Here is a 72,089-nt window from a genome sequence, read left to right as displayed (position 1 = left end):
CCTCATGTTTTTATGTCAATACACACCTTGCCCTCGTGGGCTCATCGGACCTTTTGTGGAGCTCACATCCTAAAACAAGGCCACGCTGAATAAGTCATATTCACGAGGCATGGTGCAAAACCTGCTCTCTGCACGGCATCCAGTTAACAGGTTAATCAGATGAGAGGCGTTGAATGAGAGAAAAAGAAACAAAGCACTTGGTTTGCGTGGGTTGAAGGTAAATGCATTGTGTGTGTGTGTGTGTGTGTGTGTGTGTGTGTGTGTGTGTGTGTGTGTGTGTGTGTGTGTGTGTGTGTGTGTGTGTGTGTGTGTGTGTGTGTGTGTGTGTGTGTGTGTGTGTGTGTGTGTGTGTGTGTGTGTGTGTGTGTGTGTGTGTGTGTGTGTGTGTGTGTGTGTGTGTGTGTGTGTGTGTGTGTGTGTGTGTGTGTGTGTGTGTGTGTGTGTGTGTGTGGAGATACAGATACCGACAGGCAGGTATAGAACAAGAGTGAATGCCTACTAGAAAAAAAGGGGAGAGCTGGAGGTGAAGAGGGGATTTGTTTGCCGTGTCATTGTTAGTCCTCCTCTCCGCCGCGATGCTCCTTCCTGCCTAGATGGCATTTCTCTGTGATTCACTCTTGAGGTTATGGTTTTTAGATTGAGGGCAAAGCCCGGCGCCTGCTGTTTGTTTTGAAGGAATCCGTTGTCAATACAGACGCTGCACTGCGAGGATTTAATAGTAGTTAATAGTAGTTTGATGATGTCATTCTCAGTGACCTGAAGAGGAATTGACCCCTGTTGTGTGAGTATTTCTAAAATGCCACCTGCACAATTATGGTTGGAGGGTCCCTGGGCTGTTGTATGTGGGGTTTGTTTTATCTGAGACACTCGCTTCCAGACACACACATGGGAAGACACACACACACACACACACACACACACATAGACAATGCCACAGTTTAATTTGCTGACCCATACCGCTGCATGCTCTGAAACATGTTTGAATGTCAGTAGAAATTAGGGTTCCCAGAGTGAAGGTGAATAATGTATTCATCATGAGTAACTTAGAGCATTTCACCATGAACCTTTCTACAGATACTTCTTTCTGCCAAAGAGTCGTGCTCTAAAATAAGACATTTCCAGCAATTCTTTAGATGGATACAAAAAATGTTTTTACCTGAACGACAAAAAATAGGTTTTGCTTACATTGACTCATGCAAACACAGAAAGAAAAAAGATACATCAGATACGGCACAGAGGTATCCATGACGCGATGAAACTGCATTCATCAAACACTCACTGTTAATGATGCAGATGTATGTCTTTGATGTTTGTCTTAGTTTAGTCATTACATTGTTGTTGAGTTTTACAAAGAGTTAAAATAAAATGGTAAAAATAAGAGCAGAGCGAAGCGCAATCCCTCTAGAGAGAAGTTTAATTCATGCTCACAATACTGTGTGTGTGTGTGTGTGTGTGTGTGTGTGTGTGTGTGTGTGTGTGTGTGTGTGTGTGTGTGTGTGTGTGTGTGTGTGTGTGTGTGTGTGTGTGTGTGTGTGTGTGTGTGTGTGTGTGTGTGTGTGTGTGTGTGTGTGTGTGTGTGTGTGTGTGTGTGTGTGTGTGTGTGTGTGTGTGTGTGTGTGTGTGTGTGTGTGTGTGTGTGTGTGTGTGTGTGTGTGTGTGTGTGTGTGTGTGTGTGTGTGTGTGTGTGAATAGTGTTTTTTGTTTTTTTCTTTCTAGGATGATCACAATGTATTTGCTGAATCCCCGTCTCCATGGTTTTCAGGTAGCCAGCCGACTGGATTTCCCGTCAGTCATGGTGGGATTCTCTCTTTTCTTGACTTTAGACATTGTTTATTTCACAAGCTAAGATTCTGACCGGGTGCACATTGTATTCATTGTTCTAACAGCCACTGTTAGCATTGACTCTCAGAATCCACATGTGTTCTTCTCCAGTGTGTGTTTGAATACATGAATAATTCAGAAACAAGAGAAGTGGGAGATGTAACTGGACCAGAGTGAGATTCACAAAATAAGATACAAATATGTGTTTTTTGTTTTGAGAAAGGCTTCACTAATAACATTTAGAAATCTATTTTCGCACATATGTTCTACTTTAAGGCATTTTTGTAATTGTCAATATACTTAAACTATTATAATAATATTGCCAATTATTATTAGTATACACTCTGCTATTACTATCATATATATTTATTCAGACCTATATTCAATTTTTTAGCATTCGTATGAATACTAATTTCAATATTTTACTGATACACAGATTACAGATTTATATAAGATATAATCGCAAATATTAGAATTTATTTAACCCTGCGTCCTCTTATCCCACATCACCCTGACATATACAGCAGCATTCTATATCTGCTATAAGCTAAGAACAGGCTGTCTGTTGCTGATCTAATTTGTTTCTTGTTCAATTAAAAAAGATAACAAACAAATTATTTACACGTTAAAAAGTCCACATCAAGTGTGGTGTCATACTTTCTTCTAAAGTCAGGTCCTTGAAGTAAACATCAGTGATGAGTTCTGGACAGAGCTTGCAGCTGATGAAGAGGAGTTGTGTGACTAATGTCAGTGTAATATAGATATGTCTGCCTCTGTAACACCTTCTTTCAAAAGCTTCCTAATTTTTTCCGATAAACTATAATTTTTTTTCTCTACTTATTTGTGAAAATAAGGTCTGGCCAAAGAGAACTGGAGACTGACCGACAGTATGCTCAGAAAAACATCTGTACTTGCATCTTACTGGGTTTCATATTACCAGAGTGCTGTCCCTTTTTCAGCAAGAAAAGATGCCACTGTCCGGGGAAAAGAATTAGAATGGGCTTCAAAGTCACCTTTTTGTAACGTTTACAAGAATTCAATTCTGTGTTGTAGGCATATCATGTTGCATTTAGACGACAAACAAATTCCCATTAAAACAGGTTTGCTCATACAAATATAGTTTAAAATCATTATAATTGACAAGTATAACACTCACAGTCTTACACTATTAAATGTTTACTGAGCTAAAAAGTATGTACCAGCTGTATAATGTTGATGGCAAACAGTGGGGCATGGCTGGAGTTGTCACTTCATCATGAATTATAAAAAAGAGAGGAATCCCGTGCGTGTGAAATGGCATTGTTCACAGTTTGTGTCACATCAGTGCATTTAACTAGGCAAAACAAAAGCTATTTAATATTTCAGTGCTCGGGACTGACAGAGAGGAGACATGGCTGCTCTGCTTCCTCCGGTCACGTCCTCTCTGGTCCTCTGAGGTCCTGAGAAATACCTCCTCAAAAACCCACTCTGCATCTCAGTGTTTCCACGTCAGACCCATTTTTGTACAATGAAGCCAACAAGGATTGACTCACACCCATCCTTCTTCCCCATTTATCACTTCTCCATCTGTCCTGTACCACAGGCTACATTAGCTGCAGCGCACGGCCCTTTAAGCTCCCTCCACTGGGTCTGAATAGTGTGTGCTAAAGTGCAATGTTAATCAAACTCCAAACAGGTACACCAGGGTGTGGGTCTCAGGGGTCCAGTAAAAAGGCAACACCACAGAAATTATTAACAGGGGGGCTATCGAACAGATGTGGAAACGGATACACAAGAGGAACACAGAAATGTAGAGGGCGGAGATTGTTTGAACAATAAGAGGAAGTTTGGCCCTTCGTGTTATTATATTTAAGTCATATTATAGTTAAATAAGCTCACATGCCATCAGATCCTCAATTCATATTGTGCAGTGTTTTGCATGTGGTGATGTTCACGTAGAACAGATGGGGTCCTCATCTGCTTTCAAGTCTTTGTCTTCCTCTGCTGAGTCAACCCCTGAGAAGGACTGTACTGCTCCCTACTATCCACTTTGTGTCCTTGCGCAGGGGACTTGTCTGATTAGGCGTTGGCTAATTAGGACTGACTACACAGGCTTTTAAGTCACACGCCATCATGCATGCGGCCTGGTTCAAAGTTGATGGACGGATGAGACATTAACTGTCGAGAAGGAGAAACGCTACTGATGGCACGAGTGGCACAAGGCAGCAGTTTCCAACTTGAGGGTCGAGACCCTCCAAAAGGGCCGCACGATAACTCTGGAAATATCATTGGGATAGCACAGGGGGAAAAATATAGTATTCTTCACAAAATGATGCGTATTGAGACATTCTTTAAATGGTTAAGCATTCCTTTTAATTTTTAAGAAATATTTTTTTATCCAAATAAAACCAAGTTTAGTATGTGCCACTAAAACCAGTGATATTGCTTTTGTTTTACGCCGTACGCCATTTTACGGTAAAACTTAATCTATATTTCGACCTTCATGACAGTAATTTAACCTTATTACTGCCTTTTATTAGTTTTTGTTTATATATTATAATGACGAACTTTTTATCATCCACTTTTTTAAAAACTACTCTGCTCGAAGGTACAATTTTTTAAAATCTAAATAAAGCACGAGTGAGGCACAATTGTATTTGAATCTGGACAGAAACATGTCATTATAGCATCATAAGTACAAAGCACATATTTCTCCATGTGGCTGAATCCTCTCCATGGTGATTCAGTAACACTATCAAGGTGGATGTATCCAGCAGAACTCACAAGATGGATAAGCAGCTAAAGCAGCAACAAGATAAGTGACAGAAAAAAGCAGAGTAGTCAGATATTAATCGAGACATTTTAACTTTGTCATGAGAACATTTGCCAGCTGCAAGGCGCTCTGCTGATGTTTAGCCTGAGGGTGTGACAGACAGGAAGCCATGTTATGCTATCACAGCGTTTGATCACCAGCGTCACGGGAACACAGGTATCGGAGAGACTCGTATCTCTCGCAGCTGTTCAGACTGTCGGAGGGCTTGTTTAGATATTGGTGTAAATAGGAATATTTAACTCTGAAGATGTAAGCCAAGCTCTTTTTCCTTTAAATCCCCTTTGAAAAGTAATCTACTGTACAGTCGGAGCAGATCTTTAAAACCAAACAGACAGTCCCGGAAAATAAATATGTGAGTCAACATGCCAAAGATTATTCTGATTGCTATGTGGTTTTGTGTTTAATAGGCATTAGAGTACAATTACTTGGCCTCCACATAATGGAAGTCTAATCAATGTATGGATCCTGCCCCCTACTGCCAATGATGAAAATGACATCTATAATCAATTAGTGTGTGTTCAGTGTTGAGGGGCTGAATGCTGACTGGAAACTAATATGTTTCTCTCTTTTGGAGAGGGGAACATTTTCTGTCTGGGTAAAGATAACACATTTTGGCTTGGAATTTGCTTAATTTGTCGTTATAATGCTTTATTTGGACATGTGATCCTGTCAATGCGTTAAGATCTACAAATAGTAGAATCAACATTTAATGTATATTCAGCTTTAGAGATTTTACAACCAGCTTTTACATTTCTGTTCCTTTCTCTCTCTCATAGAGATAAATGTATAGGATCTGTGATGAACATCCAGCGCCTGTCGTTTGCAGGGAAGACAGCAACCTCTTCTGGACAATCGTGAAAGTAGCAGCACAACAGAAGTGAGGAACACCTATTATCACTGAGTCTGACAAACCTATATGTTTACAGAAATGATGACAACGCTTCAGGAAATTAAATGGCATTTTATTGTCATTACTGTATTGCTGTTTAACCATTATAGGGTTTTGAAATCGAGCCATTGACTTATACTGACATCTCAAAGGAAATGTTAGAATCCCAAATGTCTGGTGTCACGTCTGAACAGATAACTAACTAGTAATTTGACTTGAGAAAAATCGTATTATTGCCTGGGGTAGCGTTAAAAAGTATTTTGTGATCAATGTATCTGATTAGTTTGCCTTGACGGTACACTGGTGAGCTAATCAGGCCAAAGGGATCAATGGAGCGGTTGTCATGCTGCCTTGCATTCCTCCTATCTCCTATCTTCGGATAACTACAATGTAAATGACTGGGTACTAAAGGAAACCCTACTGGGACACATACTAAACTCCGCCTGTGCTGCATTGTGCACATGGGAATCTCTACAGACACTTAGCCGGTTCTTAATCAGTAGTGTGCGAAAAATAGGTCCCTATTACCCAGCCCTCTCTGAGTCTCTTATCATCATATTTGTCAGAGCTGCTTTATTCATTTCCAGATCAGTTTCCTCCGACTGTAAACTTTAAAGCCCTTGTCGCAAATCCTTGTGGTACAATCCTTATTGTTGCTGAATGGCTCTGAACCTCCTGTTTCCTCCTCTCTGCCTCTCTCTTCTTCTCTCTCTGCAGTGAGAGCTTAGAGACCACCAGATGCTCTCCCTGCCGATTTGTCTTGTCCCTCTCACAGACGAACTAATTGCTAAACAAAAGGTGCTGGCGTGTCCTGTCGAGTACCCTTGTAAATGCTTTACGGCCACAGTTCCATTCTCCTGGATAGTTAAGTGGCTAATTATAAAAGGAGCACAAAAGAGTCTGATTAGGGATAAAAGGGGAGGAGGAGGAGGAGGAGGAGGAGGAGGAGGAGGAGGAGGAGGAGGAGGAGGAGGAGGAGGAGGAGGAGGAGGAGGAGGTGGTCCTATAGTCTTGTATACAGGGCAACAGACTCAGTCCGTTTAACATAAGGTCCCACTGGTGAAACTTCCCAAAGACATGTGAAGAAAGGACTTTGTTATTGTTGACATAGAGAACTGTAACAGTGGACGCACTTGGATAAAGAACGGGTTATCAGAAGTCCTTGTTACCCTTTTCCAATAAAGTACTGTGGACTAGGGCCGCAAGTATAGATTATTTTCATTATCAATTAATCTGCGATAATATTCAAGATTAAGTCATTAATCGTTTGGTCTAAATAAGGTAAGAAAATAATGAAAAATGGCCAAAGAGTTTACCTTTCTATTTATTGATTTATGGAATGAAAGTTCAGTTTGCAGCTCTGCAACAAAACAAAAAAAGAACTGGATTTGCAAAACTTGTCAATAATTTCATTTGCTTTTAATTAGTCAATTAATTCACTCATTGTTTCAGCCCTCCCTTAGGCCATTTTACGAAGAGCCGGGAAGATAGCCTGACAGCCCTTGCTTCACAAAGGTAATATCTCTTGCAGTGCGTCTGTATTTGATAACATTAGACTCTATAGGTGTGGCATTTAAAGAATGTAAATGTTTTGTCCCATCACCTGCTTATGTGTTGGAGCGTGCGTACATCTGTGCGTGTGAGTGAGCCTGTCTGTGAGCAGGCCGAGGAAACGGAGAGCCCCTGACTCCCTATCTTGACGAAGTTGGGTAATTAACGACAGAGCCCATTAAAGGGAGAATATTCAGCGAGTGATGAATGGCTTTAATAACAGGGCTGTGTTCCCTCTAACAGAGACAGATCCTCCCGCCACCGTCTCCCTGCCCACCAGATAAAACTACCCAGAATCCCATCTCACCACCCTCTTCATCTTGCCTTTTCCCATCGGCAGTCTCGCTCCTTCTCTCTTTTCTGTCTTTGTGTGTTCAATTCCTCTCACTTTTAAACATTCTGTGCTTTCCTCTCAAAGATTTCATCTCTAAGTCTGGGTTTTTCTGCAATTCCTGTTCGTAGTTTCAAGGTTTAGTAACATCAGAGAGGTTTAGTACAAAATCATACTGTGTACTCTTCACAAAAGTATAGACTTGGATAACACCTTTTCATACCTGCATGAATATTTGTGTTTTTGTAGACATGTCCGTGCATGTTTGTCTTGTAAAACATCGTTAGCCTTTTTGTGTAGGGGCCATGCAAATTGGACAGTTAAGAAGCGCCCCGACGGATTTATGTGTGTGTGCAGCCCTTTAACAGGGGCTGTGCGACTGCTTTATGTGTCCTGGTGGGGCTGGGGGCAAGGGCTTACCACAGGGGTCACATCCATCACAGCCCTGCATTGTGAGGTGGGTCCAGATGTCTGTCCTCATTAAAGCAGACCGCTCTGCAAGTAAAAACATTCAAATTGGTGGGAGTTTAACAGCCACTCGCCCATGTATCTCTGTAGCTGTTTTACACAAATATAACCACAACCATTGTTCTTATTCTCCTCTAGGTTCCCCCCTATCTCTCTCTGAGGAATCTCAGCAATATAAATCTCAAAACTTCAACTTCCAATTTGCATACATGGTCAAATATTTCTATGGCAAAGGGAGAAAATATTTTGTTCTCATAATTAGGGTGAACCGACCCTTTAACCCTTATATTTCTCTCTCGTTGGGGTCCTTTGGAGGCCCAGGGCCCTTTTTTATAAAACACAGTATTATATAATATTCAATACACAGCCATAAAGAACAAGCTTTAACACCATGATACTTTATGACTACACTTATCTTGCTCTGGTAAGTCTTTCTTTGTAAACAAAAGCTAAATACATGTGTTTGTGCATACCTTATTTCGAAGACATACATGTTATATTTCATAACTTCCTTAACTCTATAAAACAGTTTAAATGCAACCTCTGTATTTTGTCTCTTTCATCGATATGAAATCCCAGATTGACAAAAGCAATGATTAGCAGTTAAAGGTGGGGTAGGTAATTTTGGAGAAACCAGCTCGAGTGCGCTAGAATTTGAAAATACACAGCCAGAAGAAATCTGCCACTTCCTTACAGAGCCCCTCACACGGACGCGCACATGACCAATGAGATGGAGATGGAAGGCTGAGCCAATCATTTTAGCCGGCCCGGTACTTGTTACAGTACTACGGATTCCACAGATGACATTTTTTTATGGATGTTAAGAGCATTCCATGGAATATAACAAAAGGTGTGTCTCGAGCCGGTTTCTCAAACTTACCTACCTCACTTTTAAGTAATTTTCAAATTCAAATATTTTTTAATTCACATTTTTTTTCAGTGCACTATTGCTTTTGGAAATATTATCATTGCGTGTGTGTATTTTGTGGGACCACAACCGATGACAAAGCAAAGCCGATCTCATCAAAAACAAAAAGTTGAATTTGCACACGTGGGAAGGAGAATGTGTAAATGTTGACAATGAAAGGTATATTTGCTTGTGTGTGTTTTCAGAAAAGAGTCCCGGACCCCTAGAATGGAGGGAAGATTCAGAACAATGACACAAAGCACTGGACGGCTGCAGTTTGGGACAGGTTTGGGCCTTGTCATACACACACACACACATAAACGTTTTTGCATTCCTTTCCAAAGTGACTTCCTTGTGTGGAGGGACCTTGGCACAGAGGTTGTAGCACGAGGCGTTCTCTCACAGGACCAAAGGCAGCGAGTCCATTAAATACACATGAGTGTAATTAGGGCCCCCCTCATGCAGGGGGCTCGGAGGTAGGAGTCATTGGGGAACGACACTGCAGAGACCGAAGAACACACTCTGCAAATGAATAGAGAATGACCAAGAAGTACCTCAGTGACTGACTGAGACCCCGCTTCCTTGGAGGCAAAAATGTTCAGAGCTGATTGCTCTCATTAAAATTGTTATAGTGATATAATTATGAAAATATGTCTGGAGAATGGGACGACTCTTAGTGTGTGGTTAGTTTGCATACTATGGTACATTTGATATGAATGTTTAATATTTATATGGTTAATTTGACCTTTAAATGAGACCAGGGAGAAGATATTGTTGATATGTATTTTAGTTTGTGGCCTCATTTTACCCACTTTCCCTGCTAATCTAACACCATTAAACATCTCTTTTGTGGTCTTTAAATGAATGATAGTCAACCATCCTGAACAAGATTAACATAACTGATCATTTTCCTAATTTGTTCTGAATTCAGGCAGGAAAAGTGAATCGACTATATTTCCCATTATAATTAGGTGGATAATAACGCGGGGTGAATTATTGCATTTTTGTTATTCAGGGGAGAAGTCTTTGCTCTGCGTGTCAGATGAGATATTAGTGCGGACATAATTCTTATTCTGGCAGCAGCACGGTGACTGATATTATTTAAATTACACCTCCTTGGGCAAAGTATTCGGAAATACTTTGCAGATGGGAATTCATCACAAAATGCTGTTGAGAGGCAATTGAGGGACATCAGGGTTTGATTACGCTGACAAAAACGTATTTTATTCTGAGGGAGATTACTAATGTTGTTAACAACAGATTTAAGAGAACAGGGCTTTGAAAAGTGGCCAAAAAAGGGTACGTAGACTTCTATTCTGATATATACTGTATATCACATCTGTAGATGGATGGATGGATAGATAGACAGATAGACAGACGGACGGACAGACAGACGGAGAGATGGAGAGATAGAGAGATAGATAGACTTCAGTCTCAAACCAAAGGAACTTGCTGTAGGAACATTAAAACCTCTGAAGCTTGTGACTCCTTCAGGGTTGTTTTAGGTCTCTTCTTCGCCTCCTTCGCTAGTCTTCTTCTTGTATGCTTTTTGAGTCCAGACGTCAGAAGGCAGATTTAAAGCTGTGCTACAATCTTTGATGTAATTGTATATCAAGGGACTTTTCAGTGGCGTTGAGTGTTCCCATGTCTTAATCGTGTAGGGTCCCACCACATATATTTATTTTTGAATCAAATGAAACCCCACAAATGATCCCCACTTAACTATTAATGAGCATTTTAAAAGCAGATTGCTGCACCAATGTTGTCTTTTTAAAGAGACCACATTGTTCTACAGAGAGTTAACACTAACAAGCACATGCAAAAATAAAGTTATGAATATTTTCTTTTTAGAACTCATTGTAGTGATCTGTTTTCACCTGGATATAAGCCACATTAAGTCCACTTCTTTAAGAGTTGTAAAACAATTAAACAAGAAAAGGTGTCAAACATAGAGAGACACACCCACGTCAGCGTTGCCTGGCACCTGTATGGTGTGTTGTTCGGTGTCTGTAACCTCCAGCAGTTCCCCCCCCCCCACCACAACGCTTCACTCTGCTTTCTTTCCTCCTCCGCCGTCACAGCCCTGGCCTTTAAGCTCAACACTGTTATCACTCAGGCTTCCCATTTAAGTACAGCGTCATTAACGTCATCGTCACGGTGACTGACAGCTGTATTTACACGCTCCTTATTCGCTGCACACACACATGCAGTTGGAGGACTGTCTTACAATAATCCAATACTAAAAATGTCAGCAGCTCCATTTAACTTTATTGGTTTTAAAGCAAGGGACTTGTTATAGCCCACTTTCTAAAATATCTTACAGTGAGATAGCGCAGTCTAAATTGTATATTAGATTATAAACTTCTACAGCAGCAGCTACACTGGAAATGTGAAGCACACTCTTTATGGCACACAATTCAAAGTTAATTCTTGTGTAGATAATATACTTGTACTCATTTGTGGACTACTGTATGCTCACACAGATGGGCAACGACCATGTTGGCCAATTGGCCTTCTGTCTCAAACACAACAGACCCTTTCTGTTTACCTTTAAAATGCCAATTTCTGTGACTCATGCCTCCTCTCAGCGTGGTGTTTGCTGCACATGAAGTGAACTTTAACCCCAGATTGCTGGCCAGCGAGACATAATAACACACATTTTGGTTTCTAATACGGTTCTATTACTTTGCATTATTATAGCATATCCGAAATATCAATGCAATGTTGGCCATTGTTTTGTTTTTTATCACTAACCTGCCATTCTCAGAAGATTACAGCCACTCGTGAAAAAAGTTTATGTGTGTAGTTAGTCCGGCACTTTTTGAAATAACTGTTTTCACTCTTGCCTCTCTGTTCATTTCTGTATTGTGTGATTGTCTGCCTGTTTGTCCGTTAATTCTGCCAATGTATCGTCTGTCTCACTACAGCATCTCATTAGTTCTGACTCTTTGAATGACCATGGACTTATCAGTCTTGTAGGGAATAATGGTAAAATAAGATTTCCCTACTTAATCCCTTTTTTAAAACAAGCACAAAGCAGGCTTAATCCTATTTTGCCAACATATTTAACATTTGACTGTGGAAAAAACTACGCAAAATGAATTGCATTGTGGATGATCATGTAATTATGGATCTTTCCAAAGTCTGATAGAGCAGGAAAATTGAGTTATGAATATTTCATAATGCGCAGCACCATCATTGTTGAGGAAATTATTTAGGGGTAGCATGCTCATTTGCAGAATGGATAAAGGTCCATTGCGAGGCTCCAGAGTGCTGTAATTGGAAAATTCTAGCGATTTTCAGACATTAAAAGATGATCATGTCTCCTCCACGCATTCAGTACACTATCCATTCTCTCTGACACCCAAAAACTATCAACCGCCATCAACACCTAACACGCTGTTGCTATATAGGTTATTTGTGCCACATATAAATCACCCTTTTACGAAAAATATGCATTCGTGTTTTTGACGGCAGATGATGCAGAGAAATGGGAACTCATCTGATTTTAAAACGCTAAAACTGCATTCATTGAAACAAGCAGGGATTCTTTAGGCGATGTGAGTAAAGGTAATGTACGAACAGCTACAACTATCAGACACTGATATCAGTATCAGAAAATGTTAACAATTTTATTGCAGCATAAAATAATATCAACATTACAAAGGAAAACGACCAAACAACTTAAGGTTGGATAAATTACACACTTATATAAACACTCTGACTGGGATGTAAAAGAATAATTGTGTCGCCTCTAGAAAACATATGAAGAAATGCCAGTTTTGAAAAATGCCATCTTTAAAAGGCAAATCTAAATGTCAGAGAGACAGATACTTTACACATAGTCTGCTGCCTTCTGGGCGTAACACAGAAAGGCGTGAGAATAATATTTTTTCCCAGTTGAAATGAACTGCAATTACCCGGCATCAAGCATACAAAGCAGAACATTCACACTCACATCGCCTAAAGAGGGGCAGAGGAGCGCGGTCACTGTGAGCAACATTACTCAGGGAATCACAGAGGGAAGCACAACTGAAGCATATGGTGGGTTTTATGTGCAAGGCAGAAATAAAGACTGTTACAATTTGCATATATGTTACGAAATATGATTCATTTAGTATCAAAAACAGATCTGGAACGATTTGCAGATTTATTATGTTAATCAACAAGATATTAATTTACCAAAATTATTATAATTGATCTCTTTTTTTCTAGGTTTTCTGGCAAATATCCCACCATTTGATGGAAGTGTTTGGCTTTTTATTGTGTTATAATCGTAAACATCATTGTACTTTAAGCCAGAGAAACTAAAGGATTTGAAGACAGCACCTCGCATTTATGTAAAGTGTCATGGTGTGGTGCCGAGAGACGGGAGTCGGAGGCGGGGTATCAAAGGTACAAGCTAGACTTTTATTTAGCATCTGAAAACACATGTAAACAACTTCATGCCCGGGAAGCGAAGACCGACGGAAACAGGAAGTCCGGTTCACTAAAATGTCCGTGCGGAACAATACCCCAACCCATAGATCCGTGGGTGAATAATGTCAATCACCACACAAGCCCCCCCATAGTCAAAATCCTCGTGCCTGGGAGGAAGTACCACCCGACCCCGGCGCGTACGGACCACAGGGGCCGAGGAGGGCGGGGCCGCAGGCGAGGGCAGGGGCGCCAACGAGGGCGAGGGCATCCCCACAGGGGGCGGGCGGGCCATGGGAGGGCAGCCCCGACGTGGGGGCAGAGCCAACTCCAACGGCCTGGAAACGTCCACGTGAGCAGGCTTAATCCGATCAACGGACACAGTCTCAGGCCTGCCACCAACGTCGTCCACCACCAGGCTCTTGTCTCCGTGACGTATGACCCTGAACGGACCGTCGTAAGGGGGCCACAGGGGACCGCGGTGGTCGTCGTGGCGAATAAAAACGAAATCCGCCGACCGTAATCCGGGGGACACCCGGAAAGCTGGGTTGCTGTGCTGCGACGTGGGGACGGGCGCGAATGTCCCGGTGGTCTCCAGCAGGGAGGAGCGCTGCCTGGCCGCAGACCAGGACACAGTGGCGGTGGGAATGAATTCCCAGGGGACCCGTAGCGCCTGGCCATAGACGAGCTCCGCCGACGAGGACTGCAGGTCTTCTTTGGGGGCACACCTGAGGCCAAGCATAACCCACGGGAGCTTATCCACCCAGTTGCCGTCTGTCAAGCCAGCACGCAGTGACGCCTTCATGGACCGGTGAAACCGCTCACACAATCCGTTAGCCTGGGGTGATATGCGGTGGTGCGGTGCAGCTTGACCCCCAAACCCACAGCAACAGCGTTCCACAGCTCCAAGGTGAACTAAGAACCGCGGTCAGAGGAGCGGTCAGAGGAGAGGTCAGACAGGGTCCCGAAGCGCGCCACCCACGTGTCGATGAAAGCGCGGGCGACGTCGGAAGCTAACGTTGAGGCAAGGGGAATGGCCTCGGGCCAGCGGGTCGTCCTGTCCACCATCGTAAACAGGTAGGTGAAACCGTGAGAGGGGGGGAAGCGGACCTACGAGGTCGACATTGACATGGTCAAACCTCCTCTCAGGAACCACAAAAAGTTCAAAAGGGGCCCTAGTATGGCGGTGGACTTTGGCCCGTTGACAGGCCACGCACGAGTCGACCCAGGACCTCACGTCCTTCTTAGGCCCCTGCCACACAAACTTCTGCGACAACAACTTCACGGACGGCTTCCTACCGGGGTGGGAAAGATCGTGAACCGCCTCAAAAACGGGTCGGCGCCAGTCCGCAGAGACCAGCAGTCAAGGCTGGCCCGTGGAGACGTCACACCACAGAGTCACCGACCGTGACCTCCTCCATGCGTAATCCCATGACCGAGGCCTTGAGGGTCTGGACCCCGTGGTCAGAGGCCTGGTCAGCGCCCATGCGGAGGTAATCGAGGCCCAGCTGCACTGCTCCGATGACCGCTCTGGAGAGGCAATCCGCGACCACGTTAGCCTTGCCAGCGATGTGTCGTATGTCCGTGGTGTACTCAGGGATGTACAAAAGCTAGCGTTCCTGTCGGGCGGACCACGGCTCGGCCACCTTGGACATGCAGAAGGTCAGTGGCTTGTGATCCACGAACGCCGCAAACTCCCGGCCTTCCAGCAGGAAACGGAAGTGGCAAACCGCCAAATAGAGACCAAGGAGTTCTCTGTCGAAAGCGCTGTACTTGCACTCCCTGAGTCAACTGGCGGCTGAAAAAGGCGAGCGGTTGCCAGGCGCCGTCGACCCATTGTTCATGCACCGCGCCCACCGCGTAGTCAGACGCGTCGGTGGTGATAGAGATGGGGGCCCTGTGTGACGGGTGAGCCAACATGGCGGCTTCGCTCAGGGCGGCTTTGGTGGCGTTGAAAGCGACCTCCCTTTCAGCCGTCCAGTCTATGGCCTGGCCGGGGAACTTGTCCTTGAGGGCCTCGTACAGCGGGCGCATGGTGTGGGCCGCCCGGCGGATGAACCGGTGATAAAACGTCACCATCCCGAGGAACTCTCGGAGCGCCCGAGCTGTAGGCGGTCGTGGAAAGGCAGACACGGCCTCCACTTTCGACGGGAGGGGGGCAGCCCCATCCTTGCTGATGAGGTGCCCGAAGAAATGGATGGAGGACAACCCGAACTGACACTTCGTCGGGTTGATAATCAGGCCGTGTTGGTTGAGCCTCGCGAAAAGGACCCGGAGATGTGCCTGGTGCTCTTCGGAGGAGGAGCTGGCGACCAGGATGTCGTCTAAATAGACGAAGATGAATGGCATGTCTCTGAGCGCTGAATCTATCAGCCGCTGAAAGGACTGAGCTGCGTTCTTAAGTCCAAACGGCATACGCAGGAACTCGAAAAGCCCAAACGGCGTAATTACCGCAGTTTTGGGGACGTCCGAGGGGTGTACCGGAACCTGGTAGTAGCCCCGCACCAGATCCACCTTGGAGAAGACCAGCTTGCCCGCCAGGTGTGGAGAGAAGTCCTGGATGTGAGGGACCGGGTAGAGGTCTGGTGTAATGGTGTTGTTAAGGCAGCGGTAGTCACCACACGGTCGCCAGCCACCGGCTGATTTAGGGACCATGTGAAGCGGCGAAGCCCAAGGGCTGTCTGAGCGGCGGATGATGCCCAGACGCTCCATGTTGACGAACTCCGACTTGGCGACTACCAGCATGTCAGGGTTGAGCCGCCGGGCCCTAGCGTAGACAGGGGAGCCTTCAGTGTCAATGTGGTGCGTAGTAGTGGCAGCGGAAAAGGTGGGCTGCGTCAAGTCGGGAAACTCACTGAGAAGGTGCTGACATTTGTCGCCCTGTGAGAGTGAGCTGGAGAGCCCGCTGAATGACGCCTCGCCGCGGGTACATGTGAACGAGGCAAACGTCAGTGCGTCCACCAGGCGGCTGTTCTTGACGTCCACCAGCAGTCCGTGAGCGCACAGGAAGTCTGCGCCAAGGAGGGCGAAGGAGATGTCAGCCGTGACCAAATCCCACTTAAACCGCTGACCCTCGAAGCACAGGTCCACTGTCTTTGTGCCATAGGTGCGAATAGGGGTGTCGTTAGCGGACGTTAAAGGTGGCCCGTGGCCCCCACCGGCGGCGTCCTCCACGGTAGCTGGCAGGACGCTCCGCTGGGCTCCTGTGTCACAATGGAGTCTGTGACCAGAGAGGGTGTCCTTGATGAACAGGAGCCTGTTGGATGTGCCCACGCTCGCGGCCACTACCGAGCGCAGGCCTTGGCGTTTCCCGTTACCTTGTAGGTGCAGGGGGGACGGCACATCTTCGCTTTCGCCCCGTAGCGTGCATGGTAATAAAACAGGCCAGGGCTGGAGTTGCTGACGTCGGCCCCGGAGCTTCTGCTAGGTGGCATGCCTGTACCAGGGAAGGTGCCGCTGCGTGTCGGGCTCAGTAATAGCCGTGTTAGCGAGCGCTGTCTGTACATGCGGCGGCATGTGCCGAAGAAACAGTTCTATGAATAAAAAATTAGGTTCTTCCGTACCCAGCAGGCTGAGCATCATCTCCATGTGGTCAGAAGGATTGTTGTCCCCCAGGCTATGAATAGCGAGCAGGCGTCGGGCCCGTTCCGACCGTGACAGCTCGAAGGTCTTTGGCAGGAAAGCCTTGAACGCTGCATATTTATCCTGGGCAGGAGGAGATGTAATAAAGCCCACTGTCCGGGTCGCAGTGGAGCTCCCCAGCGCCGAAACGACATGACAATAGCGTGCTGCGTCGTCAGTCACTCCGCAGAGGGTGAAGTGAGCCTCCGCCTGAGCGAACCATGCAGCCGCAGATGTCTCCCAAAACTCCGGCAGTTTGAAAAAACTGCGTTATTTGCCATGCTCGGTTCAGTCTCGGATCCTTCAACGAGACTTATGTCGGGGTCACCAATGTAGTGCCGAAAGACGGGAGTCGGAGGCGGGGTATCAAAGGTACAAGCTAGACTTGTATTTAGCATCTGAAAACACATGTAAACAACTTCATGCCCGGGAAGCGAAGACCGGCGGAAACAGGAAGTCCGGTTCACTAAAATGCGTGCGTGCGTGTGCGTGTGCGGTCACAACTCCTACCCGGAGGAGAGCAGAGATAAAGCAAGTGGGGCAGCAAGCCCTGTCTAGGTCTACATGTTGCATGCTGGTGAATGTCAATCTCATGATTAAGCAAAGTGTTTGTTTTGAAGTTTGTGTGTAAATCTTCTCAGTGGGGAATGTGATAAGGTGAGTCCAGACCATTTCAATCAGCAGTTGTGCTTTTGCAGGCAAGTAGCAAAAGAAAGAAGAGGAAGAATGGGACAAAACGGAGGTGCGAGCAGAGAAGACAGACGAAAAGAAAAGGTAAAGACGGACAGCAGAGATGGAGTTGTGGTAAGCGGAAAGAGACAGCCTATGTGCTGTGTCTTCCCAGGTGTGTGTTTTTATATTAATGGCTGAGGTCACGTGTCGGATCACAAATAGATAATCTGAACTCCCTGGCTGGAAGGCACCTTCACCCCACAGGGCATTTAGGTATCACTTCAACCCACCAGAGAACCACCGGGCTCTTCTCTTAGCATGCAAATGAGACGGGAACAAATGTCTCATCACTTCTGGGGCTCCATGTCCCAAAGTGCTTAACACTCTTCCTGTCAACCCCCCCTCTTCAGCTGCTTCAAAGAGCCCTCATGCACCTCCCTCACTCCTCTGTCTTCCCTCTTATGTTCTTTAAATGAGCTTTCCAACTCCACTTCTTTCTCGCAATTCAATTTTACAAGGCCATTATCCCGGGTGTAATGTGGAGGTTAAATATATCGGGGCAGATGTTATGTGAAAATAATTAGTGCTAATGAATAATGCACTCATTCAGCTGATGAAGGATGGTTGTCAGGGTAATGGAGTGCAAGGGAGGGGCCCCTCTGACAAATGAAATTAAAATATTTAAACACTGTTTTACGATATTACCGGGCCCTCACACTCTTTCCCCGTTACCTGCTCCCCACATGGATCCGCCCTCTATGTGAGATGATAGCTGTGCCATTACTCATGCACAACATCTGTCTCCCAAAAGACAGGGCCCAGACACGGGGAGGAAATGTCCCCCACACCACACTTTTACAGAGCCGTACGCCTCAGCTGATCGTCCCTGCCCTGATAATCACTTTGAACACATCCCATAAGATCCATATCGACGAACCGCCTGTCTGCCAGGTTATATTCCCTTCCCTTTATTTATTGCCACTACAATCATTCGGCCTCTAACAATCTCATTCTAGACCCATCATGTGACAATGAAGGATACAGGATTTAAATTGCACAGTTTACAGCACCCTTACAGCCAATTGGCTCTCTGAAATCAATAATGGGGGACCAAGCACATGTGACTGATAAATGGGAAGGCATCAACACCATTTCATTAGACATGATGGTTAGAGGAGAGGAAAAGTGACAGCAGGGGACAAAAAGTTTGAACTAATAATGTATAATGCTCAGATTCATCCACAAAACCCAATAAGGATTGATGATATTCTATCAGGCTGCTTTTGATTTTGTCAGCCCAAGTTTTTAACACTTTTAAGATTTCCAACAGTGCTTGTAATACTGTCCAAACAAGCCACACAAGCAGCTATGTTATACTTTGAGCTCAATGTCACCATGCTAACATTTACAATGCTAACTCGATGCTGCTCAATGGTACGAGTCTCTTCTACACTAACAGACTCATGGACTTTAAGAAGCTTTCCTGCTAATTAAGTTAGTTAGGGCTCAGGGTTCCAAACAGTTCGGGATTAAGAGCTCTGATACTGGCTTTTTGACATCATGATCCGCCTGTTTTGTGACACAAGAGACTTGTCCATAGTTGGAAACCGAGTGAATTACCAAATGGTGCATTTTTTTCTTTTTTAATTCATTTGTATCCTCTCATGAACTCAACCACTTGAGCTCAAGAGCTGCGCACACAAGTGACATTATTTAAACCTTAAGTGCTTAGGAAAGTAGTGTTTTAATGTGATCACTGCAAATGACATTTTCCTGTGATTGTACTTGAGTGGATGGAGTCTCAAAATATATCAAAACCCAGGGGGGAAAAAGTAAAAACTATTGGTATCAATGTTTTTAGGGTCTCTTATAGGAAATGATTACTTGAAAAAGACAGGAGAAAAGGCACATCATATCTGATAAAACCTGTAGCTAGAGATTAACATTTCATCGTGACAACATTGAAAAAAATTACAAATCGTGCAGCTCTATGTTCAGTTTAGAAAGGACAATGGGTAGCTAAAATGGCTGTAGGCATTGAAGTGCAGTGCTTTTTCCCTGGGGCTGAGCAGTGATGGCCAACTCACCACAGCCAGCCAAATCTGACAATGTTCTTTTATTAATCTCGTATTTTTCAGATTGGCGCCACATTTGACTTGTAAAACAGCCCTAATTACCAGGCCTGTAGCATGTGAGTCGCACACATCAAACAGTAAGTTACAGTAAAAGCCTATGATCTCAGACGCCTGCTCTCTTATTCTCCCCCCCCCCCCCCCCCCATACACCAGAAACACTGATTATAACAGGGACATTAAAAGGAAATTACAGCGAAACTATTTACACTTAATGTAGCAGTCATATGAACAGGGAAGAAAGATGGACAAAGATGTAGAAAGTATTAATAATACATGCTTTATTTTAGCAGCTGGAAATGCATAGCGCGGGATCAAGGCCCAGGAAAAGAAAGAAGAGTGCAGAGGCAGTGAGAGAAAGACATCTGAAGAAGCAGTGAGAGGAGAGGCCAGATGATAGAGAAAGTAAGAACAGAGGGTTAAGTGGAGGAGGGAGGAGGATCAGAATATGTTGCTATGGGTTTTCTGTGCACTATGATTCATGGGCCGTAAATATGCAACGCCTGATGGCCATAAGGCAATCAGAGGAGCGCCACTCATCTACATGTTGCACAGTGGGCTATAATCCATCTGAGGGGCAACGAATAATGATACCAGGAAGCGGGAATAAGAGCAGGGTCTGTTTATTACTTCAGACAGATCCATAATGCATACAGATGTCAGGGAGGCAGACAGCTGCCTCTGGCCACAGAACTCCAGTGAGAGTACAGACAGTAATAATGTTTTAATGTAATGAAAGACGATCTGATTTAATGACCTATTAACGCACATGTGTCTGCTGTCATATTACGTTTTTTAAACAAGTGCTAAAGCTATCATTTTTACTGACAGAGAATGCAGAAAACCGAGATGGACATGAAGGGTTAACCTCAAAGGAAACGGTAAGGTCACCAATAAATGATATGCATATTGCAATAAGGGTGTACACTCATGTAAAGTTAAATGTGAGGTTATCATTTGGTCCAAATATGCACATATCATATACATATATCATGTCATTACAACTAGACCTGTTAAGATGAACTGGCAATAAAACTGATTTCCCATCCTTGTGTCATTTTGTTCTTTTATTTCTTTATGTGAAAAAACACATGCGTACACACAAACACAAAGACCCCCCCCCCCCCCCCCCCCCCCTTTTTGGTCTCCTCATAGAGGACATTAACACCAGGGTCCTACATGGTGCTAGAGTAAGTAATAAATTGTGTTGAACATTGATAAACTAATGCAATTACCTGCAGGGCAAGCAAGTCAGCTAATTTAAAGATACCAGGTTTGTTCATGTGGTGGGGGGGCTCTGAATAGGCCCCATGGGTGAAAGATGGCACCTTTATTACATCTGAGAGGTCAGCCTGGTAGCACTGTATTAGGATTGATCTTTTGATCCCTGCCTGGAACCCCCCGTACTGTACCAACCCCATCTGGCTGAGAAATAAACAGCTTATATGGCGCTAAGGGTTAACTCCGCTAGCCAGGCAGCCTAATTGAGCACCACACATCTCAGCGACACAGCAGAAACAGGAACCTAGAGGCTCGTAACAAGCCAGCCATGACTTATTCACATAATAAACCAAGCAGATATCTAAATGAGCCATTGAGCTAGCCAGAGGGAGGGAGGCCATTAGGCCGCGTGGACTATGGGTACATATTTGTATATCTACAATTGCCCTTTCATTTGCATATGTGGCGTGCTATAGAAACGTGCTTTACCCAGGGGCCTAATGACACAACAGAACAACTTTGTACTCATTCACAGTATCATAAACAAGTCAGAGCCACATTCCTTTAATGCGATAAACTAAAAGTGGTGACGTGAGGAATCATTTAGGTTATATTGAAAGTAAAGCGGCTGGAGGTCTACTACATATGGCTACCCACTGTTCATCCACTGTGGTGAAAACATATCTTTATATGTACGCTTAAAGGAGAAGTATAACATTATTGGATTTAAGCTTGCTTTCTTGCAGAGAGTTTGATTAAAATATTAATTATATTCTCCAAAAATAAGCCTGTAAAATATGAAGCTAGTGCCAGTTTGCTCAGTTTAGCATGAAGACTGGAATCGGATGATTAAGCAACACACTCTCACTCCCTAAGCGTCCAATAGCGACGTTTGGTCAGTGTCCGTGGCGTCCAATTGTGACACTCCTAGGCTCCTTCAGCGTCATAAAGGGACACAAATAGCTTTCAACTGATTGCAATGTATTCCCATCTGCGGCGGGATTTGACGCTCATGGAAGCACGGCATTCGTTTGTGTTGGCTGCCCTTAAAGGTAATGTGAGCATCCATTCCCATTGGATAACGGAGAATTGTACACCCGGATGTAAGTATTCCTCTTACTGTCGATTGATTTCACAGTGATATCTGCACTACTCATCGACTAAAAAACACCAGATTATCCTTGTTAATTACACATCATTGATTGGCTTAAATTGTGTGCAATGCTTTTGTATTTTTCCCCTTCGATTCGGAGAAACAAATATTTTTTCTGAGTAAAGGATGGCAGAAGACACTACACTACCCAGAATCCCCAGCTATCGTTTGGACTACGCCATGTGCTCTGTTTGACAAACCCCGTGATAGTCCTCAAGCTCTGTGATTGGAGAGTGTGCTCCGAGGGTTAAGCCGATTCTCGAACAGCACTTGAAATGGGATGGAACCACGGCAGACTGTCCAAAACTGGATTTGAACGGGTCCACCGCGTCCCCCCTCCCCCACCCCGTCCCCAGAACTACACATGCTGGCTATTCTGTTTCGCAACATGTTCTCCATGGCACGTCTCTACTGGGAGTTGTAGTTTTAAAAGACGTTTTCGTATTTCCCATAATAAGAAGTTGCCAGTATTAAACTGTGTACATCCCTGGAGGTTTAGGGGACAGGAAACACTCACATTTAAAACATATAATTAATAAATGGGTGAAAATTGCTTGTGCCCGTTATGGGCAGTATTAATATATATACCCACATGCCAGCTAAGGTCAGAAGAGCTTTATTTAACAGCTGGTCTTATGTGTGTGACCCCTGTGATAACATTACATTACATTAATTGATAAGCCTGAAACATGCACTTGTCAAGGTTCAGAGGCACATTTTGCAAATATGGCAGTAGCCATCGATCAGCTTAAGATAAGATATACTTTATTGATCCCAAGTTGGAACATTTGCGTTACATCAGCATGTGTAACAGTTAAATATGCAGTGGTGTTTATTTGAAAATCATTTAGTATAATCACACGAATTCTGTGTTCTTTATTTATTGATTGTTCAATACCTGACAAGGCCGGAGATGAAATATCTACATACATCTTATAAGAGTACAATACATTATGTTTAATATCAGTTAAAATAAGTGCTTCAACATAGTTAACATTGCTGGAGGTATGCACACATATTGATAGATGTCTTGTAATGCACTATTGAGGAACCTGCAACCCAAGTTTTTCATTCAGTGCAGAACTACACCACAGTTGTGTAGTCAATAAACCTTAGAAAATCTTGAAAGAGATGTGCAAAATAGTCATTATATACAGTCTTTAATTAACTATTAGTAGAGAATAACGAGTAATGAATATACTTTATAGGGATCGTATTAATATCTAATAATAAAAATAATTAAATTCAATAACATGCTTTAACCACCAGGTGTCCCTTTATATGAGCTGTGCACCTTTATGGTGTAAATACAGCCTATCTACCAATTGGATCAAATATAAAAGTCAGCCGAATTAGTGTTGATACTGCAAGGAGACGTATTGTGTGAAAAATAAATGTAAGATGTTGTTTAATGGCTGATATATTTATGATCCACGTCACGTTTTCAGTTCCTCATGTTTGTCTTCTCATCAGGGCTCTATAAATACAGAACTACGGCAGATATGTAATATGTAATGCAGCCGAACCGTGTATTACAATGCCGTTATGTGATGACTTTCAAAGAGAAAAGCAAGCACACTCGGAATAAAGTATATATATATTTTTTTTTAAATGTTTTCGGTCTGTTTCCGGTATTTGTTAATGACGATGTGCTGTGAGATGTGAGACTGGAATTGCACAGGGGAAAATAACTTAGGCTTTCTTTAGATGCGGATTTTGTTAAACTAATATGTTTGCGCTGTGGACCAACACTATACATTGACGGGGAAGGGGGTAGCAATAAAGATAACACCATTAAACAGTTACACAACATAACAGAAATAATATCGATAGCAGCGTCCCTAGCAACCACCTTGGTAACAATGAAAACGTCGCAATTTCCTGAAGTAATCTTCGTAATAACTAGCAAACTAAAGATCATGTACATCCACTGCACACATAATCTGAAATAACAACTCATATTTCTCGCATCAAATGACATCAAAACGCATTTTAATGGCCAAACTAACTTTAAAATAGGCATTTTCCACCGAGAATAAAACGAAGTTCGGCCATGTTTTCTTTTTCTGCAGGGAGAAATTTGAAGATCATGTGACATAGACGCCAGCCATCGGAATGAATGGTGAAAAAACAGGGTTTGTCAAACAGAGCACATGGTGTAGTCTAAATGATAGCTGGGGATTCTGGGTAGTGTAGTGACTTCTGCCATCCTTTACTCAGAAAAAATATTTGTTTCTCCGAATCGAAGGGGAAAAATACAAAAGCATTGCACACAATTTAAACCAATCAATGTTGTGTAATTAACAAGGATAATCTGGTGTTTTTTAGTCGATGAGTAGTGCAGATATCACTGTAAAATCAATCGACAGTAAGAGGAATACTTACTTCCGGGTGTACAATTCTCCGTTATCCAATGGGAATGGACGCTCACATTGCCTTTAAGGGCAGCCGACATAAACGAATGCCGTGCTTCCATGAGCGTCAAATCCCGACGCAGATGGGAATACATTGCAATCAGTTGAAAGCTATTTGCGTCCCTTTATGACGCTGAAGGAGCCTAGGAGCGTCACAATTGGACGCCACGGACACTGACCAAACGTCGCTATTGGACGCTTAGGGAGTAAGAGTGTGTTGGATTAAGAGTTGAATCGGAGTTTAACACGGTGAAAGTAGAGATTTATATGTTTCAGGACTTCAGAGTCGTTTTCGATGATGGCTTTTGTCTTTACTCGTGTAGCAAAATGTGGATTTGAAACAAATAAAGGTGTACACTAATAATCTGGATGAATAATCTACAGCATTGGTAAGGCTGTTTGTTTACAATTAATATCTGCTGTGCTGTACCAGGTACAACAAAAAAGGTCATTGTGCATATTTGGGATGATGGAGTTCTCACAGACTCCAGAAAGCCACCTATCCTATAATTCTACACTCGTATTTGTTCATTGTGTTGGTCAGTTCAAACAATAACACAAGGTTGTAACGAATCAGCATAGTCTTGAGGTAAAAGGTCAAAGGTCAGGCCTTAATGTGACCTCTGACACATAATTAAATTGCCATCTTTAACCTCAGTTACAACCTGTCACAGAGCATTGGATTACATGCTGCAAATCACGCCTCCAATCAATGCCAGGGGCGAGGGCAGAGGGGGGGGGGGGGGCTGCCGTGGGTCTGTGCAGAGATTATCTTTAATGAAGTTGAACTGAACAGTGATCATGTTAGCGTAAAGCCTGATTAGATTCTGAATGACGTCCTACAAAAACACACACTCATCCTCACAGGGAAGAGACGGATGCAGATAAGAGCTACTCGCTGAGTCAAGTCACATGACTTCCACTTCAGCTTTTAGTCATGTCAATATATATTTACAATAAGATACTCTTTGTCTGATAAATACTCCTCTATGTTCACCAGCTAGTCTCTAAAGGTGTCTGTTTGCAGATGCCTAAAACAATGCTGTGATAAGTGAGATTGAGACGGTAGAAGACAGCTAAACAATGAGCTAAGACTCATTTGTAAGTCACTCGTACTCTACTTTTTTTACTCCCATTGTATGCCACTTTAAAATTCTACTTTACTGACAGCTTCAATGTATATATTATATTCAGAACCCATTCAATTTGTTGCATGGTTACAGATTAACCAAGTAATTAAGATAGTAAAATAAACTCAATTTTGACCAACTATATAATAATCCTTTTTTTTTTTATTAAATCACATATTTAAAAAAATGTTGAGAGATGCATTGACCACAGAAGACCTTGTAGACAATACACTCAAGGTCAAAACTCAGTAGATAAAAGTGGTGAAAAATTAAACAAAGGAAAAGGAGTTTTATTATTTCTTGATCAGACACTGGGATGAAAATGATTAAAGTATAGAGAAAATAAACAGTTGCTAAATTCCCTGGGAACCTGTCTGCTGTCTTCACTCCTATTGTGTACCGAGAAAAGAGTATGAAAAGTAGCCTATCATCTGCGAAAAAGGGACTCTCAAAACAACTAACAAACTAGTTTTAAGTACAAATTGATTCAAATTCATATTCCGGAGAGTCTGAAACCATAAACTCTAACTCAGGAAATATAGTCTCCAAGCGGTGCCCTGTTTTCACTTGTGCACAGATTAGCCGCAGCTCTTTGTGAGAAGGAGATTTATTGTGATGTGCCGGTTCAGGGCAGCCATGTTTTGATTTATTGATGGCGTTTACCAGCTAGCAGGGTTACCTGGGACCTGTGGTCAGAAGGTGAGGTTAAAGGGCTGTGTTATGTCTCACACAGCAGTATTCCCCGACAACCTGAGGATGATGGAGAGGGTTTAGGAAGAAGCAATAGTGTTTTTACCTCGCAGCTGCAAAATATATATTTTTGCAGCACTAAATGTAACTGGTGCCCTCCTCACACAGGCACAGATTCCACACCAAAACTGCAGCTGCTGAAAAAAATGTGTCCCCAAACTCAAATGATCCTGAATGAGTATGCTGATTATGATTTAGGGTCTGCTAGTTTTGTTTCAAACTGCGCCTTGCTTTGTGTCCGGGGGCCCTGTGTTGTTTAAAGGGTTGTCGGGGTATAAATACTAAATTAATCATGCTTTGGCTCAACTTGCTAGGGACTGAAATTTGCTTATGGAGGCCCATGATCACATAAAATATTAATGGATTTACAGAGAACTGGCATTGTAGCAATGGGGGCAAGGCGTGTGAAAGCGTAGAGCGCAGTGTGAGGGAGGGGTCGCTGTTGATTTAAGATCAAAAACACCTTCCTCACATTGTGTCTTTAATTAAATGTATACGAGAAGTAGCCTACAGCAAGTGACCAAAACATTGACTATTGACCATCCATTATAATTCATTTGGTACGTATTATTCTACAAAATGGGTTAAGTGGTAATTGGTAATAATTGGCATTCAGCAATGTTTTCGTGTTGTGAAAAAGCAAGGATGATTATTCAAATGACTCTGAAAAAACAAACGTGTTTAATGTTATGCATTTTCCTAGTTGTTGCATATCCATATGACCGACTTCTGGAGCCCCCGGGGCTTCTGAAAGAAACTACAATCGTTTTCACTGACGGCAAATCTCCACGCAAACAAAAGTGAGACTTTGAACAAACAAATCATTTTCTTCCCCCAGTGAAACATACTTTCAATTTCATCTGCCAACGCTATATAGAGAGGGGGGAGGGGGGGGATTTGTAATTTGTCTCCTTGACACAAATCAGAAAGTAAAGATTTATTTAATGGATGACAGGGATTCTGTAAACTTGTTAGGCCATATTTTGTGAGCTCACACCGAGCAGATAAACATCCTCTGCCCACTGAGACACAAAGGGAGGCCGGCAGAGCATCACACCACCACTGAAGTGCCTTGAGACGATGGGGCCCTACATTTTCTGTAACACATTTATTTGTGTAGCTGTTCCACAAAGTGCTCCTGAACATTCGCAGGAAACGTGGTTACTGTCAATCAAAACGGTGAAAATGGCCCATAAAAGCTACAGGTTCGTGATACAACTTCACAAGTGTGCAGGTAAAACTGAAACAGCTCGTTTGATCTGCTTGTGTGAGTTTGGGGGCACCGCAGTGGGTAAATGAGGGGACAGGAGGGGGCATTTAACACTCCCATACTGAGAGACGGAGGGGTGAGGGGGGGTATGTCTGGTGGTGGCGCAGGGGAAAAGGGCTTAAATGATAAACAGCAGATATTCTACAAGAGCAAATCTGATTTCTCACAATTATCTCTGCAAGCCTGACAGGCACCAGGGGGGGGGACACCGAACTGGTGGACACTGATTGGGTTATTTGTCCCCTCTTATTCAGGTCTGAGGGATTGTGGGAGCTGTTCTGTGGAGAGCCTCTCTGCAGGTGCACGCTACCAACTCCTTACAGGAAGCCACATCCTTTTTACCTAAACACCACAACTTCCAATTCACTTTAAGTTGGAAGAAAGCAAAAGGTGCCTAGTTTCTGAGTAAATATGAGCCAATGTTTGGCTGACAGACTGCAACAGCTCTAAATGAGAGACAGGCATTTTACACAGAAGACATTTTGAAACATGTATTCTATTTGTCTGCTCAGTTTTAGTGAGTTACTCACTGTCAGGGCTTACTGGGACACTTGAAATTGCACCTGTGCTTTTCATACAAGTCACAGTGCCTGGAGGAGAGACGACTAATGAGTTACAAGAGTATCTGAATTTAAGTGATTATAAGAAGGCTTTAAAACCCCACACAGATCAGACCACTCGGCCTGTGATCGCTCACAGGCTACATATTTGGGCTGGATGGTATAGATGGGAAAGATGTCCATGTATGGAGACTTCATATTTTTAAATGAGCCTTTCTGAGGATTCAAATACGATGCACTGACAGGATCAGATGTTTCCATTTACTTAGTGCTTATTTACACTGAAAGCTTTGGTTAATGCCAGGCGTCCTTGCTTGTTTTGTTACAAGCAGTTAGTGCCAACCAGATATATTTCAGAGGTTTTAAAATAAATGGCATGGACGTTGACATTAATGGTATTTATGAGTTGTTGTTTATCTCACATCTATTGTTGTTTATCTGAATGCTACTGTTAAACATATAATGCTACAAAATAAGTGTAATCATGCTTTGACATCTCCTTGATCCATTAGATAACAACTTTTAAACACAAAAATAACTTTGTAAATCCTACCGTTTATTTAATTCCCTGATTTTTTCCACAGGGATCAATATGAATAAATGTTATCACGTGTGTACCTTTTTACTTCAGTCAAGTTCTCAATGATGGATGTTCTACTTTGTGTAATGTAAAAAAGGGCACAATTATTTGTGTTGCTTTTCATTTTACAAGATGTAAAATGGCATAAAAATATTCACCAAAAAAAAGAAAAATGCCAGAAACATTTATCAACGTTTCATTAGAAAACAGGTAGGCCTATTTTAATACATCAGCATGTAAGACAATGCTTTGACAGTAACACAAATTAATGTTGTAAAATGGTGTTGTATCTGGATACAGCTCCTGCAACAAAAAGAACAAAAACGCTCTGTTATTTTTGTATATTCAAGTCTGTGCAAATGTGTGTGATGCTTAGCAATAAATACTGAGAGGAAATGTAAACATTTTGCAAAAATATACTCTTAAAATGTCATGTCTTTACCTTGTTATGAAAATCAGTGCGATACATAAGCTTACCTTACCCATCCAAAAAAGAAAGAGGAAAAAGTTGTAGAAGCAGGAGTTTTTTTAGGAAGTTTGCTCTTTAGGGGAATAGGAAGTTTTTTTGTTTTTTGAAATGGTCTTTTTCAGCTCTTTAGTTTTTTTTTTTCACTGCCAGAGCATTTAGATTTTTTTTTCTTTCTTTGTGGCAGGATGTTTTCAGACCATTTCAATTCTTTATTTTTTGTACAATTCAAAGAAAAGCCAAAAACTGAGAAGCCAAGCTTTCATACAAATCGTTTAAACCAGGGCATAAAATATTTACACATGAGAATTCATACCAGTCAACCTAATACTATTCTGCAAAAGCTACAGTCAGTCAGTTAAATTACAACAAGGTGTTTGCCTACGCCGAGTTTAACAAAGGTGTCTCAAGGTGATCAGCTATCACATGTCCAGACAAAGTATTTGTTCGGTTAACTGAAAACAACAACAAATTCTATATTAAGAGCATTAAAAAAAAATCAACATTGTTGCATCTGGTATACACGTTAAAATTAATCAAACTTGCACATGGTTCTGCTGCCAGTTACACATTTGTGAGGAGGAAAACAAAGTCTAGCCAAAGTAAAAATGTGCCTTGTCGTTTTATGAACAGGCATTTAATAAAGTTGCTGGATTGCCGCTCGTCCTTCACACCAGGCGCGTCGGTCTGATCTTCATCTGCGCCAGGAGCGAGGCTCGTTGTCGTCCTCTTCCTCATCATCATCCTGCAGCAGTGCATCATCACTCAGAGACTCTTCCGGGTACTTTTGGGAGAAAATAAACACTGAGATTAATGCGCTCTACAGATGATTAAAAAGTGAAGGAAAGGAAATGTTCAAAGTGGAAAGACCTTTTATTTTAAGCATCATCAGCACCATGTATTTAAAAAGCCTCAAGAGGGACTAAAGTCTCAGCCTGGGATACTCACGCTGCAGTCAGACCAGCAGCTTAATGAGAGCTGCAGACAGAGGCCATGCGAAAGCCACATAAAGACAATTCCTTGCTGTAATGGCTCCCTCTAGTGTTCTCAAAATATAACACAACCACAAAAAGGTACTTAGCGCTGAGAGAAATAAGACAGATCCTGTCCGTCCCTCCATTGTTATCATCTTTACAGCAAACCTTACGCAGAACCAACAGTCCCACTTCAGCTACCATAGGTGCTACAAAGGGGAAATTACATATATGCACAATGAGAAGACAAACCTCATCATCCTCTTGTTCTGCCTCATCAGCGTGAGCAGCACTGAGAGTCTTCACGGCCTTGTGCCAGGCCAGGCGTAAAGTCTGGTTGTTGAACCTCACTCCATGAAGAGCCGCCTACAGAGCGCACAAGAAGACAGGCGGTTACTGGAAGTTAAGATCATAAAGTGTAAGAGATTTGAATATAAACAATGGGTTTAACCTGAGCACCAAGTATATGTTGGTGATCATAGTGAGATAGATATAATAACAAAATATCAAGAAATGTTATATAATATAATAATTGGGAGGGATGAAACCCTCTTTAATGGTCACACATGCAGAGCACACAGTGAAATGTGGCTTCTGCATTTAACCCATCCTAGTACCAGGAGTCTAGTACTAGGAGCAGTGAAGGAACCAAAGGACATTTCCGACTCACCTGTTCTGCCTCGCCTCTTGTCCTGTAAGAGATGACTGCAGACAGCGTGTTTTCATCTATGTGGCAATCTTCGATCTCTCCAAATTGCTTCAAAAGTGTAAACAAACAAGGTTTTCTTCACAAACTCATTCATGTACAATGATTGAAACATCTTATGCATCTTCTTTGCAATTCACAACACATCTTAGGAGTTATGTATATTTTTGCTAAAACTTGCTTTAAATACTGCAGCCCCTGTATTTCAATATTAGTGTTGTTTCTCAGCTGTTAAAATAAGCATGAGAAACAGTGTCTATATTTTCCATGTCATGATAGCTGACTGTGTTTCTGGCGCTGGTACTGTGTAGCTATCAATGTATCTGTATTTGTTTTAACCGTTTCTGCTTGGTATTTGTCTCTGCTGGTAAAGTAGTGAATAACCTTGTGAAAGTGAGATAGTCCTTACTATGTGCACCACACCAGTTCATTTGTATAAAGACAGAATGAACAGTACGTGTGTGTTGTTTCACTGCTGGACTCAGCTGCACACAAATACACATGGATTTAGAGTAAAACTCTATGGCTTTTCACATCACACAGCGTTAATCCAAAGTAAGGCGCTTAATTGCCCCCCCCCCCCCCCCTCAACAGTTACACTAGACTAGAGGGTATATGCAGAAATCATGAAGTCCACTTTAATACTTTTAAGACCCTTTCCATACATTTTAAGACCACTTTGAGTTCTAACCGGTTACATTGGCGCCACACTTTACCTCACATTGACTATATACAGCATTGATTGTCCTTCCTCCTTATCTTCCAACCATTTGGACGCAAACTTGCATTTCCCCATAACGATGTTGTTTAACAACCGGCGTAAACGGACCTTCGCGCGCTATCAAGCAGTGAGCGTGCAATGTCCTGTTCAGATGACGTCAAATCCAACGGGATGCCATAAATAAACTACACAGAATCACACTACACACCCACGCAATGGTTACATTCAGGTAGACTTTGGAATACAATCTCTTTGGACAATTTATATACTTATACATGCTACAAAATGTAATACCTTGGAAAATGCCGTTTAATACTTTTTAAGACCCCGCGGACACCCTGCACTAGCGGTGGGCTTTCTCACAGTCCGCTCCCACCCACAGCTTCCATCAAAAGGTGTTGTAAGTCGACTTACAGCAAAGTGTGGCAGCAGGTCGACATGGTCTGCCTCGGTGAAACCACAAATCTCCAGCGCCCGTGGCCGGTAGTCCACGACTGCATGCACGCCTCTTCCCCGTCCTCTGGAGCCCCTCCCCCGGGCCCTGAGAGCGCCGCGGCCCCGGGTGAGGACCCCCCGGCCTCGTCCTGGTGACAGGATGCCCCGTCTAGCCGCCTGGGTCAGAAACGCAAAACAGGGAATTTGAGTTCTGGTGATGGAACTCAACAGAGAGGACAGTTTGCTCTTTTAAAATCGAGTCAATACCTCAATTTGCAGCTGGGTGTACTTGATCTTCAGCAGAGCAGTGTCCTGTCCCGTCTGGGTCTTGTTGTACAAGTCCAGCTCTGTGTCCAGCAGCTCCTTCTGTGCCTGAACAAATTAAAAAGTCACATCAGGAAAGACGACATTGCAAGTCTAAAGTAATAAGTCAAAGGCAACTGGATAAACTGATAACCCTGTGTCCTGGGACTAGGCGCTATCAGAGAATAACATTGAGTCTTTCTACATCTCAAAGTAGAAAGAAACTGGTTGAAAGCACATTTAGAAAAAACACCAAATCACCTGGGCTCTGCTCTTGGCTGTGCGCAGCGGGTTGCTGCTGCTCGAGATTCCCTTTATCTCCTCTTGCAGTTTGGTGATGCTCTTGGTTATCATGCCCAACGTTTCCATGATGTTGGCTCTATCCTCTGCCTTTATTGCTTTGTTCTTCTCCACTTTGGAAATCAGGAGCTGCAGCGGAGCGGAGACACAGAATGAGAGGTTTCATTTTTATATTTGCTGTTTACACCACAGTACGTGGACTATTTAAAAACAACATGAGTCAAAGGATGGAAGATAGTGTAAGATGTAATAAAAACGGGATTTGTTAAATTTGTATTTGTTTTTCATTAACCACTTTGACAAAGATCCCTTACAAAGGTGTCAAACATTGTAGGTACATCTACACAAACAGACCAAAGTCCATGAGCTCATGTTGCCTCATGTATTTAAGTGACTTCTCTTGACCAGTTCTCACAGTGACATTTCATTTGTTTACAATGAGGTTGCAGAATGTAAATTGTAGATGTGATATCCTGTATGTATATAAAGATGAAGATCTGTACTCCAGATCATCTTACCTTCTGTGTCTCAATGTGTTTCTCCAGTATTTCGTGCTTCTTCTTCCGTACATCCTGCTGTAGTCTTAGAGCTTGCTGTGAAGATAATAAAAATTCCTTTTCATTTATTTGAGAGTCCAACTGTCTTCTATAATGGCCTTTCTTTTCAACCTCCCTTCTCCCACCATTCCCATGCTCACCTGTTTCTTCTTCAGGGCTTCCTCTGAGTTTTTCTGTGCCGCCTTCAGGGCAGCAGGATTGTATACCGTCTTTGTGAGCCCCAAAGATGTGGAAAACACCTAAAAAAAGGGGGGTGGGGGAATGTCAGCATGTATCATTTTCACAATTTGAAAGAGAATGGGAGGAGTTCAAAAAGAATACGACTCACTTTCTCCGCAGGAGCTGCTGGTTGGGCGGAGAAACCCAGGCGGTCTTTCACTGACATCTTAGAGCAATTCTGCTGCAATGGGAACAAATATGGAATGTTAACACACCCTTTGCAGATTTTGACAAGCATATGAGAAAAACCTCACCATCTCACACACACACCTGAGAGGCTACGCTGGAGTCTTGTGAGGGCTCAGAGTTGAGCATGGGGCCGAGGCGATCTTTGACGGACTGCTTAAGAGACGTGGCCGAGGGCTGCTGGGTGACAAAGGATATGTTCATCACATCATGTCTACATAATGCATTTCAACATAGTTTTTGTCAGATTAAATGTCTTACATTGAATCTTGCAGTTGTCTTAAGGTGCATCTTTAACATCTAATTTATATGCTGATTTTCTCCTTATCCTAAAGTGCCTCACAACGGTCAGTAAAAGAAGCTCTCTGTATTATTACATATCATTTTGTATTCACATTGGGTGTGGAGGTAGCACTGACATTAATGCAACAAGTATTTTCAAAGTAGAACAAATGGGAAAGCCTTGAGAGAATAATGCTCTGGCATTTCATTGAAATACAAATAAACAACAACCAGAAGATTAACAGCGTAAGTCCTGCAAGGAGTCCTTTGATCGTAACACTAACAAGCGCCAACATCGACAACATGATAACACGTTTTATAACTGCCCTATTTTCATGGCGGCACATGTTTTTGAAGCTAGTGCATCCCATTTCAACGTGTTTATTCTTACTTAAGAACTTAACGAAGGAATGTGCTACTCCACTTCGAGCGATATAATTACTAACGAATAACTGCTAACAGAGCACTTACAGTTGCAAGACAAAGTATGTGAACCCTTTGGATTCTCCACACATAGCGTTGTGTGTTCCTTCCAAACAACTCAACTTTGGTTTCATCTGTCCACAGAATATTTTGCCAGTAGTGCTGTGGAACATCCAGGTGCTCTTTTGCAAACTTCAAACGTGCAGCAATGTCTTTTCTGGACAGCAGTGGCTTCCTCCGTGGTGTCCTCCCATGAACTCCATTCTTGTTCAGTGTTTTACGTATCGTAGATTCGTCAACAGAGATGTTAGCATGTGCCAGAGAGTTCTTTAAGTCTCTAGCTGACACTCTAGGATTCTTCTTCACCTCATTGAGCATTCTGCGCTGTGCTCTTGCAGTCATCTTTACAGGACTTGTTGTGACTTAGATGAAGATCAGAACACATTTTATGACCAACTTATGCAGAAATCCAGGTAATTCCAAAGGGTTCACAAACTTTTTCTTGCAACTGTATATACTAATAAAGGACTGGCTTATCTAAAGCCAGTTGAGTAGCACTTGCAATGTGTGGCTCTATGAAACCTGATGTACTTTATGATTCTGTTTTCTTCAAGTTTGTGTCTTCCTGGTCGAATGTACTTATTGTGAGTCGCTTTGGATAAAAGCGTCAGCTAAATGTAATGTAATGTAATAAATGTTTTGGGTTTGTGTTAAGCTTGGACATTTTATAACAACCACACGGTAACATGGTTGAACTTTTACCATGGCTGGTTGCGTCTGAGGCTGCTGATGGGGGTGGGACAGGCCATCACCCCCCTCCTCTCGATACCAGTGCACCCTGATGAAGCGGTTGTTGAGGACCGCCTCTGGGCTTTGCATAGCGCGCTTAGCCTCGTCTGGAGAGGCAAACTGGATCAGAGCGCCCTCCGGGTCATTCTGGAAGGCCACCTGTCAAACAAGCATGGTACTGTGAGACATTTCTAGTAACGCTGGATGGGTCACACATACTGACAATCCTGTTAATGCTCAATGGGTAATCAGATCACCTTAATATCCCAAATGTAACAGTAAATGTGTGTACTAAACCCTGGAATATCCTTCAGTTTCAAGACTTTCCAAAACGTATTTGACCTTAAGTTTCTTCTGTAATTTTAGCTGGCTTCAAACCAACTGTTGCTAATTGTATTACTTAGTTAAGATTAATCAATGGCTTAAACAGCCTTATTTTGAACACATGTTGAATATAACAAACTTAATATTAAACATAAACCATTACTCAAACGTAAAAATCATAAACATCCTTCCTCTGTGTCAAACTTCCTACTGATATCGTTTTAAAACACTTGAATTTTCCACACACACACACACACACACACACACACACACACACACACACACACACACACACACACACACACACACACACACACACACACACACACAGTATATTAGTGACCTAATGTACTGCATCACAGGTTGCACTACACAGTAACTACATATGTTTCCAATATACTGACCTATAATTGATTGACTAGTAACAATCATAGCTGCATTGTCATAAAGACAGAACAACACAGGGACTGACCTGTAGGTTGACAATGGTACCGAACTTGCTGAAATGTTCATTGAGTTTGCTGATGTTGTTGAGCTCCGAAGGAATTTGTCGAACCAGCAGCTTGGCGTTGGCAGAGAATGGGACTCTGTTGTGATAGCCCTGGTGGTTGGGTTGGTTAAAGTTGGGTCTGAAGCGAGAAGAGAGGAGTTAAACAATTCAAAGTGAAAGGTACTGCTAGGTTCAAAAGGCAGCATACAGCATTCGTTTTTTATACAACCGGAAATGGGTCTCTTACTTCTCAAACCAAGGTTTCTTGGGGGGGAGGCCTCCATCGTGGGAGAGAGGCGGTCTCTTCCTCGCATTAGACTCCATAACGATCCTCATGTTGTTCGGGATCTTGTCTGGGGAGAGACAAAACAACAACAGGTCAGATTTCAGTCCACATAATGCAAAACACTGGTAATATTCAAAGTGGAATCTTTTCATAGGAAATGATGGGAATAAAATAGAAAAGTAGACATAATAGGCTGATGCTGTATATGGAGACAAAACTGTGATGGAGTCTATGAAAACATGCATGTTATCCTGATTGGAAAACATGGGGTCTTCAGCTTTAAGAGTATGTAAACCAACTGTATGCTGGCTTAACTATGTATCACCAATAATTATTTTTATTTACAGACCTTTGCAACTCCAAGCACATTATTCAAAAAGAGATCTACACTGAAAAGCAAGCCTTTTAAAAAGAGCCAAAACACAGCAACAGATCATCACATCGGAAAGCCTGCCAATTGTATGACGGACAGTACATTGATGTTTAAAGACAATCTATGCAGAGCTCAAATGGTCCAGTTCATGTTGAACAATACCTCTGGGTGGATGGTCCACCTCGCCCATTGTGAGGCCAATCAGGTTGGGTCTCTGGGCATTGACCCGATGGCGGTACATCGGCCTGGAGGTATTGGTGATGCTGGGAGCCTCAGGGTTGTACACATCCGTTTCAGGGTTGTACACATCCGTTTCATAGTTGTCTGTTCAGCAGGGATAATATACATGAACTCACTTTAGAGAAAAGTAAGGTATAGCAACAGCAATTTGTAAAAACAAAATCACATGTTTTACTTGAAAAAGAAACAACTATTACCAGGAAGAAAGAGTGGCAGGGCGGCTTGGGGGAGTGAGGAGCGCATCCCAGAAGTGACGATGGTGGGCACAGAGCTGGTCATTGAGTTGGGGGGAGAATCCATGCCTGACGGTTGCAGAGGAGGAAGAGGAGGAGGTGGACCTGTATCAGACAGATTTAAACTAAATGTTATCGAATGACAAATTAAAGCAGAACCCAAACTGGTGAAACTATATTCGTGAATCCAACCTGTTCTTAACATGTCATAACTAACTGTTGACCAGGTGGGTAACTTCTGTTCTTTTTTCTCCTGTTCACTCCTAGCTACAGCAATAGCCAATTAATAAACATTTAATATTAATCATATGAATTAATATATTCTCATAATATAAATATAATAATTCTTGAACCTTGTGTAAATTGAGTAAAAGTTTGGGCCTTTTATTATAATCTTAGTCAATTAAAGGTGGGTTAGGTAATTTTGGAGAAACCAGCTCGAGTGCCTAGAATTTGAAAATACACAGCCGGAAAAAATCTGCCACTTCCTTACAGAGCCCCTCCTCCAACACACACGTACGCGCACATGACCAATGAGGGCACGAGATAAGTTTGTGCACAAATGGAAGGCTGACAGGCAGGTAGGCCATCCAGTTATTTTAGCCGGGCCGGCTAAAATGATTGGTCGTGCTTTTTACAGCACTACGGCTTCCACAGATGACATTTTTTTATGGATTTTTTGTCAAAGCACTTAAGATATTCATTGCTATCGGGATGTTAAGAGCATTCCATGGAATATAACAAAAAGTGTATCTCGAGCCGGTTTCTCAAACTTACTTACCCCACCTTTAACAAACACAACTTTGGAGATGAACATTGTAGTCGTGGACATCATAGTCACAGTTTTTGTACCTGAAATTAGGTTCTGACATTCGATGATCAAAATATTTTGAAAAATGTTGTTATTACCTATCGGGCCCTACACAATTCATAGAAATGTGTGAATCCCTACCTGCAACAGGTGGAAGGCTGGGAGGGAGAGACCCTGGTGGGGGCACGGGGGGCCGCAGGTTCACAGGGGGGGGGTTCATGAGAGGGGGTGGTGGGGGGAGACCTGGAGGCGGTGGGGTGTCCACACCTGGGAGTGGTGGAGGTTGGAAGGGCAGCATATTGGGCAAATTGACATCCTCCACTACCACTGGGTCACTTCCATGGTCAAAAGGACACATGTCTCCTCTCATGCAGAAGCCCTTTTCTGGAAAACATTACAAACAAGGGAAGAACATCAAACACACAGAACTACAACTACAACAAAAAAAGACAATTTATCGATTTTAATGGATAATATTTGATAAGCGTTCCTTACCATCATAGTCCCGGCAGCGTTTCCTCTGTTGGGGGGGTGGGCCCCTGTTGAAAAGGACACGATCCACAGGAGGCCCAGGACGGAAGTCCGACCAGCTTTCAGTGGTGTTGTTGCTATGGTGATGTGTGGGGGCAATGACTGTAATGGTGCTACTCAGTGTTGGCACGGGGAAGTGTGAGGTGGTTGCAGTGGGAACCAGGGCTGCTGGGGTGTAGCCATCCCCCCCCTCGGGCCGGACCGGGGCCAGATCTAACTTCAACTTTCCCGAATCCCGTTCTGCAAAAAGACAAAAGTTGCCTCTTTATAACATGTATACAAGTGAGAAAATAGACAGACACATTATAAACTTATACACCTTGTTTATATTGTTGTTGTTCCTTTTCCTAATATGCACTCATGATGCCATCACTACTCAATTCTATCAGTTCCAAATGCTCAGGTCAACGCTGATACATCATCATATACAGTAAGTCATTAATAACTGTTACAGATCAAAAAAGCTGAAAAAATGTTAGACATAGAATCCAGGAGATAATTATTGTCTTGTTTGTCATCTCTTATCCAAGTAGATTCATTTTGGAAGGTCAGCAGAAAACCAGATCATAGTTCGAATGGAGTGAGTTTTGAGTAGAGTGCAGATTGTAAAAGAAAGGCATTTCAAAATCCAGGATTTGGTGTCATTGCTCTTTCGTGGAAAAACAATGTTCTCAAATGAAAGGCACAAATTGACCTTGCTGGTGCTGTGTAGAAAACTGTAGACCAGTTCAGTTCCATCAACCAGGTTCTTACCTCTACTTTTAGACCGAGTTCTGCTCTGTGACCGGCTCCTGCTACGAATTCTATCTCTCTCTCTGTCTCGGGTTCGATCCTTGCTCCAGCTCCGGCTTCGGCTACGACTGTAACTGCGGCCTCTTCTGCGATTGTAGCGATCTCTGTACGAGTCCCTCCTTGGTGGGACGCGGTCATATTCCCTCTTCCTGGAACGGTCGTCTCTCTTGCGATCATCTCCTCTCCTTGAACTTCAGGGAAACAAGGCAAGACAAGCGGTGAATTAGTGAGTTAAAAGGCAAGTAGATTGAGAAAGTTGAAACATGCAGTTGCACACACCTGATATCCCTGCTGTAACGAGAGCTTGATTGCGGTGGGCTGTGATTCACCCGGCGAGGAACCTTCTTCTCCCGATCATCTTCTCGGTTTGACTAAATAAAGTAAAAGTAACTTTGTTATAACTTTTGTATAAATATATTTGATGGCCATATATATGAGTGGCACTTTATATCGTGTTGTACTATTATATTCATGTGTGATGCAACAACAGTATTTTTTAAATAATTTTCCGCTCAGTAATACCTCATCTTTTTTCTGCTCGTCTTTCTCAACTTTGATCAGAGTGGATGGTGGCTCTGGCTGCGGGAGGTAGTTTTTGTTGTCAATGGCTTCAAACAGCTTATCCACAAAAGGCTGTGTCTCTGAAAGATAATGATAGTGCACATGCATGAGTATATATTAGATTAGACAGGAACAATAACACACATTGGATCAGGTAATAAATGTAACAAGGCTTCCAAAATACAGCCTGCATGAAGCAGGGAGATGAAATACCTTTCTGGAGAAATACATCCAACTGGTCTATACAAAGGGCTTTAAGTTCCTTTTCACTTTTGTCTTTCTTCACCAAAGCAACAACATACTTGGCGAGGGCAGAAGGGTCTGCATCACAGCTGCAATAGAGAAAAGACACAAACGAACACAAATAAATAACATGTAAATGTCACATTGTCTGTTTCTAAAAGCATCACCTTATAACTCTATAATGGTTAAAGCTGAGTTAAGGAAACACCTGTGTCACTAACAGTACTTACATGGGCTCGAGGGTTTCAGACAGCCATGTTTTCAAGGCATCAAGGTTTTCAATTATCATTTTAGATCCAGCCAAACTTTTCCTCCACGACGGCCAGAATTAATATTATCTGGGGCGAAGTAGAGTCTATATGATTAAAATGATAGTCGACATTAGCTAGTGAAACAAGCCACTTCAGTGGACTTAGCTCAACAGTCGCGTTCAGGTTGGCTAGCTTAGCTACGCTAGCATGCGTCTTTCCAGGCCACAAACGTGCTGCACGATTCCTCGACTCTCGTAATGTATTTACAATTGAAATGCAGAAGGGGGTAATATATTACTTATTTACGTCGGATCAGCTAACCGGTAAGATTGTAAAGTATTTATATAAGTTGAACTTATTGACGTACACAAGCTAAACTTGCTACTTTATCCCCTCTCCAGCTAACATGCCATGACGACTATTTACTTCCGCTTGTGTTCCCGTTGGTAAAATATCGCGAGAGAGAGTTAGGAAAGGACTCAAGACATTAGGAAACAGTACACATTATGATTTTGTAAATTATAAATAACAGGTATATACATGGCCAATTGAAAACTGTACAGTGAGTTTTCTTTATTCATTTACAGACTTTGGAAGTAATGGAATACATGAAGTGCATAGAGTAGGTTATTTAATAAGGATCAATCAATCAATCAATCAATGTTTATTTATATAGCCCAATATCACAAATGTTACATTTGTCTCAGTGGTCTTCACAGTTTATACAGAATATCAGTATGACAATACGACACCCTCTGTCCTTAGACCCTCACATCGTACAAGGAAAAACTTCCAAAGAAAACCCAGTTTAAAGGGAAAAATGGGAGAAACCTCAGGGAGAGCAACAGAGGAGGGATCCCTCTCCCAGGACGGACAGACGTGCAATAGATGCCGTGTGTAAATTGAAAAGATAATACATTTGCAACATAGGTAGTCCAAATGTTTGGAAATGCATGTGTGTATAATAGGAAGATGAATCCACGAGGATATCCATCCAGGACCACAGCCACGACTCAAGATCCAGCGCTCGCGTTCCAGGACACAGGACCGCAGGATCATCCATGACTCCGGATCCCAGCGTATATAGACACCAAAAAGAAAGACATTTGGGGAAGCTGGGTTAATCGGAACATGAGAGTACACAGGTATAGACAGAGAGAAGGAAGAAGTAAGATGTCCCCCGACAAACTAAGCCTATATCAGCAAAACTAGGGGCTGAATCTAATCAGCCCTAACTATAAGCTTTATCAAAAAGGAAGGTCTTAAGCGCACTCTTAAAAACGGATAGGGTGTCTGCCGCCCGAACACAAACTGGAAGCTGATTCCACAAATGTGGAGCTTGATAAGAAAAGGCTCTGGCTCCCATTGTACTTTTAGAGATTCTAGGAACAACCAACAACCCTGCATTCTTGGAACGCAATGCCCTAATAGGACAGTAGGGTATAATGAGTTCTTTAAGGTAAGATGTCGCCTGCCCATTAAGGGCTTTGTAGGCGAGAAGAAGAATTTTAAATTCTATCCTGTGTTCTATAGGGAGCCAGTGTAAGGCAGCCAGAACAGGAGTAATGTGGTCCCTTTTCCTAACTCTGGTTAGTACACGAGCCGCAGCATTTTGAATCAGCTGAAGCGACTTGACTGACTTCTTGGTACTCCCTGATAATAAAGAGTTACAATAATCCAGCCTAGAAGTAACAAATGCATGGACTAGTTTCTCTGCATCATTTTGAGGCAAGATATGCCTGATTTTTGCAATGTTACGTAGATGGAAGTAGGCGGTCCTTGAAATTGATTTTATGTGGGCGTTAAAGGATAAATCCTGATCAAATATAACACCAAGATTCCTTATAGTCTCACTGGAGGCCAAATTAATGCCATCCATAGTTAGTATATCTTTAGATAATTTGTTTCGTAGATTCTTCGGGCCAAGTACAATAACTTCAGTTTTGGTCGTGTTTAACATCAAAAAGTTTAAGGTCATCCACGTTTTTAAGTCCTTAAGGCAGTCTTGAATTTTATTTAGATGATTAATTTCATCAGGCTTGATTGATAAATATAGTTGAGTATCATCCGCATTACAATGAAAGTTTACAGAATCATTCCTTATAATATTGCCTAACGGAAGCATATATAATGTGAACAAAATAGGTCCGAGCACTGAGCCCTGTGGCACTCCATGGCTAACTTTGGTTTGCGTGGAAGATTCATCGTTAACACGTACAAACTGAGAGCGTTCAGATAGATAGGACCTAAACCAGCCTAAAGCAGTTCCCTGTATGCCAACTAAGTGCTCTAGTCTTTGCAATAGGATATCATGGTCGATAGTATCAAATGCAGCACTGAGATCGAGCAAAACAAGAATAGAGACAAGTCCCTTGTCTGAGGCTATTAGAATATCATTTGTGACTTTAACCAGAGCTGTCTCCAGCCAGACTGAAAATCTTCAAATAAATCATTGTTTTTTAAGTAATCACACAACTGTTTTGCGACCGCTTTCTCAAGAATTTTTGAGAGGAACGGAAGATTAGAAATAGGTCTATAGTTGGCTAAAACCTCTGGATCGAGGTTGTGCTTTTTAAGAAGCGGTTTTATCACTGCTACTTTGAATGATTGTGGAACATAGCCTGATAATAAAGACATATTCATAATATTTAATAAAGAAGTGCTAATTAATGGAAAAACTTCCAACAAATGTAACTGTTACTGTATTCCCATAAAAAAGAAGCGATCAGATTATGGTTACTTTTTTTAAATGGGGATTACTAGTTATTTTATTAAAAATGTTTTCAGGATTAGTAATTGTAACGGAAAACCTTCTTAAAATAACCCTCGAGTCTTAACCCTTTTCATTTATTATTAACAGAGAAAGGGCCACATGAAAATGCAAAGAAATACATGCACCAATAATAATATAAAAAGGAAAACATGTCTACTAGTGTATTGAATTAACAGGATATTAACTTATTAATAATTGTACGAAAGCATTTTAAGATTGAGGATCTGTGTGCTTTTATCCATTTACAGCAGGATTGTATAAACCTAGTCCGCAGAGACTGGCGAACTAGTGCCGTTCAAGTTCTTTGATTACCAAATGTGGACTGGTACCTGGAGAATTGCCAGGTAGCCCATAAAACACTGTTTGTGCTATAAGCTTGACATTTGTTAAGAGGATTTAAAATCCTTAATTTCCATAAACCAACTATAAGCCATAGAAAGTGTTTCTTGGAACAAGCAGGAGTAGTAATTAATTGGCAACCCTAATTAACCTTCTTCTTAAGTAGCTAAAAGTTATCAATTTATTCACAGACCTGTTTGGAGCATTTCTTATTTTGTATCTAAACTGTTACATTTGTATTCTCAAATCTCCTTGTGTGAACCTCTTATCTGACTTATCTTTTATTTTATTCTCATTGCTGTTAAAGCCCTAACACCTGAATTTTCCTTACGGGGATGAATCAAGTTTATATCATCTTATGGTATTCCTAATGTCCTTTATGATATAACTGTATTTCTGTATATAAATGGCAATGCATTACATTGCTTGGGTGCACAGTATTGTGTGTCACAGGAATTGTTTTATCAGAGAATAAGTGATCAACCACACACCCACTGATGCACAGGAACTGCAGGAGAAAGATTTATTTTAACTAGCTATAGCTTACCATTTTCTTACAATTGGCCTGTGTGTGTATACTTAAACATGTACAAATATGTTTCTGCTGATAGTGCTTGGTGACACAGCTGGACGCTAGCATGCTTTCTCCAGCCCTCCATGAAAGCAAATGTTTGTACGTTAAAGAGGATTCAATAAGTTAATTGAGATACATTTTTCATTAAATAACATAACATGCATAACAAATATGCATCTGGCTTAAATATATTAATTTATGTATGGTTTAGGTCAGTGGTTCTCAAATGGGGGTACGCGGACCCAGATACAAAGGTCAAAACCAAGCAAAGTACGTTTTCCTTTGTTTGGTCCCCAACTGTGGAAAACCTTAATACCTGATGTCTGTTGAATCTGTCAACTCGTTTATATCAGGGATACAAATAATCAGAATCAGAAATCAGAAACATGTTTATTGCCAAGTAGGTTTTAACCTATGGTTTTAACACATAAGAGATTCAAATCAAAGATTCAAGATTCAAAGGCTTTAATGTTATTTGCACACTAACTACAGTGTAGAAATGGCAAAGGAAATCTTGAGTCCCGAGCTCCTCCAACAATGCAACATGTTATATATCACATAAAACAATAAAAACAATTTTTTTTAATTGTGCGAGTAGAATTGAAAGAGGAATTTATCTTGGTGTTTCTGGTGAATAAATAAACAAATATACATACAAATAAAACAATGATAAAAATATATATAATAAAATGAAATATGCAGTGTGCAGTAACAATGTGCAGAATTCGGAGGGTTGTGCAGGACTGAGTGTTAGGATGAACAATGTTAATAACATTTCTTACTACAGCTTTCCAATAAATTAGATCATTTATTTTCAATGTATTCTATGTAAATAAAAATTGTATATGCCACTGTAGAGCACATTGATTTGCATTGTGTCCGAAGTTGTCGGCAAGATCAATAAGTCCAAAGCGCAAGGAGAATTCCCTCGAGGGAGAATTCCCTCGAGGGAGAATTCTGGAAAGCTGCCTGCTCAAGTCCTGAAATGATCCAGTGTGGTATTAAGTACCAGTTCGCCTATAGGCCTACGTCAATGTGTGTTCTGGGTACATACACTACCATTCAAAAGTTTGGACACACATTCAAAGTTTTGTATTCATTTTAATTTGTTCTACATTGTAGATATATACTGAAGACATCAAAACTATAAAAGAACACATATGGAATTATTTAGTAAACAAAACAATTGTTAAAGAATCCAGAATATGATTTATATTTTGCTGGCAGAATGTTGAGGTATTCATGCTGGTTAAGTGTGCCTTGAATTCTGAATACATTACCAACAGTGACAACAGAAAATCCCCCCCACACCATCACACTTCCTCCTCCATGCTTCATGGTGGGAACCACACATGCAGAAACCATCCGCTCACCTTCTTGTTGCACTTGTATTGCCATTACACAGTACAGGTACTACGTAACAAAATGGTTTCTCTGCATTTGACCCATCCTAGTGTTAGGAGCAGTGGGCTGCCATTATGAACGGCGCCCAGGGAGCAGTGTAGGGAACAGTGCCTTGCTCACCACGGTAGCGCTTAATCTTGCCGGGACTTGAACTGGTGACCTTCCAGTTGACAAACCAAGCCCATAATGGACTTCGCCCCCTATGAACTTCACCACTTAATTCAGAACGCCGCTGCTCAAGTCCTCACTAACACTAAGAAAGTGGATCACATCACTCCAGTTCTGAAGTCTTTACACTGACTTCCTGTATGTCATCTGCTTACATTGCCCACACTGTCACTTTATGAGTATTGTGGACTTATACATTGAAATTGGACTAAGACACGACAAACACAATGTTTATAATAATATTTAGATCTTTATTGTTTTCCAACGTTTTATTGGAGCTAAAGTAACAAATGGTAGAGAAAGAAAAAAGAGCAGATAAATAAAAAGTTATTACAATATTATTTTTCCTCTATACAAACCAAAGTGATCCTTTTAAAACTGCACAGTCTTACAAATGGTCTCCTCTTGCACAAACTGTTATATACATTATCCTAATAAAATCATGATGTAATAGATATTCTGGCTAAATGATTGTATTTACTGAAAAATCATAAACAGTGTAGTCTACAGATGTTTTGAACCAGTACATAGTGTTAAAAAATACAAATAGATACATAATGTATTTAATTAGCTGAGTAAAGAATCCACTTTTGCTTTAATTGGTTGGCAACAGAAACAAATTTGTTCTGAATCACAGGAAAAGTTCCTTTTCATTTAAAAAGAAAAACATTCCTATGATTATAATTTTTAAATTGAAAATAGAAAAGCTGTTTTTGTGTACCTAATGTGTTTGATATAGTGATTTAACTTAGGCAGGAAAGGAAGTGTGAGTATATAGATTGTAATAATTTCCTCCCCCCCGCACACTATTTTGAAGTAAGTAAAACAGTCTTCACTCAGTACCTAATATCTGGGACGAGATAAAGATATAAAAGTTAAATGAATGGTATCATTTCAAACACAGTACAGTATACCATGTGGAGTGTGAGACTAGTTTTCTCTGTCAATGAACTGCAGGTTGATGGGGTCAGCAGGGCAGAGCAGGCCATGGGTTTTGGACTTGACTTCAGAAGTGAGAGGAGAAACGCAGATGTGGAACTTTTGAATGAGCTGTACAAGGAGCAAAGACACAGACATGTCATTCAGAAGATATTAATCAGAACATTTGCAATTGTGTTTTTAAAAATTGTTAGTAGCACAGCTGGGAGTGGTCAAGCTTCCTCATAAATTAATTATTGTTTGCATTATTTTTACCTAGTATAATGACTTCTGTTTTGTCGGAGTTTAATAATAGAAAGTTGCTGGTTATCCATGTCTTTATGTCTGTGAGGCATTCTTGCCGTTTAACTAATGGAAATTATACATCTGGTTTAATTGATAGATACAATTGTGTATCATCTGCATAACAATGAAAATGTATGGAGTTATTCCTTATGATATTGCCCAATGCTAGCATATATATGATGAACAGGATGGGTCCAAGTACAGACCCTTGCGGTACTCCATGACTGACTGTAGTTTGTAATGAGGATTCATCGTTGACAGATACAAACTGAGACCGTTTTGATAGATAAGACCTGAACCAGCTTAGTGCAGTTCCCCTTATACCTATCAAAAACTTTAATCTTTGGAGTAGTATGTTATGGTCAATAGTGTAAAAGGCAGCACTCAGATCTAACTGAACCAGGATAGAGGCAAGTCCATTATCAGATGCACAAAGCAGGCTTTTTGTGTGTATGATCCCTGTGGTGAAACACCTGAATACCCGAGGTCTGTTGAATCCGCTCATTTAAATCAGGGATAACAACAATATTGTGATTTTGTTGTTGTTATTGTTATAATATTACTGCAGCTTACTTGTGTGTTTGATGTGATTTATCTATTAAAGCCACTGTAAAGCACATCATATTTCTGAATAGTGCTCTATGTATACAATTGCCTTGCCTCAGAAGCTCATTCAGCTACATTTCATTTGTTTACATAACTAGATGTATTTATTTATTAATTTGTTAATATATTTAATTATTTATTTCTCCTACCCTTGTGAGAGCTAGATGCATCTCTAACTCAGCTATTCTCTTGCCGATGCAGCTCCTGATGCCGTAGCCAAAGGGAATTGAGCCAAAGTTGTCCACTCGATCTGTGGAATCTTTCCGTATCCAACGAGACGGCTGGAAGTTTAGAGAATCGTGGAAGTTCTCTTCATCGAAAGACGTGGAGTAGTGACAAAGGGCCAGCTGAGTCTAGTGAAATGAGCAGACAACAAAATGTCAGTTATGTAAGGAAACTGCTGGGCTATTGTACATGCATGTGTATGAGACCGAGGAACAGAAAGGTGTATGAGCAATGCTGGATCGTGTTACATCTGGTTCCCCTGACATGTTTTTGTTGGCTAACTTTCATGGTGACGCTTTTTCTTCAGCACATACACACATGAGGAATCACATCTATTATATTTCTTTCAGTCTTACCCCTTTGGGGATGAAGTATCCGCCCACCACCAAATCATCCTGGGTAATCCGTCCGTTGCCTGGGAGAACTGGAAAAAGCCTGCTCCCAGGGAGGGGTGCAACACAGGGGGGAAATTAAATCTACTCGTGAAAATATTTAACAAAGTCAAGCCCTAATTTATAAAGTCTATTAAACCATTGCTCTGTTGTTTTCACTCACTGCAAGTTATAGCAAACCAAAAGCAAAACCTAAGACTTTGTCAATAAGAAAAAAGCTTAATAATTCAAAACCAACGCGGTGTGTACCTGAGTGTCTCTTTGACCAGCCCTCTGATAAGAGGCAGGCGAGAGACATCGTCTGCTGTGGCCACTGTTCCCGGTCCAAGAGTTTTGGTCACTTCGGTGTAGATTTGCTGCTGTATATGTGGGTGCCGCGCTAAAAGGTAGCTGGCCCATGAAAGGGTGAAGGATGTCTGTGAAAAACAAAAGTGTATTTTGAATATTTCTCTCAACATTCCTTTTTTAATTTGTAGTATATTAGTATTGTAACAGAAAATAGGCCCCAGTTCCTTTTTACCACTCTTAATTGTCTTTTAAATCCCTGTAACTCTCCCTGTGTTGTGCCATCACCTACTCTATGTGAAAAGTTCCTTTCATTTTGTAATGATAAAGTCTTGGCCATCAGATCTTCACCTCCTTCTCTCACCTTAGACCCAGCTGTGTCTCCTGTGTGCTCAGCTGTCTTCGAGCAGTTTGACCTGGTTTCACTGCCCGAGTTATCTGATGTGGTTAAAAAATTGAAACCTTCACAATACCCCTTAGACAGTATTCCTCCAAGACTATTGAAAGACGTTTTTACTACTATTGGGTCATATATTTTAACTTTGATAAATATCTCTCTCACCTCAGGCTGCGTTCCAACCTTTTTTAAACACGCTGTAGTGCAGCCTCTTATCAAAACACAGAACCTATTTCTAAGCTTCCCTTCCTGTCTAAAGTCCTAGAGAAAGTGTTGTTAGCGCAACTGCAGTCACACCTTGTTTTAAACTGCATATCAGAGAAGTTTCAGTCTGGTTTTAAATCACGCCATAGCACAGCAACTGCTCTCCTAAGAGTTTTGAATGATCTTCTTTCAACTGCTGATTCTGGGAATTCTGCTGTGCTTGTGCTTTTAGATTTGTCTGCTGCTTTTGACACCATTGACCACCAAATTATTTTATCACGCCTTGAACTGTGTGTTGGAATTAAAGGTAATGTCCTAAAATGGTTTCAATCCTATCTGTCAGAAAGGACCATCTTGGCCAGTATTCTTCAGCTGCAGCTCCACTAGCATATGGGGTCCCTTAAGGTTCTATCCTAGGCCCCATTTTGTTCAGTCTGTATTTATTACCTCTGGGGTCAATTTTTAAAAAGCATAACATTTCTTACCATTGCTTTGCAGATGATCTGCAGGTATACCTGCCTATAAAAGCAAATGAGGAATCTAAGATTGCCTTGCTGAGCTGTCTGAAAGACATAAAATCATGGATGGAAATCAACTTCTTGACTCTCAACGAAAACAAGACAGAGATTATAATATTTGGACAGTCTGAACTCCTTGATGGCTTTAATAGTGTACTCGGCCCATTAGCCTCCTACAGCCGTCCCTCTGTCAGAAATCTTGGAGTCATCTTTGACAACTGTTTTAAATCCGACAAACAAATAAGCTCAGTTGTCAAGACAAGCTTCTTCCAGCTGCGGCTTCTGGGGAAGGTAAAAGCATATCTTCCTAGTAAGGAATTTGAACAGCTAATCCACCTATTTATAACGTCTCGTTTAGACTATTGTAACTCCCTGTATATTGGTGTTGATAAGTGTTTGATCCGTCGCCTGCAGCTGGTCCAAAATGCGGCTGCACGCCTTCTTACTGGGAAGAGACGTTATGACTACATCACACCCATTTTGGCAGACCTTCATTGGCTTCCTGTCAGTTACAGGATCCAGTTCAAGTACTTACTTGTTGTTTTTAAATCATTGCATGGGCTGGCACCACATTACCTGTCTGAGTTGTTGCACCGCCATGCTCCAGCTAGAGCATTGCGATCAGCTCAGCAAAATATGTTGGTGGTTCCTCGGTGCAGGAAAAAAACCTGAGGTGACAGGGCTTTCAGTGTTGCAGCTCCCAGACTGTGGAACAGGCTCCCAGCACATATCCGTGTTTCTAGTTATTGTGCTTTTTAATGTTTTTAATTATTGTTTTATTATTGTACTCCCATTGTGTTATTTAATATTGTAGTTATTGCCTGTACAGCACTTTGGTCAACTGAAGGTTGTTTTAAATGTGCTATATACATAAATAAAGATTGAGATATTGTTCATTTGTTCTTAATTGAAATCTCTTTGGAAAATGTATGCCTATGTTTTTCTTGATACTTTTGCAATACACGCTGATAAAGAGTTAGGATGTTGCATCTGTATGTGCATGTGTGCACTTAAAAAAACATAACGGTGTGTATTTGTATGTCCCTATATTAGAAGCATGTTCATGTATACAAAAAATAGAGTGGATAAACTGAATTTCAATAAATCTTCTTATGCCAGCTTCTTGAGACCAGCTTTCACTCCCAGACGCTTATCCCTATTGATTGCCTTACTCGCCCTTTTCAGCCAAATCCTATACACTTAATAGCATTACAGTGAGTAGATTACCTCAAATAATATAAGGATACCACAGATTTAAAAATAATCCTGATTAATTCGAGAAACAAAGGTATTAATCCTATTACATTTAACTTGAATTCTCAAACTCTGACACGCTATTGCCCAATCTCACAGATTGGTAGTGCCCTGCCAACTTCTATTATATATCTTCTGTTCTCAACTCTGCCAAACTGTTATTTTTTCAAATCTCACAGACATCTTAATTTCAATAACGTAGGCAGATAGGTCAATTATAGTGCGTTATATTTTCTTTTATGAAATCTTATCTTTACTCACTGTGCTGTTAGCTTGTTGCCCTAGCCTACTATTGACTTAATTTCTTGATATCCTGCCCATCTTTTCATCTGGCCTCTTTACTTTTCCAACCATGCATTTTATGATATGGATTGGTAGAAGACGAATAGACTAATGATCAAAATAGTCTCTTTCACAGGTCTTATCATCCTTCTCACTGTTGTGTCTCCCACCTCCCTCTCTCCCCTACTCTAATCTAATCAGACAGGGACAGACACTTGTTGACACCTCAGACAAAGCTGGACAGGAATCATATGACAAAAGCTCATCATGTAACAGCTCAGAAAGCCTGGACCTCTCCCCTTAAATCTCTCACATATTTTTTTCAATTTAAAAACACCAATGACTCGTCTTAAGCCCCCCGATGACGCTAGTCCCAAACTTTTTTCCTGTTTCTTGAAAGATTCCCTTTTCTTCAAGCTCTTTATTGTCCCCCTCATCGCACCTCTGGTCAGTCTGTGCTATAATTCTGTCTGTGGCTAACATGTCTTGACAGCTCTCTTGTGTGCCGAGTAAGGGTAATACACCATGGGGTCAGGTAATGGCTTAGTTAAGCCCACCCCCTACCGGGACGTGGCCGTTGCAACAAGTTAAACAAAAACACACACCCATTTATCCTGTGGCCCCCAGCTCAGAACAAAAGAGTCTGATCTCATAATTATCATTAACCTGACAGTACCCCCAACAAATTAGGTAGGAACAGTGCAAATGTGCACACAGTATACACAGATACACAAGCACCTAAAAAGAAATGCACTTAATTGACAATAGACCTACAGTCCTAACAACTTACAGTACAATATCTATTTAATTTAGAAGCACATGAACGCTCAGCACAGCTGTCTGGTGGAGGAGAATAAAAGAGACAAAAGCCCCCCTGTGTAGATATAACAGACAATGACATATGAAAATAAACTAAAGCTGAGTGAGAACAAGTTTGTCAGAGGGATACTATGTAACCTCCGATTCACTGTTCTGACCTGACGCTGGCACAGCTACACAGGAATGGATGTGGCGCCAGAAACCTAACCCTTGAAACCCAAGACACACACACACACACAAAACACACACCGTGTCGACCCCAGCCAGCAGCAGCTCCGTTAAATTGGCGCAGATCTCCTCCAAGTTCATTTCCCTGGTAACGAGCAAGTGTGTGAGCATCCCCCCCTTCACCTCCTCTCCCCGCTCCACTTTGGCCTTAATCTCCGAAAGTCTCTTATCGACGTGAATCTGACCTTGAATTAGAAAGCAACAAAGAAGGTAGGATGAATGGAAAGGGGGGAAGTAGGGGGAGTTGAAGGAGGGTAGCGAGGGAATTGAAAAAAATGAACAGGTTATGCAACTGTGGGACCCCATACTCCCACTACCCCATGGCAGAGCAGTGAGATTTATATGCAAATCAACATTCCTTTCTATTGATGCGAGGCTCTAGGGTTTTCGGTTTAAGGAGTACAGCTGGAAAAGCATTATCCAACATGTTTACCAAAATAGTAGTAGTAGTAGTAGTAGTAGTAGTAGTAGTAGTAGTAGTAGTAGTAGTAGTAGTAGTAGTAGTAGTAGTAGTAGTAGTAGTAGTAATTACAAACATGTTTCCAAGTGGAGGATGTGAAAACAGTTGTAAATGTATCCTGTTGTTCTGGAAAAACTTGGTAAACAAATCCTGGTGATGTTTTCAAGGGTTATCTTTGCAACAAATTCTTATTGGAAGCGGAGAACAGAATTGCAGTAAAAACCTGTTGAATGAGAACGCACTGTTGCTACTGCAGGCAGATGGTTTGCTAAAACTAACATGTATACCAAACAGTGTTAAAGTAGCTGTCATGTAAAATTCTCACTGAATTTGAAGAGGCCATCCCAGGAGCAACAGAACTCGTCCCAGGGTTTGGGGAAGACAGGTCTCAGCCACTTGGGGATCGCCCCTGCATACATGGTCGTCTTGAAGGAGCTGAACATGAGATGCAGCGCTCCGATGTAGTCTTCGGTTTCCTGGGGAATTTCATTTTCCAAACAGCCCAGTCGGGACTCGTACAATATGACTGCCACACCTTTAAAGACAAAAAAGGGATAGGAGGATTAATCTTTTTGGTGCAGTTGGAAAGCGGCAACAAGAATGACTTACTCCTCACTTGTTTCTATGTTAAAGTGTAACTCGAATGTAACACAGGTGCATCATAATTTCATCATTTTTAAATCCATTCAATTAATTCACACAACCTCTGTTGCATCTCTACCAACCTTCCATGGCATATTTGAAGAACAGGTCATTGACATTAAGGACAGTTGCTCCGTCAGACTCCTGGGTGCGCAAAATACGAACTCTATTGATAAGGTCATCGACCACTTCGTTTACATCGTCAGAGAACAATGCTACGTCACGGGGCCGCATGACGAGCTGCCTGAGCACGCTCCGCATCTTCAGCCAGTCTTCTCCCTCCCTGGAGAACACCACACAAGAGACACAAGCAGGACGTGTTGGCATTGTTTAATGTAATGCAAGGCATTTCTGGACATATAGTGGGAACAACCTTGTTGTTTTATTAATGACAAATTACATTTTGTATTGTTTATTTCTAGTCTTTTAATTTCTCTTTTGTTCTCTTTTTATGCTGCTGCAATGCAAACTTTTCCCAAATTGGGATCAATAAAGTACTTCTTATCTTATATATAAAAAGAAACAAATACATTTTTTTAGGATTTGAGCTGTTGTGAAATTGCATTTTTTGTAAATCGCTTTGGACAAAAGTGTTAGCGAAATTAAATGTATTTTAGTGTGATGCTGGTGAAGCTGTTGAAAAACTAAAAGTATGTATGCCAAAGTGTGCAATGTTGTGCTGTGCCCATCTACACATAATGGAAACTAAAGGGATTATGCAAACTTGAGTCGTGGCTGTGGTCCTGGATCATAGGTCCTGGATGGATATCCTCGTGGATTCATCTTCCTATTATACACACATGCATTTCCAAACATTTGGACTACCTATGTTGTAAATGTATTATCTTTTCAATTTACACACGGCATCTATTGCACGTCTGTCCATCCTGGGAGAGGGATCCCTCCTCTGTTGCTCTCCCTGAGGTTTCTCCCATGTTTCCCTTTAAACTGGGTTTTCTCCGGAAGTTTTTCCTTGTACGATGTGAGGGTCTAAGGACAGAGGGTGTCGTATTGTCATACTGATATTTTGTACAAACTGTGAAGTCCACTGAGACAAATGTAACATTTGTGATATTGGGCTATATAAATAAACATTGATTGATTGATTGGTTGATTGATTGATTGATTGATTGATTGATTGATTGATTGATTGATTGATTGATTGATTGATTGATTATCCTGCTGACCTCAAAGTAATTAACTTCAGTAGGTCTTTGTGCAGATTCAATCACTCATCTAAGTTTGAGGTGGCACTCACGCTGAAATGAGGCCAGTGGAATGGCCTCTCATGTCTCTGTACTCCTTCCAGGACTCCATGTTCGCTCTCTGAGGGGCCACGCCCTCGGCCCTCAGCACTTCAGCCACCAGGTCACGGTGCGCCACCGAGACCACCAGTTGTGGCCCAAAACGGGACTTAAATATTTTTCCAAACTTCTTACTGTGCTCCATCTATAAAGCAAGAGTCACACATATTCACACATATTCACATTTAGACTGACATATTCTTTATGAAATTAAAATGTAATGCAATTAATTTGCAGATATTGGCTATGAGGTTAACTGTTGTCTGTGCATGAATTGTGTGTTGAGCATCCCAATGTTAAGATTACCAGTGCTAAGTAAATATTTACAGCAATTTTAACATTTCATTTCAAACCTTTATTTATCCAGATTGTCCCTTGAGATCATAGATCTCTTTTTCAAGGGAGACCTGCAGAAAACGCGATTTCTTTTAGCAAACACAACAATAGACTAGGTTCCCCAAGCCAAATGTGTAAATCGTTCAGTTACAAGCCTACAACTAGCACAAATTCCCCTATGTTTATTACCTAAAATGATGAATGAAGGGGGGAAATTGTAAGCAAGTTTTGCCAAAAAGAGTCACTCAATTGGCAAAACGTAAACATGAAAATCATAGCAGTTATTTGAGATTTTTGTCAAAACTATTTGGCAAATAACTTAGAAAAGTAATATCCTTTGATGCCTCATCATTCCGCATGATTTGGTGTAATTTTTGCACACTTTGTGTCAGCACTGCCTAGTTAGTATCATGGCCAAATGTGTGGTCAAAGGAGTATAAGACACTTACATTTGCCAGAAAATAGACTGTGTGTGGCTCCACCAGGCACATAGAATTACAAAGATTTGGATAACAGTGGTATTAATCCAAAGTGGATAAAATAGAAAGGGATATGGCAAATAAGATACAGTGTGGTTCATATCATCAGGTTGAGTCAAGTTTTAACACAAGATGAACAGTACTTAGTAATTACTTGTCCTGATAAAGAGTACACTGCACCAAGTGTGTGACACACAGGGTAACAAATACTCTTTCTGTGTGCCTGGCAAAGTTTATAACCCGAAATACTTATTATATTTATTTTTACTATTTAGTCTTCATCTTCTGCCAGAACCTTTCCCAACATAGCATAAATATCCTTTAAGAGCTGAACATTTAGATAGCTGAATGGTTTACAGGGGGAGTATGCAGATGTAGCTAGAGTGCAAACAAATTGAATTATAATAAACTTGAAGAATAAGGATAAGGATAAAAATACTTCAGATTAGTAGTGAGACTAATGAGTAAACTGGATTATAAACAGTGCAAGGCTTTGACAGGCTCACTGAATAAGAAAGTGTTATCCTGTGATAATGTGGATAAAGTAATGGAATGCATTAGGGCAGATTTGTGTTCAATGCCATGCCAATGGGTCAAGTTTCAAAACGTGATAGATTTAGGGATTATAAATAATGATGATTATAGACTGTATGCCTGACAAAGCACATTCGTGTTACTGCTTAATGAGACGTATAACCCCAACATTTAAATTAATACAAATGTTTTCTCTTACCAGTAATGGTAATAATCAATATAGATTAAGATTATAAAATAATGGATTTTAATGGTATTTTATTTCTATTTCAGAAATACTTTGGACTGTTTATTTCTTGTGTCTTAAATTTCTCTTATGTACATTGCCTTGTTTTATAATGCTGCTGCAACACAAACAATTCCCACATTGGGATCAATAAAGTATCTATCTAACTATCTATCTAAGGTGGGAGGTTCTTGATGTTAGAGATATTGACTGTAGAAATGTCTGCCTTTTCTCAAATAGTATTATGGGCTGTTTCATATAAAAGGTGTATTTCTTATTGTATAGAAATTCTTCAAAGAGTAATAAATAAACAGGTTTAAAACCTTAAATTGGATTGAAAAAAACCATTACATTACTTGATGATGCAACTGTTTTTCTTTTCTTTCTTTTTTAAAAAGATTCTCATGTATGAAATGTTAAAATGTTGCTAAATTCATGTATTACTGGCACATTTTGATATTGTACCACCATGAGAATAAGACCATTAACTCTCTTAGACCTGGGGGGTCTCCAGCGATCCTGTATGGTCTTTTAAAGGATGTAGTGGGTTCTCAGTTTAAAAGCTACAGTGGAAATCCATTGTCCATTTGTCATACTAGCTTGTCCCAAAGGAGGCTAAACAGCGCTCCAATGCTATATAAAGCTTATATGGAAATATTGGCAGAGGTAACTTGACTTCTCATCAACATATCTGAATCAAAATGGGTTCAAGAAATTCATAAATCATATATTTTTTTTATAAAAACTGGACCTTGCTGTATACAATGAGTGTGAGCTCTAGGATAACAGCCTTGTGAAACTTTACAACTACAAATAAATGGTTGAGGGCTTTCAGGGGATGTATGGCAATCAACAAATGAACTACTTGCAAAATGCTCCAAATGTCATAGGTAATTTTAATGCTTAAATGGTAGTATTTGTGTGGAATTGTGCAACTGTTGCTTTTGCAATCTTTTTTTTCATATTGTAATTCAGATAAAATGTTTTGTATTTTTCAATGAAACACAAAGAAATGATTTTATATGTAAAAAATAATAATAATCAAAACAAAATGCACAAAGAGAGGAATGGGTTGTAGACACCATTACCTGTATTTCGTGAATTCTGCTGAACCCGTCTCTCCAGAAGAACTCTACCAGGTTGGAGAGGGTGCTGGGTCCAGGCATCTCCTCCAGGCTCAGGATTCTAGGCATCTCCTCCAGGCTCAGGATTCTGGGCTTCTCGCTGACAGCCGCCGATGAGATAACACTTTCCGGCATGGCTCCTTCCCCAGCCGCGGAGATCCCAAAAGCATCGCTGGCTGCAGACTTATGCAAGGCGCGGCAAATGAAGAAGAGCTGCTTCTTTAGCCGGTCGTTCTGAACTTTCTTCCAGCATGCTGTCGTTAAGTGATTCAGCATTGCCATTATTTGGATACTCTGTGAGCACACAGAAAAGATGTATGATTGAGTCTTTTTGCAAAGTATTTAAACTTCCGAATTGATATCTGCAGATGCGCCTGGCACATTAAGACACCGTCCCCACAGTGAGGAAATGTGATATAACATGGGATGTATAGGAGACCCTTTTAAAGAGTTGCTTGTATAACGTACACTCAGGAGCAGATCCGGAAAAGAGGATTGGACGTTCTTTTCAAAAGAAGGGAGGGATAAGTCTGTTTTCAGTTGTGGGCGTTTCCACAAACTGCTGTTGCGTTTCACTTTTTCATTGCGAAATTCGAGCACGTGCCAAAAGAAGCTTACATAACGTCAATCAACCAGCCTGTGTGCAGAGCCAATACTATGGAGCTAATTTCCTGCCATAACTCCACAAACAAACTAAACAGGTTTTACAAAATAATGCCTCATGATTCACTAACAAACACAATGTGGTGTGCAAATACAAAACACCATCTACAAACTAATGCATTTAGTTTTGCAAAGAAAAAACGTATCTATCAAACAAACACATACCATTTTTCTAATAAATCATGTTTCAGAGACAAATTCAGCATAGGTTTTAAAAGTACACACGTTTTTTTTACAACTACAACACTCTTTTTTACAAGTAAAAAACTTATATTCCGCAGGGGCCGGCACATGCTCCACGGCAGCAGGGGCGCTACTGTGTCCATTTGGAAGGCGGGAGGTTGAGTAGAGCATGGAACAGCCCTTGCCAGCCTGATGACAGCGGTGTTTCTAGCGATCCAGCGATCTGGGTCAGTGTTTGAACCATGGTTTGTTTCACTACCCGATACGTCACCGTGCCCGATCGGTTCTGCGCATGTGCGAGAGGGTCCGCCATGTTGGACAACTCCGGACGGCAACCCACGATGGACATCTGACACAGTGGCTTTTAGCAAAGCTCAAAAGGAAAACTCGAGAGAGATAAGTTATTGTTAAAAGGAAAACTCGCGAGAGATAAGTTATTGTTATTACAACGTGACTTCACTATTATTTAACAACTCTTTTTATTGGGTTCTTTTATTTGGGGTTAAGTACATTGTCAGAATAAGTGAGGAATGAATTTAACTTCTGTTAGACAGCCATATGCCATACATTTTTGCATACATTCACAGTAAATATTTATTCAGTATGATAGCTGTCTAACAGAAGTTAAATCTATTTCTCACTTATTCTGACAATGTACTTAACCCCAAATAAAAAAACCCAATAAAAAGAGTTGTTAAATAATAGTGAAGTCACGTTGTAATAACAATAACTCATCTCTCTCGGTTTTTCTTTTTGAGCTTTGCTAAAAGCCACTGTGTCAAGTGTCCATCTTGGGTTGCCGTCCGGACTTCCGGACCATCTCGCACATGCGCAGTACCGATCGGGTAGGGTGACGGATCGGGTAGTGACAGTTTGAACCCAGTAGCGTGGGGTGGGGTAAAATGTAGGGGAAGCCAATGTTTTTTGGCTTCCACCAATGCAATACCAGCCGCTCAATGCGCAGTGCAGATTCGGTAATTAATAAATAAGAAGCATTCATTCACAAACTAAATCAGGAGACCTTTAAAGTGTTACGTTCACATCAAAGTATCAGTATGAGTTGTGTTGATAATGGACGAGACCCGCCGAGTCAGCGTAAAGTTGAGACGATCTCTGTTTAATGTCTGAATCTGATAACAGATAAAATGATCAGTTTTACATACATTTCCCTCAGTGACTCCTCTCATTGGAACGTTTACAAAAAGGGAAACGTGAGGGACACAATATATACAAAAAGTAAAATCACAAAGAAAGGAAATGAAAGTCCTCACAACAATAAACTCCTGAGCACAGCTCTCCGACCTTGCCAGGTATTTAACATTCAATAAAATGAAGAACACAGAATAAAATAATATAAAACACAGAATGTGTGTGATTATACACAATTAAATTAAATAAACCCCACTGCATATTTACATCTGTTACACTAACACACACGGCAAGTGCAGCAACAGTCCTCGTCTCTGTAATTAGTTCAGTCCGTAGTCCAAAAGTAACACAAAAATATAAACAATCTCATCTCTTCAGGTGATCGGGCCCTATATGGCATGCTATCTGCGGTGCTGATGTTCGGATCAACACATCCTCACTCCCAGGTCGGCCTATGTTGACGTTATGTCAAGTCCCCTGCCGGCTTTTTCCAACGCAAGGGGGGGGGCCTTAGCGTCCATTTTCAACGCAAGGGGGGGGGCCTTAGCGTCCATTTTCAACGCAAGGGGGGGGGCCTTAGCGTCCATTTTCAGCTTTCCGGGATGTCCATGTGCTTCTATGGACGCTCATGGAAGCACGGCATTCATTTGTGTCGACTGCCCTTAAAGGCAATGTGAGCGTCCATTCTCATTGGATAGCGGAGAATTGTACACCCGGAAGTAAATATTCCCCTTACTGACGATTGATTTTACAGTGATATCTGCACTACTCATCGACTAAAAAACACCAGATTATCCTTGTTAATTACACAACATTGATTGGTTTAAATTGTGTGCAATGCTTTTGTATTTTTCCCCTTCGATTCGGAGAAACAAATCTTTTTTCGGAGTAAATGATGGCAGAAGACACTACACTACCCAGAATCCCCAGCTATCATTTCTCCCTGCAGAAAAAGAAAACATGGCCGAACTTCGTTTTATTCTGGGTGTAAAATGCCTATTTTAAAGTTAGTTTGGCTATTAAAATGCATTTTGATGTCATTTGATGCGAGAAATATGAGTTGTTATTTCAGATTATGTGTGCAGTGGATGTACATGATCTTTAGTTTGCTAGTTATTACGAAGATTACTTCAGGAAATTGCGTCCAACGTTTTCATTGTTACCAAGGTGGTTGCTAGGGACGCTGCTATCGATATTATTTCTGTTATGTTGTGTAACTGTTTAATGGTGTTATCTTTATTGCTACCCCCTTCCCCGTCAATGTATCGTGTTGGTCCACAGCGCAAACATATTAGTTAACAAAATCCGCATCTAAAGATACGTTATTTCCCCCTGTGCAATTCCAGTCTCACATCTCACAGCACATCGTCATTAACAAATACCGGAAACAGACCGAAAACGTTTAAAGAAAATAAAATAATACCTTATTCCGAGTGTGCTTGCTTTTCTCTTTGAAAGTCATCACATAACGGCATTGTAATACACGGTTCGGCTGCATTAAATATTACATATCTGCCGTAGTTCTGTATTTATAGAGCCCTGATGAGAAGACAAACATGAGGAACTGAAAACGTGACGTGGATCATAAATATATCAGCCATTAAACAACATCTTACATTTCTTTTCACACAATACGTCTCTTTGCCGTATCAACACTAATTCGGCTCACTTTTATATTTGATCCAATTGGTAGATAGGCTGTATTTACACCATAAAGGTGCACAGATGATATAAAGAGACACCTGGTGGTTAAAGCATGTTATTGAATTTCATTATTTTTATTATTAGATATTAATAGGATCCCTATAAAGTATATTCATTACTCGTTATTCTCTACTAATAGTTAATTAAAGACTGTATATAATGACTATTTTGCACATCCCGTTCAAGATTTCAAGATGTTCTAAGGTTTATTGACAGATCATATAGGCCTACACAACTATGGTGTAGTTCTGCACTGAATGAAAAACTTGGGTCGCAGGTTCCTCAATAGTGCATTACAAGACATCTATCAATATTTGTGCATACCTCCAGCAATGTTAACTATGTTGAAGCACTTATTTTAACTGATATTATACATAATGTATTATGCTCTTATAAGATGTATGCAGATATTTCATCTCCGGCCTTGTCAGGTATTGAACAATCAATAAATAAAGAACACAGAATTGTTAAATATAAAACACAGAATTTGTGTGATTATACGAAATGATTTTCAAATAAACACCACTGCAGATTTAACTGTTACACATGCTGATGTAACGCAAATGTTCCAACTTGGGATCAATAAAGTATATCTTATCTTAAGCTGATCGATGGCTACTGCCATATTTGCAAAATGTGCCTATGAACCTTGACAAGTGCATGTTTCAGGCTTATCAATTAATGTAATGTAATGTAATGTTATCAATTAACAACAGGAGGGGTCACAAACATAAGTCCAGCTGTTAAATAAAGCTCTTCTGACCTTATCTGGCGTGTGGGTATATATATTAATACTGCCCATTATGGGCACCAGCAATTTTCACCCATTTATTAATTATATGTTTTAAATGTGAGTGTTTCCTGTCCCCTAAACCTCCAGGGATGTACACAGTTTAATACTGGCAACTTCTTATTATGGGAAATACGAAAACGTCTTTTAAAACTACAACTCCCAGTAGAGACGTGCCATAGAGAACATGTTGCGAAACAGAATAGCCAGCATGTGTAGTTCTGGGGACGGGGTGGGGGAGGGGGGGGGGACGCGGTGGACCCGTTCAAATCCAGTTTTGAACAGTCTGCCGTGGTTCCATCCCATTTCAAGTGCTGTTCGAGGCTCGGTAACCCTCGGAGCACACTCTCCAATCACAGAGCTTGAGGACTATCACGGGGTTTGTCAAACAGAGCACATGGTGTAGTCCAAACGATAGCTGGGGATTCTGGGTAGTGTAGTGTCTTCATTGCCTTTAAGGGCAGTTGACACAAACGAATGCCGTGCTTCCATGAGAAAATGGACGCTAAGGGCCCCCCCCTTGCGTTGAAAATGGACGCTAAGGCCCCCCCCCCTCGCGTTGAAAATGGACGCTAAGGCCCCCCCCCCTTGCGTTGGAAAAAGCCGGCAGGGGACTTGACATAACGTCAACATAGGCCGACCTGGGAGTGAGGATGTGTTGTTCGGATAGCAGCACCCTGTGCTAATTAAACAACTGCAATAAAACAACTACTTCAGACTGAACACCTGCAGCTAAATCCAGGCAAGCAATGCACAATAACCAACAGAACCACATCAGAAAGTGCACACATAGCTACACGGGCAGTTCAGGCAACAGCTATGCACAGAGAGAAAGGGGTGTGCATTTCACTCACCCTATTTGAAGAGGAAGGCCATTCTCCTGTCTTTCATGGTAGCGAAGTGGTCAATAACAATGTCATAGAACTTCCCAGCGGCCTTTAGGTCCTCCACAACAACAGAGTCAATGGCTATTGTGGCTAGCTTAACAAGTCTGTCCTGTCCACACGTGTTCCTCAGATACGTTTTGATCCTTTTTAGACAGGAAAAGGAGCGCTCTGCTGATGTGCTGGTGGCTGGTATCGTGAGCATGAGCTGGAGCAGCTTGTAGACCTCGGAGAGTGTGCCCTGTAGGTCATCCTCAATAAGAAGCTGTATCAGCTCTCCTGGTGGCTTGTGAAACAGCCTGTTGTTGTACAGCGTGTGCAGCAATCCTGACGCGTCCAAAAAGCTTTAATTTCACAGCACAATCTATATGATTTTTAGATTTACCGTGCCTCTCAATTGCCCGTGACAGGTTGGCAAGGTCGATGAATCCTGAAGTTGCCCAAGGATTGTTCAGGGAGCACGAACCCTTGTCAAAAAGAAGACATGGCCAGCAAAATAGACGCTGAAGTTTAGCGCTTCCAGTTAGCCACTCCGTGCGGACATAATTGTCCTCATTGAACGTCCGATTAGATCCCTTATTCCTCTGTGTACACAGCTCGAGTGTGGGCGTTGTCCTGCCATCTGCTTTAATTTTAAGTTGCTGCTGTAGCGGAAGTTTGGTGAAGTTATGCTTAATTAAGTACGCCAAATCTCCTCCCTCCATAATGCTTCATTTGCTTGATAATTTCTAACGGCGGTGATGACAGTTACAGTATTAAAATTGATGTTGATGTGATTGGATGGCAGTGTCCAATCAAATCGCCAGCCGCCAGCCGCCCCTGAAGGGAAGCTAGAGGCGGCTGGCTTCCCCTGGCATGGCCCTGACCAATCACAGGTTGGCAGGGGCATCACGTGGGACTTATCTGATTGGTTAATCCCTCAATTTTTTTTCACCAAGGGAAGCTAGATTCTGCTGGCCTCCTCTCGCAACAGTGAATGCAATCTACTGTTTCACCATGACATCTAGAGGGGCGCTGTTTCACTCTTTGTAAAATACTCAATAGAGAGGTGAAGTCACGCCCATCTACTTCCGGCCCATGGGACCCCGGAAGCGAAAAATTTACATTGAATTCAATGGAGAGAGAAAACGTATCTTTTGATCCCGTTTGAATTGTGCTACGAACTACACATATGATGTTTGTCAATCTTATACAATAAGTTCCATGTCAAAAAAGTCACATTTTGTCGTAAAACTGTTGAAATATAAGACTATGAAAAATACGCGACTACAAAGACTACAAATCCCAAATCCCATTCTGGCTCGCGTAAGTGATGTCACAGGCGATAATGCTCCAAGTGGTTGCGACTCGTAATTAAAGCGAAGAAGAAGATCTCATAACTGATTTATTCCCTCCAATAAATAAGAGATTGCTAAAAATAAATTCACTTTTACAAGATGCCTGTGTGCTTTGTACCAGGTTGTAATCACATAAGTGATCATACTTATAGATCATAGCTCGTTCTATCGCTTCCCGTCTGATGAAAGGACCAGGAGTCGCTGGATCAGACATCTCAGGTAATACACATGTTGTGCATGGAACACAGTCAAGCTAGCTACATAGCTAGTAGCGAGCACATTAGTTAGCATCACATTACTTAGCCTTGTCATTTGTATTAGCCTTAACATGAAATAAACACAAATGTTAAACAGTAAGAGTAAGAGTCATGATGGTAAGTATTTTGTGAAACATTTGAAGAGGAGCCTATCGCCCCCTCCACCAGGTGCTAAGGAGGCGGGAGGTAGGCTAACGGCACATTAGCATCTGCGATCTTTTCTACTTATGCGGCTTTCACACCAGCGCTTTTCAGTTTCTAGCTCCGAGCGGGAGCTTTTCTGGTTCAGCTCCGGTTTCCCTTTTCAGCTCCCGCTCTGTGCACAACGCCCACTGGCGCCCCAGAGCTGCCCCTGCTGCGTCATGACGTCACTGTTTACATCGCTGATTTGCCCCCCAACGGCAGCCATTATGGCAGCTCACAACAACAACTGCGTCGGGTCGATGATCGTGTTGCTTTTAATCACACGAAGCCAGAATAAATTGAATAACGACTTCTCCAACCTTATACTTTTCTCCTGAGTGCCGTGGTTCATTGTTTATTAATGTGTTTCTGCAGCATTTACCGACCGCTGCAGTGCTGGCTGCTCTTCCACGGGAGTTTATTCTCCCGTTAGCTCCCGGTTAGCTCACACTGCAGGGGCCGCTCTAAAGTATTCACTGTCCGACTCACACAAGCAGCTGATGCATATCCCCAGTTCCCCTTAGCCTAAGTGAATGTGTGTCAGTCTGAATTGACACTGTTTGGTATCACAACGCTGTTATGAAAGTTTCTCTGGTATAAAACGGGTGATGTTAGCATAGCAACCGAAGCTAAACTGACTACTTGCATCCGATAGCTGCAATAATACAAAACAACACGTCTGCCTCTCTCCACAATGATCGATAACAGTGAACGGATGGTGAACGGATGGTCAAAGTAAGGTACAAATAAACAGAATCACACGAAGCCTGGTTAGTGTTGCCTGACTTTATAAAGTGTGTTTATAGGCACTACTGCTTGTAGGCAGGCATAACAGTCGACCCATGTTCAGGGGAGGTGGGTTTAGTTTCCTGCACGCCTCGACGTAAGAGAGACGTAAGCGACGTCGCCTCTTAGCTCCAAAGCTCTTGCCTCTGGACCGACAATTTTTTGGAGCTGGAAATGAAGCGGATTCCGGAGCTAAGAGCCGGCGCAGCTCCGGTGTGAACTGGAAAACCCGGCGCTTTTCAGGCTCTAGCTCCGAGCCGGAGCTGAAAAGGCGCTGGTGTGAATGGGGCATTAATGCTATCTGCTCAAATGGTTAACATTGAACATTAAAAGATCAGGCAGTTCAGGGAGAGTCGAAGGAAGGCAGGAAGGCAGGCAGCTTTGCATGACATGTATTTATTTATAGAAGGACCATGCATACAAAAACATTAATCTCAGCAAAGAGAAGAGATGCAATATGCCAGATTATAGCTAATAGCTCATTTCCATCTGTGGTCCATTCTTCTGGACGTGTTTCATTGTGATGATAGTGAGTCAATCTGTTTGTTGGAAAGACAGTAGTTGAGTGATTACTGATAGAACATTATTAAAAGAGATAATTATTCAAAGTGTTGTTACTTTAAAGTGTTGTTTGTTACTGACCTTTTTCTCTTTTATTTTCTTTACCTCACCTATAACTGCTGAGACCCTGAGGAACATGCACACTGGACTGACCTGCTCTGGCAACCTGATTTCCACTGTACGTAATAGTATTTGGTTATGGTATATTATTTATATACATCAAAGGCACAATGCACCCCCCAGAGACACACATGTATTGAGTGTGATATTTTGCATAGGTCAAGTGAAATCATCTTTACATACTAGAAAACTGTAGGAGCGGCAACTTGTTTTGAAATTGAATTTTTAATATCCGATAATAAAGTTGAACTGTTTTCTTTATTCTTCTCTCTTCCCAGCTCCATCCATCACCGTGCTCTGTTCCTGCAGGTCCTGCTTGCTAATCAATGCTCATATTTTTTTACACAATTACAAATAAAGTCAATGTATTGTATGAAATGAAGTTGTGCTTCATTCGGAGTCAATAATAATTTCATTCTGCCTTCATCCATTCTGCCTTCAACTGCACAATGACTGTGGACTGCACCGACATTACATTATACATTACATTTCATTTAGCTGACGCTTTTATCCAAAGCGACTTACAATTACCAATTACAGGGACATTCTCCCTGGAGTAACTAAGGGCTAAGTGCCTTACTCAAGGGCACACTAGTGGTGGTGTTCCTGGCGGGATTTGAACTCACAACCTTCCGATCTTCACCCCACCTCACTATCCATTAGACCACCACTATCCAGACATCCATGTAGCTGCCCCCAGTAAGATGAACCAAGCAAAGAGGGTCAACATCATGCCTAAGGACATCCCGCTGCATCCGCGAGAGAGGGCTTAAACTGACCTGAGACTGACCTGAGACCAGCACACCCAAACACAACGGCTCTTTTAAGAGCCACCTACAGTTTCAAAGAGTTGCAATCCTACGTTATTATAATGATTCAACTGGTTCATGTGTCACTTAGTTTACTGAACCGTGATGAATGAAAGAAATTAGTGAGGTAGTGGTTTACAGAAGTTACAAAGACATTAATATATGAGTAACAGGTCAGTGTAAACACAAGCTTCTGTCAATTATGGATCACTCAAACTATATACAAATAATATGTAATAAAGTTCTAAAATAAGTATTCGGTATATTCCTTGATAGCTTTTGGAGAAGGTTGTTTTTAAGTTTACTAAAAATCTATCGTTTCAACTGTTTCACTTTATAAAAAGGAACAGGTGAGTAGAGCATTATTGAGTTTCTTATTCTGTCAGTAAATTATCCAAATGAAATGTTTATCATTATTTTAGTCAACCCTAAACAAATTGATTGTACCTTTTTAATAATGACCTTACATGGTCGGCAAAGTTAAATTAACTTCAGAAAATCAAATCTGTTCTGAGAAAAAACTAATACATGTTTAAAGATAGGAACTTGCCATCCCACTGAAGAACAGTCCGTAGAGATTTAAAGGCGTAGTTGTAGTTCAGTCCAACATTTAATTTGGATTCATTTCGCCAACAGTCAACTATTTTCATAAAGAATATATATATTTTTCAAAGTCAACTTTATTGTCAATCTTACTCAGTTTGTGTTTATAGACAGAGATCAAAAAGACGTTTCCAACAATCCCAAATACGAAAAATTAAATTATACAATTTACAGATATGTAATGTATACAAATATATATATATCCTATATACACCATCATGTATAATGATGGTGTATGATGTAGAAGAAAGTGTGGTAGATAACAAGTAAATATAGAGTTACATACAGATCCATGTTACAGCAAAAGATGGAATAACTAAGAAGCACGCAGTATAATAATAATTACATGCAACAATGAAATAACTGCTCAGCGTCTCCACCACAATCCCAATCTGCTGTGTCCTGTTTTCCTCCCCTCTGCATAACACCCCATCACACATACGGAACACAACGCAGAGTCTGAGGGTGTTAAGAGTATGTTTATTTAAATGTCCTCCTCTCTACTGGCCAACACAGGGAGCATATGCTGGGTGTAGAATTGTTCCAGGAGGAGGAGATTTCCATGCCATGCAGGGTCTTTGGGGATGAGGATGATGATCGCCTCCTTCGTGGTCCACACAACAAAGTAGCAGAGACTCCGGTCTGTGATGTGCAGCTGCCCTTGGACCTGGTGCCAGTATGGGTGATATATGACCCACCCTCCTCACGGAGACAGAAGGATGGTAACTGGACTGCCTCCGCGATGGTCATGTTCATGTCACCAAAACCCTTGAATCTACACACAGCAAATAAACTCAAATGACACAACGAGATGTAAAAGGAGATCACACATACAGTATAGTCGATATAAAACTGGCCGCTTCAATCTGAAGAGCAACTAAAACAAAACACGGGAGTGTACCTTGTTCTTGTGAACACTAATGTTATCCACAGCATACACAGAGACCACGAAGTTCTTAAGGAGAAAACTAGTTACTAAAACAAAACACGTTAGTGTACCTTGTTAGCTAATGTTAGCTAGCTGACATTAACGTTACACATTGCACTCATATTACTCACCAAAACCTTGTAAAGCCGGTCCCGCTGCTCTTACAGAACCGACTAATTCCCCTTTCGTGTATGTACAGCTCTCAACGTGTCCAGACTTGTAGTGATTTTCACCTCGTTTTATACTTTTATTCTCATTCTGAAAGAAACAGGTGAAATTTGCTAACGTGACGGCCGTCTTTGTGATGGTGACGCGTATTGTGCGAGACCAAGAGACCTGTAGTTCACTCAGCGGTTTCACAGAAAAAAATGTGTAACTTCACAGTTTTACGACACATTTTAATTTTTTTGACTTGCAAAATATTCTTTTAAATTGACAAACATCATATGTGTCATTCGTGGCACAATTCAAACGGGATCAAAAGATAACCTTTCTCTCTCCATTGACTTCAATGTATAATTTTACGCTTCCGGGGTCCCATGGAGGCTCCCGGAAAGGGAGGGACTTCGCCTCTCTATGAGAATGGGGGAGAGACGGAGAGACGGTCCGGCAGGAACACACAGGAAAGGAGAATTACAGAAACAAAACAAAGTGTTTTTATTTATTTATTTAAATTATAACTACAATCCGAAAAAACAGGGGAAGCCTGGCTTCCCTTGGCCTCCGGGAGAAAACGCCACTGTTTGAACCATGGATGTATAATAAGAACTGGATGACAAAATGGCCCAATTTTTGAGAGAGTGAAACGTCACAGATTACCCAGCATGCCTGAGAAGTACCCGTATGTGCGCTCATAGAGCATGCGCAGCTTTAACCAGGCTCGTTCACATCAAGCACGTCAATTTACGTACACGTAACAGCACCGTGCGTTCTGGCTTGTTATGATGGATTTGATATTAACGAATAGCGAGGCGGCCGCGGCAGTTAGCGGCTAGGTTCCTCGGGCGATATCATATGGTTTAGCTAAGTAATCTGGGTCAAAATGTGTTGTGCCCACATGCAAAGGTTGTAAACTCTGGCTTATCCCCGCGTGGTATTATAGTAATAGCAAACAGCAACGTTCAACTCCTTTAATGGTATATTGCAAGTGCAATAAGAAGCTACAGGGACGTTAATCTACGTCGGTAATATTAACTTTATTGAATACAAGATTTACATCATCCAGCCCATGTAGTATAATATTTTACAAATGTTGAATTACAGCAAACATGTGCAATATATCCATTATTACAGCTCCGTGGCAGTAAGGCGATATGGGTCCGTTCTTATTGTGCATCCATGGGTAAAGGTAAAACTCATGTAGTACTGAACCTACTGAATACGTCACATCACATGAACGTGCCGGGCGGCGCGGTCCCATGGGTTAGATGCGGGTTCATAATGCAGAGGGAAATAACTCAGAATAACGTTATTAGCACATTTTTACAACTTGAGGAACGAATGTTTTTAATAAGGGCTATACAAGTGTTCATACTGGGTAGTTCATTTAGTTTAAAAAAAATTATCCAACGATTTACAGACCACTCTTTCCCCATGTAAGTCAATGGGAAAAAGTGTTTCCGGGCCTGGCAACCAAACGGAAGTGTAGTACCGCCTTTTGGCTACCACGAATATTTTCATCTGAGTCCGGCGCACTTCCTGGGGGCTTGGTTTGAACAAGGTGAATTTAGCGATCACAACGAAAACTATGAAGGTAGATATGGTGCAAAATGCGAGAGCGTGTAAAACCTGATGTGATCACTTGCAGAAAAAAATCTGAGCTTGTGTGCATACATTTACACTTGTATAAAATATCCACGTAACTGTGAACCAAATGTACACTTGTATAAAATATCCACGTAACTGTGAACCAAATTTGAAGTCACAGAAGAAAAAAAAAGTTTTACAACTTGACGAATCTGCTCTGTAGCAGTATAAATCGACGAATCTGCGGTCTTGACTTTTGCTACACTTCTTGCGATAAATGTGTCGCAAAAGTAATTTTCACCTGTCGATGTGGGGGGAGGGAGGGGGGTTGGAGCGAAGGGGCGGAGCTATCAGAACTACGAGGCTCGGGACAGTCCCACAGTCACAGTCAGGTCGAACCGGATGACTGCGGGTCTAACGGTTCGTGTCGCTACCGCTCACATGGCGCGTCAATCAACGGTAAGTTTTGCCCATTACTACTTTGAATATTATTATTTTGATTGAGGATTAAATCCGCTTTGAAGACTACCGTTTTATATCGTGCCGTTTAGCGGCAAAATAACGTCAGTTAGCCAGCTAACGCTAGCTTTGTTGAGTTTATGCTAGCTAAACAAGTAGTGGTTGTAGTCTACAGCAGTAATTAATATAGTATATCCTACTGCTTTGGCGCCAACGGTTGATAACCGTTTATGAAAAATAAAACCAATTGAACTGTACTGAAATAATGACAAGTTTTATAATTGTCTTGGGCTCCTGCTGTGTTTTTAAAGCCTTTGGAAATTATCCATGCTATTTTCTATTTCGAACGAAGACTTCAGAATCTTAAAATCCCTTCACGTTTGTATGCAATTGTGCTAAATTCAACTCTGGAATCAAGCAAATATTAATATGTTTGCATGACATTAGTTATTTATATTTTGATATCACTTAACTATACGTTTAATACATTTAAGTCAAACTAAGGTACATGTGATGGTAGCTAGTTAGTCCTCCAAACAGCATAATAACCAGACTGTATCATTAAAACTAAGTACCAGTTCTAGATCCTTGACTTTAGACAAACAATTCAAAAGACAAAATGTATTTAAAGACCAATATTTATTTGAATGTGCCTCTTAACCTGATATATCAGTTATACAGTAATAGTATTGATAATCTAAAAAAACTGAGTAACTCAACAGTTAACTTTATATTTCTTATTGTCTAAAGCATTTATTATTTTCATTTCCCCCCTCTCATATTTAGTGTGGACGGATTGAGACAGCGTGGTGTCCAGAGGGCTGCAGAGACTTCAGGGAGAAACCTCCGTGTGATGGACATCCTGTCTGTTGGTTTGGAGAGGACTGAGGGTCTTTCCTCAGCGAGGAGGACCAGGGCTGATGGAGGAGCCCATGCTGGGCAAAGCTGATACCAACTGCACAGGCCTAGTCTGTCACTTTATTTGACTACATCTGTTTACTTATACATTTAATAGGTTTACACCTTCTGTCCATATGTGCTTTTTATTTAAAACATTTGATGAAGTTTTGGTTCACATTTCAATAAATTGTATTTGTATTTGCATTCCTTTCGTCCATTATTCTTACTGAAAATGTTAGATTACACATTCACATCTGACAGAAGATTGGCCCCATTTATTTGTGATGTTGCAAACTCTGCTGTACAAGGCACAAGTGATGTGAAGCTCATAAAGTGAGGCAAATAGAAATAATCAGCTGATGGAGTGTAGATGTGAAAATAGATGCATCCCATCAGCTGACTGTGTTTTTCGCCACACTTTATAAGCCTGACTATAACCACCCCTTCTCTGAGGTGCAGGCAGCGTCACAAACAAATGATGGTCCTGATAGACTACAAAAATATTCGGTGTGCAGATCTTTGTTTTCACAATATAAGTAGTTTCTTAGTGAATGTCCTGTACTGGTCTTAAAATCTCATAACATCAGCCTTTAATGTTCCTCTTGACCCTCAGAGAAAGAGGAGATGCTGAGTCGTGTCTTTCGGCATGTCCTTTCCTAACAAAAATGACAGGAAACATAAAACATTATTGCAGAACAAGTGTGTTATTTATGAAAGAGGTGTGTTTAGGGGCTGTTGATATAATTATTTTTTAATTGTAATCAGATTATGAATGAACAGTATGAAATTCATCAACATTGAATATATGTTATTATCAAAATAATATTGAACTGTTATCAAAATGTAGTGGAACTGTAGAAGCTTGCTCTGTTGTCTCACTGAAAGAATAACTTTTACCACGTTTTTTTACAGACAATATTGAGAGATAAATAGTAGCAGTTCTCACTATGTGTTAAATAGCTTTGCCTTCAATACATTAAATTAGAAAGCTGACAGTCATATTGCTTGTTAACATCTAAATGTAACTTTTTGCATG

General features: G+C 41.4%; 2 protein-coding genes and 2 long non-coding RNA genes across 10 annotated transcripts in view; 1 reads left to right on the top strand and 3 right to left on the bottom strand.

Moving 5' to 3' along the window:
• Positions 1-28,653: 28,653 nt before the first annotated feature.
• Positions 28,654-40,629, bottom strand: rbm26 (RNA binding motif protein 26). 7 transcript variants are annotated; one of them, XM_034108590.2, is made up of 22 exons: positions 40,174-40,629; positions 39,914-40,032; positions 39,662-39,780; positions 39,419-39,510; positions 39,101-39,330; positions 38,312-38,587; positions 37,958-38,200; positions 36,970-37,110; positions 36,695-36,856; positions 36,121-36,226; positions 35,856-36,012; positions 35,033-35,218; positions 33,650-33,745; positions 33,489-33,560; positions 33,301-33,399; positions 33,122-33,217; positions 32,565-32,732; positions 32,268-32,372; positions 31,980-32,177; positions 30,809-30,895; positions 30,391-30,504; positions 28,654-29,948 (listed from the first exon to the last, which is right to left on the bottom strand). In XM_034108590.2, exons 1-22 carry the CDS (start codon positions 40,230-40,232, stop codon positions 29,859-29,861), a joined length of 3,015 nt encoding a protein of 1,004 aa, XP_033964481.1. In that variant the 5' UTR covers positions 40,233-40,629; the 3' UTR covers positions 28,654-29,858. The 7 variants fall into 7 exon arrangements, with proteins under 7 accessions (XP_033964481.1, XP_033964515.1, XP_033964499.1 ...); XM_034108624.2 differs by having other exon boundaries at positions 33,122-33,196; XM_034108608.2 differs by having other exon boundaries at positions 33,489-33,557.
• A 5,078-nt stretch (positions 40,630-45,707) lies between these two features.
• cyp27c1 (cytochrome P450, family 27, subfamily C, polypeptide 1) lies at positions 45,708-57,498 on the bottom strand. The gene is made up of 10 exons (XM_034103731.2): positions 57,460-57,498; positions 56,956-57,285; positions 54,247-54,437; positions 53,072-53,271; positions 52,672-52,881; positions 51,908-52,071; positions 48,149-48,315; positions 47,864-47,942; positions 47,432-47,635; positions 45,708-46,502 (listed from the first exon to the last, which is right to left on the bottom strand). The coding sequence occupies exons 2-10, from the start codon at positions 57,271-57,273 to the stop codon at positions 46,383-46,385; spliced, it is 1,653 nt and encodes a 550-aa protein (XP_033959622.1). The 5' UTR covers positions 57,274-57,285; positions 57,460-57,498; the 3' UTR covers positions 45,708-46,382.
• Positions 57,499-65,541: 8,043 nt separating this feature from the next.
• Positions 65,542-66,351, top strand: LOC139433223 (uncharacterized). The gene is made up of 3 exons (XR_011642790.1): positions 65,542-65,666; positions 65,887-65,917; positions 66,299-66,351. It is a non-coding gene; the product is annotated as an uncharacterized lncRNA (long non-coding RNA).
• A 5,269-nt stretch (positions 66,352-71,620) lies between these two features.
• The window catches only part of LOC139433222 (uncharacterized), a 5,566-nt gene continuing 5,097 nt past the window's right edge, over positions 71,621-72,089 (bottom strand). The window contains exon 2 of the long non-coding RNA XR_011642789.1: positions 71,621-71,709. This is a non-coding gene — a long non-coding RNA (uncharacterized lncRNA). The remainder of the gene's footprint in view (positions 71,710-72,089) is intronic.

The sequence above is a fragment of the Pseudochaenichthys georgianus genome, chromosome 3 (genome assembly GCF_902827115.2).
Source record: "Pseudochaenichthys georgianus chromosome 3, fPseGeo1.2, whole genome shotgun sequence".
In the NCBI taxonomy this organism is placed as follows: Eukaryota; Metazoa; Chordata; class Actinopteri; order Perciformes; family Channichthyidae; genus Pseudochaenichthys; species Pseudochaenichthys georgianus.
This window is presented reverse-complemented; position numbering and strand designations above follow the sequence as displayed.

Bases quoted from the DNA above. Each gene is read 5' to 3' on its own strand.
- rbm26 (XM_034108590.2), bottom strand. From the start codon at position 40,232: ATGATAATTGAAAACCTTGATGCCTTGAAAACATGGCTGTCTGAAACC. The intron at 39,511-39,661 runs GTATTACTGAGC...TACTTTATTTAG, and splicing joins ACGAGCAGAAAAAAGATGAG to TCAAACCGAGAAGATGATCG. The intron at 33,561-33,649 runs GTGTGTGTGTGA...TTCCCATTGCAG, and splicing joins ACTCCAGCGTAGCCTCTCAG to CAGAATTGCTCTAAGATGTC.
- cyp27c1 (XM_034103731.2), bottom strand. From the start codon at position 57,273: ATGGCAATGCTGAATCACTTAACGACAGCATGCTGGAAGAAAGTTCAG. The intron at 48,316-51,907 runs GTGTGTGTTTTG...TGTTTTTCACAG, and splicing joins TGCTGGCTGGGGTCGACACG to ACATCCTTCACCCTTTCATG. The intron at 46,503-47,431 runs GTAGGAGAAATA...CTCCTTGTACAG, and splicing joins TGCATCTAGCTCTCACAAGG to CTCATTCAAAAGTTCCACAT.